At 48.1% G+C, this 72,089-nt stretch overlaps 3 protein-coding genes across 3 annotated transcripts; 2 read left to right on the top strand and 1 right to left on the bottom strand.

Annotated features, from left to right (window-relative positions):
• The first annotated feature begins 20,226 nt into the window (after positions 1-20,226).
• LOC135827685 (uncharacterized) lies at positions 20,227-21,513 on the top strand. The gene has a single exon (XM_065340139.1). It carries the CDS (start codon positions 20,227-20,229, stop codon positions 21,511-21,513), a length of 1,287 nt encoding a protein of 428 aa, XP_065196211.1.
• A 3,281-nt stretch (positions 21,514-24,794) lies between these two features.
• LOC135827686 (uncharacterized) lies at positions 24,795-25,529 on the bottom strand. Its single transcript, XM_065340140.1, has one exon. The coding sequence runs from the start codon at positions 25,527-25,529 to the stop codon at positions 24,795-24,797; it is 735 nt and encodes a 244-aa protein (XP_065196212.1).
• Positions 25,530-30,453: 4,924 nt separating this feature from the next.
• Positions 30,454-34,152, top strand: LOC135827687 (uncharacterized). The gene has a single exon (XM_065340141.1). The coding sequence runs from the start codon at positions 30,454-30,456 to the stop codon at positions 34,150-34,152; it is 3,699 nt and encodes a 1,232-aa protein (XP_065196213.1).
• The last annotated feature ends 37,937 nt before the right edge of the window (positions 34,153-72,089 follow it).

Genomic DNA, 72,089 nt, shown 5'->3' on the forward strand with positions numbered 1-72,089 from the left:
GTGTAGACGTTGAGACATTCAAGGTCGGCAGAGCAGCATGGCCCTGCCACCACTTCTCGTACTTATTCGGGAATATAGTGGACTTTCTTATAGAAAAAATAAAAACAGAAAAGGAATCATGACGGCGGGATTTGTTCGTTCATTGCTAAGTAGTAGTGACCTTTTTAATAAAGCTCATAGCCAGCAATCGCATGTCATCACGTACATTCAAAATCAACATAATTTTGCGAATCGACCTTTTTTTCAGGATCACTTTTCAACGAGGACGAAGCAAAGTCGGCCGAACGAAGCCTAGAGGAAGAAAATCACCCTCTCCACTTCACCATCACGCTACTGACATAGATACGAGATGAAACAACTAAAAAATCCACAAGAAAACTGTACGGCCATCATCGCGCTGACTTTGGTCTGAGAATTTCTGTCACGATCAAAAATGTACGAGGAGCACTCAAAAATAAGCCACAGACGTACCTGTGGCACAAAAGTCGACTCTCCACTTTCAAACCAGGAACTAGACATACCAGTGGACCTTTTCAGCTGCTCCACGAGCGCAGGAAATGTTCAGCAAGGGGCGCAGAGCAGCATCCATTCCAGAAAAAGAGCTAAATACGAGTGAGACTGCATGCCTGAGTACATGAGTACATGTATGAGTACATGCAGAAAATAGTCAATTTCAGCGTTTCTGCTCCAAACAGCAACTAGCTTCGAATAGAAACAAAGATTACACCAAAGGATCAAACAACAACCATTTTCTGCAGTTTTTTTGCAGATGGCTTCCTTGTGCTTGGCCCAGCACGCCAAAAATCACACCTCGGAGGAGTACAAAAATTACAACTCTCAGATGTCCTCGATTGCTGGCCATGGTTATTTCCCCGTCAATTATTTACATACCCGAAACGTCCTGGCAATACTTTTTAAAAGAATGCAGATCGGTACCGAACTAAGCTTGTTTCTGATGGTGCAATTTGGTGTGCTATCACCCTCAAGCAAAAAACCCTTGTTGCAAAAATAGTTCCTACCTGTAAAAGCTGCACTACTTGCCTGGTCCTCCGCAGCTGCTCTGTGTGTTGCCACAGCGCCATATCACCTCTACCAACCCCAAAACCCGCAGCGAGTACGGTAGTGTCAATGGCCCTGACCACCAGCTCTAACACCAGCTGCCTGCATCTGCCCCGCTGGCACTGAAACGCTCGTGCCCACACTGCAGCATGAGCGATTGGAACTCCCTCCCTGCCACTCTCCTGTCCCAGCCTCCCCACAGCAAGAGAACGTAACCAATCAAAACGAATGTTTATCGCCATCATCGCAGCACAAACTGTCTATGGGCAGTCGATTTCCAATGAATAGTATGATGCTGTGATAGTTTCTCCCCCACACTCGCTCGTGTTAAGCCTTGGTTTTTTTGCATCTTTCTGACCTGTACAGCTCTATCTTCCTTTTTATGTCGCAGTAATGTAGTTAGTGTGTGTTTGCATCCACCGATCACACTGCCATGCTGGCATCTGCCACGCACCGCTGCATCAGTGCATTGCGCACTGCACTCACACTGCCAGCGCATAGATCTGGGCATGCTGAGCCTGAACTTTCTCTTTCTTTCTTGCTGTTGGTTTCACTTCAAAATCTAATTAGTGGTGACTTTTAGCTTGTGCCAGCATCAAATTTCCGGTGCCTCGTATGGAATCCCTTCAGGGCCCATTTCTTGGGGGAAATAGCATTAAACACACTAGGGTCCTGCACATTCGACATCCAACCAGGTCTACGGGATTCTACGAGATTCTACAGGGTTTCGAGCATCTGTACAACGTGCATAAGGCTTATAGCAGGTACACTGCATTCGTTAACTGCAAGCAGAAAAAGGACAACAAGAACAATGTTAAGCCTAGTTCACATTCGAGGGGCGCGTTACTCATGCCAGTACGTAGCCTGAGTGAAGAATTAATCATTCCAAATTGTATAGCAGATACACTGCAATTGAGAACTGGACATAAGGTCGAAAGAAGAAAAAAAGAAGAATAGAAATTATTGAGGACAGCAAGGTTGAGCAGGATCCGGTAGTTAGGGATGAGAGTGATACTGATGAGGACGCGTTCGATATTGACAAGAAGACGCCTGCCATCTACAAACATTTGGTGTCAAGTCCGGATTGTAGTGCTTCGAAGTAAGTTGTTTGGCGATACCTGGTTTAGTGTTAATTGTTGCGCACGTTTCTTTAAGCAGCTACAGGTGTTGGACGCTGTATACATTCGTACACGTGACCCAGTGCTATTCACGCAAAAAGAAAATGTTGTAGCACTCACACTCTTCAAATAAAACGCACTCACGATTTCCGTCCACACCGACCCACAGCTGCAACATTCATCTACTGCTACCATCCTCAGATCAACTGCATGAGTTCACACTACCCGCGTTGTTGATAACCACAAGCTGCTGCATTCTCACACTCCTTATCATATCATTCTACACACATTAATTGTTTTTTTTTTGATTCTTATTATGTGTGGATGTTGCACTGATGATGGTCACGAGAAAACCTTCTGGAATTTTTCATTTTAATAAGACTTATATCTAATATTGACTGAGTCTGAGGTCAGTATAGGAAATAAAGGCGAGTAAAAGACCGAGGCGAAGCCGAGGTCTTTTACGAGGTTTTTATTTCCTATACTGACCAAGTACGAAGTCAATATCTGATTTATCACGACAAAGAGTCCGTATTTCAAATTCCAGAACGATTACCTCACGATTCCCGGTTTGGGGATAGCACAACCGTTGCACCATCACCTACTCATACAGTGACCATGCTGCACTAGGTCCCGTTCAACTGTGCAATCCTTAAGCAGTCAAATATCAGCAGTCAATATACTAGGGCCGAAACGATTATACCGATTACTCGAATATCACTCGTTATGGATGAAATCGATAATCGTTATGATCGATAACGATTATGACTGTACAGAGCGGTCATCATGTCAGTGCATGCAGACCATGCATGGCATCATGCACGCGCGTCATGCGCACAAGTACATGAACGTCGAAGTTGACGTGCATGAAGCCGTAGGTCCGTACAATCATTGCGCGCTTGATCCTTTTTGGGTAGTCGTACATAGTCTCTACATTCACTGCACTTGTCAGCGTAGCCGGAAAATGTAACAAGCGGAAAGCTTCATTACTATTAGGTTGTAGCGAAACTGTGAGTGTGGCTGCCGTCCTTCTAATTTGTTCAGTTCTTGTCAAAAACTTAGTTAGTTTTGATTTTTTTGGCAAGGAGAGCAGTGACAATGCTGCCGCCTGGAAAGGCGAAAGTTAGTCTGACCAAGAGATCGCCAGCGTGGGCATATTTCGACGAAGCTGATAGCGTAGCGAGATGCAATTTGTGCAGCCGCGAGTTCGTCCGTCAAAGCGGCACAACCAACTTGTTCCAGCACCTGATTTCTGCTCTTAAAGACCAGTACGCCGCTGCGGTAGGGAAAGGATCAGCAACCCAGTCGACAGCAACGGCGACTACCAGCAATGTTGACCGCAGTGACAAAGCGACGAACAGTGCTGGAATGAAGCCCGTCACGTCGTTCTTCGGCACAGATAACTTGCGAACGTGCGACAGCAGGCTCTCAGGCATGTTGACGGAGCCGATCATCGACTGGATTGTCGATTCCAGTCGACCCTTCTCCATTGTAGATGACAGACGACTGATCGTTGATGTTTAATGGCAGAGGAACACTGCTCATATCACGTTGCAAATTTTATTTTGGTCTTTTTGGGGCCTGTGTGGATCTTTCACCCTTACGTACCTGTATATAGTTGAACAAATTTAATTGTTTTTGCTGTATACTGATGTCCAACATGACACGTATAAAACTTGTTCGGAAAATCGGTAAAACCAATAAATCGATCGTTAGTGTTATTGGTTAATCGTTAAGGCAGAATGGTGAAATGGTGAAATATGCAGGAATATTTGGGAGTCAATACTAAGAGAGTTATAATACATGCCGCAGACCATCTGGTAAAAGGAGAGCGATCGCTCTCGCGCGCCTTCTCTTTCGAGCGCTTCCGCATCACTATGTTTTCTTTACTCCACCTATCCAGGTTGTCTTAGATTTTCTCCATTTGGGGATGATAGTCCTTGGATTTCCAATGCATTTATAAAACAAACACAGAATAGATGTACTTCGGAATCTCATAGCCTAGCATTCCCCTCTATTTGGCCTGACCTAGCACATCGCAACTCTCACGTCCAATGAAAGTCGACTTTCATGACCAATGTTGATGATCTAAGGAGAGATTCCTAGACTTACCCTTTTCTTCACTCGCCCTAATCGAGGATAAATAATCTTTTTCTTAATCTTTTCTCCCTTTCGTCATCATAATTTGATTGCCCGTTTGACTTGCGATGTACATGGCCAGCAATCGAGGACATCTGAGAGTTGTAATTTTTGTACTCCTCCGAGGTGTGATTTTTGGCGTGCTGGGCCCAGCACAAGGAAGCCATCTGCAAAAAAACTGCAGAAAATGGTTGTTGTTTGATCCTTTGGTGTAATCTTTGTTTCTAGTCGAAGCTAGTTGCTGTTTGGAGCAGAAACGCTGAAATTGACTATTTTCTGCATGTACTCATACATGTACTCATGTACTCAGGCATGCAGTCTCACTCGTATTTTAGCTCTTTTTCTGGAATGGATGCTGCTCTGCGCCCCTTGGTGAACATTTCCTGCCCTCGTGGAGCAGCTGAAAAGTACCACTGGTATGTCTGGTTCCTGGTTTGAAAGTGGAGAGTCGACTTTTGTGCCTTGAAAAAGGAGTAGAAAGCGATAGAGGTACGTCTGTTGCTTATTTTTGAGTGCTCCTCGTACATTTTTGATCGTGATAGAAATTCTCAGACCAAAGTCAGACCAAAGTCAGCGCGATGATGGCCGTACAGTTTTCTTGTGGATTTTTTAGTTGTTTCATCTCGTATCTATGTCAGTATCGTGATGGTGAAGTGGAGAGGGTGATTTTCTTCCTCTAGGCTTCGTTCGGGCGACTTTGCTTCGTCCTCGTTGAAAAGTGATCCCGAAAAAAAGGTCGATTCGAAAAATTATGTTGATTTTGAATGTACGTGATGATATGCGATTGCTGGCTATGAAATAAAAGCAATACAATAAAATACTCTGAAGTTCTGCAAACATTCAAATATTTCGTAACTCGGCTTTCCCTGAACGGAATTGAGTAATCTAAAGGTCTCAGCTGTCGGCTCCAACAAATCAGAAGTCGATCCAAGGTCGAATAGTGGAGTTACGGCACTCGCAAGGTATTTTACGTACCGTTGCAATTTTTCACTTCCGCACTTGGGTGGCAATCATTATTTTTTGGACGTAAAGGATTTCCTTCAGTTGCATGAGAGTCCGGGCATGCATAGCCCTGTGTGACGCCAGGCACAGGTCTATAGCGGTCAGCTACAGAAGAAAGGAGCGCTCTACGATGAACACTACAAAATACCATGTATATTTGCGAATTATCTCAATTATGTCCCATTGTGTGTGTCATTGTCCCTGATGAAGGGAAACTAAAGTTGTGGTCCGAACAGCTTTCATTAATTTTGTAATGCGTACGGCGATTTTCCAGAACGAATTTGGCAGCTTTTGGGTATTGAATCCGATTGGGGTATGGAAAGATGCCCGTATTAATGGTTATGAGTGCACAATTGGTTTTATTAATTGCTATTTAAATGGAAATTATCCCTATTTTTGGCTGTTCTAGTGAGGGTATTTTCCAAGGCTGAAACTCTCTGGAACTGAAGAAAAAAAGTCGTAGTTGGAGTATTATAAATTTATAACTTTTCACTATTAACTTTGTTATCCATCCAAACCCTTACCATCACAGTAGGGCACTGAAGTGAGATTTCCATCAGCCATGCAATTTGGTGTGGCATCACCCACGATCCCCTGACCCTCTTGGCAAGAATAGGTAACATTGTGCGTGAACTGGACCACGGTTCTGTCAGCAGTGCCATTGGCAATGACAGGTACGTTACAGTACAGCGCTGTGCACAGAATAACGAAAATAAAAAATGGTACATATACTATTTAAGACTCGGATGTTGAGCCAAAAATAAATGTAGAAGAGAAAAGGACATATGGATACGAGTTAAGAGTAACTCTCCATCACTGTAACATGATACTATAATTATACAGTCAGAAAGTGCAATAACTAGGCACAAAACTAACAGAGTACTGATACATTCGACGTCCTGACACCTAGCTTCGACACATCTCCGTAGCGCTAACCGACAGCCTTCCAACTTGGAAGGTTCAAGGTTATGGAATGACCAAAGAGGGGAAGGCAAGCGCAACGAAAACGAGCAAAAGCTACAGTCCTAAAGGAACAAAAAATGTCGATTGTTACTGGACGATGACGAGACGAGTATGATATTTGACAAAGCGGTCTAACTACAATTCGAAGCAGCAAAGCAGCACACCACCCAACTTGGCTGGGTCATAAATATGAAAGATAAGTAAAGAATGGGAAGCTTTGCGAAAACGAATTGTAAAAGCCGAAAGCCAAACGCCTACAGTACTCCTCATGCATGACATTGTGATGGACTAGTTGACTACAAAACAAGTTGTTTCACACGACGTATGGTTCGTGACGGCTCATCAGGTGTGCAATTTGAAACTTGCATGTTGAGCCATAAATAAATGTAGAAGAGAAAAGGACATATGGATACGAGTTAAGAGTAACTCTCCATCACTGTAACATGATACTATAATTATACAGTCAGAAAGTGTAATAACTAGGCACAAAACTAACAGAGTACTGAGACATTCGACGTCCTGACACCTAGCTTCAACACATCTCCGTAGCGCTAACCGACAGCCTTCCAACTTTGAAGGTTCAAGGTTATGGAAAGACCAAAGAGGGGAAGGCAAGCGCAACGAAAACGAGCAAAAGCTTCAGTCCCAACGGAACAAAGAATGTCGATTGTTACTGGACGATGACGAGACGAGTATGATATTTGACAAAGCGGTCTAACTACAATTCGAAGCAGCAAAGCAGCACACCACCCAACCTGGGTGGGTCATAAATAACAAAGATAAGTATAGAAAGGGAAGCTTTGCAAAACGAATTGTGCAAGCCGAAAACCAAACTCTTTCTTTGCTTTTCTTTGATATTGTAAAATCTGCGTAGGGAAAATCTCGGAGTAAAATAAAAAGTAAATTCTCATGAGAAATAATAACAATGCGAGACTCAGAGAGGGTGAAGAGCAAGGAGTATAATGAAACGCATGTTGTCCAACAGTCAGTGTCCTTGAGTTTATGATGGCACTTGTTTCACAGTTTATTGCGAGTAGTATAGGGGAATGGGGTTCTGGCTCACCTGAAGGTGAGCCGAAATCGGCTTTCTCGATCGGCCCTTCGGACCGACCTCCCAAGTCTCCACTCCCCCTATACTACTAGGGGAACGTGTGAGATAATGCCTCTGTGAGATAATGACTCTGTGAGACAATGACTCCTACCAGGAGATAGGGCTCTCATACAGTTCCCACCCCCTATACAACTGTATTAGAGGATAGACGCCAGAAGTACTAACAATCCCAGGTAATAATTTTACACGTCCAAGTACTAATTTTACCACTCCAACTACTGATCCAATGGTGGCTCAACCCAAGTCCAGAAAAAGTGAGCCAACTTGCCCCCTCCGAGAAACTAGACCGAAATACGAAGTGAGCCAACTTGAACTTTTTTTACTTACCCGATCTTGACTCACTTCGAGGACTGATGTGGGATCTGTTTCTGAGTCAACTTCTGGTGGATCAGCTTTGGATGAGGATTCCTAATTATACTGACATGAACTATCATCGAATTTGTCATCTTGGTTATGATGGAGTGAGTTCCACTTGTGCGGCTCCAACGGGGTGGGTCACAAGTGAGATATGAAAAATGGATACTTATTGAGGAAGCATGTTGATGATGATCAAACACGACTGATGGTGAGTGGAACACTGAAAATGAAAGGCAATCTTGACATGGGTGGAATGGAAATTGTGAATGTGAAGCAACCATCAACAGCAAAATCTGTGGTGACATCAGAATATCTCAACACATCACAAAGACAGACTCTCTGCACGAGAGGACTCAATCAGATGGTAGGAAATCTTAACATGGGGTTGAAACACATAATCAATCTCCGACAGTCACTAGAGAATGACTCAGCAACCACAAAGGAGTATGTTGACAGAAAGGATGGAGAGGTGAAAGTCCAAAAATCGAAGAATATCATCCCAAGCTCATCCACCACTCCACGAGAAGCCACACTTCATGCTTTCCCTATTCACAAAAGTCCAACCAACAAACTGATTGTCATTGGGGATCTCTTCATAGTCGGTCCAGAAACAAGTGGTAACAGAAGACGTTTCCATGTACCGTATCGAGATGTGTTTGGAGAAAAAGCAATAATCCGATACATCACAGAAAATGATGTAACAACGGCATATCTGACCTTCATCAACAACACACTGACATTACCAACTCTGAGTGGATACAATCTCATTGATGAATGGGAGCTGGTTTATCATGAGTACTGAAAATCTTAACTATAATGTAGATAAAAATGGAAATACCTCATTTGTTAATTCTGTTGACCATGCTACCATTTACTCTTGGTTGTATTCGTGATCCGTTGGATAAGGATGGACCCTGCTTGACAACAAAACCTCCTACTGTCATCCAAAGTGAAACACCAGCCCCGGTTGACATCCCTAGTGAAACATCACCACCAACAGACCATATCACTACACAACCACCTTACGATCAGACGAAACCAGGAAACGGGGATAGCCCTTATTTGATAGACCCAAAACTCTTTTATCTCTGATTGCTATTCCTATGGTTGGTGTTGTTGTATATCTCATAAAACATTCCAGCTGTTCGATAAGTGTTGACCCTGAAAATGATCCAAGAAACTTACATCAATGTCATCAGTCTACGTCAGATTTTGATCCTATTTTATTACCAGATGTGCTTGGTGTGGACAATCTACCAAGATTACCCTCAACCTATGATGTAACTGGTATGGTCTGATGGGAAAAAGGAAAACGGGTTATGATAGAGTAATAATGAGTAAATTATATGATCTTTCTAGGAATTGCTTTTCTAGCTCATTGCGTCAAAATGAATGGGTTGGTAGTAAACAAATGTTGGGAAGAAAATTCATTCTGGATTTGTGTTCCTCTTACACATCTTAGTCCACCTATTAATGTACCAGCAGCATCTGTTCCACCGACACCACCGACACCACCGACAACACCGACACCACCGACAAAACCGACACCACCGACAACACTGACAGCATCGGGAACATCGGGAATTACATTGGGAACATCCGGAATTACAACGGGAACATCGGGAATTACATCGGGAACATCGGGACTTACATCCGGAACATCGGGAATTACATCAGCAACATCGGGAATTACATTGGGAACATCAGGAATTACTTTGGGAAAATCGTGAATTACATCGGGAATTACACCGACAACATCGGAAACATCAGGAAAATCAAACAACTTGATATACCTCCTTTTCCTTCTTCTTCTCATCCCCATTACTGCTGGTGTATTTCACAGACAAATAAAAAAAAATTTCATAGAAAGAAAGAGGAAGACCCATCTTTCGAAACCATCCACCTCATGTAAAGATGATTAGGTGAAAAATACAACTTTCATACCCACAGAAGAAACCCTTGCTGAGGTGAGAGCAGCACTCAACTCAGGATAGAGACCATCGATTACAAATGAAAAACAAGAAAATATATAATGGAAATGATCCATCCCTTAGCAAACTAAAACAGGAAACAGTTGAGTATGCTGAAAAGATATCACGAGAGCTAGAAGATGGGAAATAATATTGTTGATGACGAGATGGAAAATATGTATGAATTACCGATTGATGGTGGTGAATCATCATCCAAAGTTGAACCACCCAAAGTTGACTCAGAACCGGTTGGCCAGACTAAGTCTCCCGTACACCAGTTACTCAGGTGTCCCCCAGGGGTCGGTACTGGGCCCACTGCTATTTATTGTCTATGCCCGCGGCATAGCAGAAGAACTATCACCGTTTAATGTGGGAGCAATCCAGTTTGCTGATGACATCTCTATACGATGTAGCAGGGAGTCTGCGGAAGCTGTTTCTGCACACCTTTCAGCTGCTGTTCAGCACCTGGCCACCTGGCTGAAGGGCCGTGGTTTAATTCTTAATGAAAGAAAGACACAGATATTGCCTATTCCCCCATCCCCATCTCAAGCACTTGAGCTGCATGTCATTTGTAATGGGCAGACGCTGCCTGTTGTGAAAACGGCCAAGTATCTTGGCCTACATTTCGACTCAGACATGAGCTGGAACACCATGACAAGCCATGTTGCACGCCGCGTTGCCGCTAAGATTGGGCTACTAAATCGAAGTGCAGCATGTTTGCCTTTTTCTTGCCGTGTTCAGTTTTTCAGGTTCTTTATACTATCAGAATTTGACTATGCATCTGCTGCCTATGCCCCTTTCTTATCGTCTTATCAGGATAAGCGCCTAAATAGTTTGTTCAAACGTGCGGCTCGCTCGGTGTGCAGGGCAGCCCCTCGCACTCACACGGCTCCCTTACTTGAACGCATGAATGCCCATACCCTCAGCATATACACCCACATGCACATCCTTGTATTCATTTGGCGCTGCCTGAACAAATCTTCAAGTACTCTGTTTGCAAGCTTTTTCACCCGTAGTCCCTCTCTCCGAACACGAGGAGGGAACAGCAAGTTACTCATCATTCCTGTCTCCCCCACTGCATCCTCAGCTAAGCGCATTAGCCATGCTGGAGCTATCCTGTGGAACCAGCTCCCAGACACAGCACGCCTCGAAAGAAAGCGCTCCACTTTCAAATCGCTAAGCCTGGCCTTTCTGTTAGGCAGTACCGTCAACTAGGATGAACTCATCTGCTTCACTACCTCTCTCTCTCTCTCTCTCTCTCTCTCTCTCTCTCTCTCTCTCTCTCTCTCTCTCTCTCTCTCTCTCTCTCTCTCTCTCTCTCTCTCTCTCTCTCTCTCTCTCTCTCTCTCTCTCTCTCTCTCTCTCTCTCTCTCTCTCTCTCTCTCTCTCTCTCTCTCTCTCTCTCTCTCTCTCTCTCTCTCTCTCTCTCTCTCTCTCTCTCTCTCTCTCTCTCTCTCACTCACTCCTTTCTTCCCGGTTGCCGTGCTTGTGACTTTTTTCCCCTGCTGCCGTGCTCATATTAGTTATCTAACTACAGCTGTATCTTCTTCTTGGTTCTGTTTGTCCGCTTATTATTATATTTTCTTTTCTCTTATTATCAGTGGGACCATTGTCATTAGGTTTAGGCCTGTTTTGGAACTCCACTTTAAATAAAGCCAAACAACAACAACAACAACAACCGATCCCACATCAGTCCTCGAAGTGAGTCAAGATCGGGTAAGTGAAAAAAGCTCAAGTTGGCTCACTTCCGATTTCGGTCTAGTTTCTCGGAGGGGGCAAGTTGGCTCACTTTTTCTGGAATTGGGTTGAGCCAACATTAGATCAGTGGTTGGAGTGGTAAAATTAGTACTTGGAGGTGTAAAATTAGTACTTGGGGTTGTAAAATTAGTACTTCTGGTGTCTGTCCTCTAATACAGTAGTAGCCCTTGGCGGATTATGCCGGCATAATATTTGGCATAATCTTGGGATTTCGTCAAAAAATTATGCTCCGGCATAATATACGGATTCCAACGTGTAAGGTCGGCATAATCATTCGGTTTAGACAAAAATTATGCTTATGGGCCATTCACACGACGTGTAAACATTTGCACATGTGTGACCAAGATAACACTGGTAACCCGTGATCCAGTTCACACGGTGCTGGGCAAACTTTGCAAGCATCAATGTATCCATAGTGACCTCCTGAAAATGCCGGGAATTGTTCAATTTTGAATTTTCCCTTGTTCAAGCACTGCATTTGCAGTACGCACTTTCAACAACCGACACTTTTCCTGGCGTGTAAAGATAATCGCGAGCAAAAGGGCCTCGGCCAAGATAAAAAATCAGTTGCACGCGTGTGTCCAAGTTTATCGTATCCGAGTAAATCTCCTTGGAAACAGTACGATAAAAGTAAGTTTGCCCGTCGTGTGAATGGCCTATTAGGGGCATAATACAGCTTTGTCAGAAAGCCTGCAGATGTTTTTTTTAAATACCCCAGTTACGACTCCTTGTCATAGCCCCTGGCGGATTATGCCGGCATAATATTTGTCATTGGTCGCAAGGCTTCAACCGTGCTCAGAATGCTGCAGACAGATCTCTTGAATCTGGAGTACTTCCTCAGCGAGCGGGGACTGGTGCTGAATCCCAAAAAGTCTCAGCTACTGCTGCTCAGATGACCTACTGCGCAACTGGACGTGATCCCCAGCATCACCTGCAATGGCACCGCAATCCCCGAGTCCAGCCATGTTCTGTACCTTAGCCTCGTATTGGACTCGTCGCTCAGCTTCGAGCAGCAGGTTGAGCGTGTGTGCGCAAAGGCACAGTGCAAGGTTGCCTCATTCCGCCACGGGCGCCGTGATGTCTCCATGACTGGCCGCCGCATGTTTTACCTGACAATTGTCCAGAGTACCTTGGACTTTGCCAGCACATGTTATGTTCACTGCTTGTCTGCTACACTCCGAGACAAACTTGAGTCAACCAGCAATAGGTGCCTAAGGCGAGTGTTTGGCCATGATCAGTATACTGCTATCGATTTCATTCTCACCAAATATAACCTGTATACTTTCTCTTGCCGTGTAAACTTGAAGCTGTTTGTGTTTGTTTTTAGGTGTCTATCTCGTTGCACCAGTCCTCTTTTAAGCACTATATTTACCCCCCGCTCTGCATCATGCCGCACAAATGCTGCTACCCGCGGTCAAGCTTCAGCCGCTCTGAACCTACCCAGAGCTACGTCTCGTTACGGCCTGAATGCTATTTCATTTTTGGCAGCAGACAGATGGAACATGCTTTCACCTGGATGTCGTCAAGCTAAGCCCCTTTCTGCATTTGTCACAAGCACCAAGTCATTCCTAGGGTTCCCAGTAAAAAGGCAACGCATAATCTTGGGATTTCGTCGAAAAAATATGGCTCCGGCATAATATACGGATTCCAACGTGTAAGGTCGGCATAATCTTTCGGTTTAGACAAAAATTATGCTTAGGGCATGGCCGTGTGTGTATGCGTGGTTTCTCAATCCTCTATGTACAGCGTGAATACATAGTGGAACCGTGCATAATTCAGCATATTTGTTGGCTTTTAAAATTGTGGCATAATCAAAAGCATAATTTGACGATTGCCGGAGCATAGTCCGGCAATGGCTATACTTAGTAGTATAGGGGGTGGGAACTGCATGAGAGCCCTATCTCCTGGTAGGAGTCATTATCTCACAGAGTCATTATCTCACAGAGGCATTATCTCACACGTTCCCCTAGTAGTATAGGGGGAGTGGGAAACTTGGGAGGTTGGCCCGAAGGGCCGATCGAGAACGTAACCTTGAAGGGAGCCAGAACCCCCCTCCCCCTATACTACTTGTGCCGTGCTCGTAGGTTTAGTGAACTGAAAGTATTGAAAGCTGTGTTCATTCGCAAATATAACCCCAAGTTTTGCATCCAGAAAGAAGATGTCACTAAACTTAGACCAGTCTGTTAGAATTCACGCACACATACCCCCTCCCCCCCCCCCTCCCCCCCCAATACCCATGTGGGTACTCCTTACACTTCACCCTCTCTGAATCTCACATTATTATTATTTCTCACCTGTTCATCATATTTTTCTATCCGACCACCCCTGTTAGTAGTTCACACTTCTCTAGTCTTTCGCAATTCACCTTCTTTTCTCCTATTGCATGTCGGAGTTTCCGGTGAGATAGAACTATGTCTAGCCCTCGCGATTTACGCGATTTCATGCTCCAACACAGCATTTTTTTTAAGTTCAATATTCTAATGAAGCTGTACTTGATGCAGCTCATCCAAGGCCCTTCAGGTCGTTTTTCATGCTCGAACAAGAAGTGCCTTGGATATTTTCCTCTCACCGTCTTAGACTCTCGGCGATGGAGAAGCTGTTAGGGTCTTTGCGTGACGATGATCAGGCGGCTCGCCCCCTTGCCCACGTGCCGGCCGATGCGGTCGTAACCCCTGAGCCGTGGATGCGGGCGTGTGATGACACCTCAAGATGGGCCGGGTGCTTTGAGTGTTTTGCGTCCACGCAAGTCACGCCGTGACTTTGGGTCGTGTGATGTTTCTGGCGAAGCCAGGACACGAGTGTCTGGTGACTCCAGCCCGGCACCTTGTCGGCACCATGGTGCGTCTTTAAATGTGACGAGCACTAACGGCCTAAACGGCCTGAACGGTCTCACGACCTGCTTGGCCTAAGTGCCTACGAGTCCAGCGGACACTGTTGCCAGTGCCTCCGAGTGTGCGTCTGACGGTTCTCAGTCAAAGACCGGCATACTCCGACTCAGATGAGGGTGAGCACTACTCTAGTCTCTAGACTAGTCTAGTTCTAGTCGGAGCTCAGATGCTAGTGCCGACTCGGAGTCCTCACATCAGGACAGTGTTACTTGCCACCACCTCAGGCGTAGCACGCGGGCCAAACGGTCCCAATCACATCCACCTCACATGTCTGCTGTATTGCTGCTACATATACATTGTTGCCCCAGCGGCATCTTGATTTGATGGTCTGATGTTGTAACAGTGTACCCATTTGCTAGGCCAGCTTGGTGCGTTCCGGTGGAGTTTGCCGGGGCACCATATTTGTAACGGCGATTCCGTTTGCTGTTGCCGTGGCCGTGTTTGTCACATGATTGGTGCATTCCCGTTGAAGTTGCCCAGCCGGGCACCACGTTTGTCAGTTGTGCCTGTTTCAAGTTGCCAGGCCAGCTTGTATTGGTGCGTTCCCGTTGAGTTTGCCGGGGCACCATGTTCATAACGGCTTTCCCGTTCGCTGTTGCCGGGGCCGTGTTTGTATTGGTGCACTCACGCTGAAGTTGCCGAGCGGAGCACCACGTTTGTCAGTTGTGCCTGTTTGAAGCTACCAGGCCAGCTTGTATTAGTGCGCTCCCGTGGAGTTTACCGGGGCACCATATTTGTAACAGTGTTCCAGTTTGCTGATGCCGGGGCTGTGTTTGTATTGGTGCATTCCCGTTGTCGTTGCCCAGCGGAGCACCATGTTTGTCAATTGCGCCTGTTTGAAGTTGCCAGGCCAATCCTGTAACGCGCACCCTTTTGCTGTTGCCGGGTGACATGTTTGTCAATTGTGCTTGTAGCATACTGCCGTGATGTGCGGTTAATAACAGGCCGCCGGAGCTGGTCAGGTTATTACCGGACCAACTTTTCAGCCACGAACACGTGTTTCCTACTGTGGAGGGCAGGTGTACCCGTCATACCCTACACAAAGTATAACGGCCATGATACTACCGGACCACTCAAACGCTGTATCCGGCGGTCCTGCGTAAGGCGATAATAATTACGAGCCATGCATTGGTTTGTTTTGCCAATGGCTCTTTTTGGTACATGGCAATGTGCTATCATTCGTGGCATTTCACAGAGTGACGAATGTGAGAAGACAAAACAAAAAGAAAAGAACTACTTCCTCCGTTAACAAAAACTTCGTGATGGAATTTTGAGGGGCTGATTTGGGCACAAACTGCCGTGAAATGAGTCCCAATCACTTTCTTGGCCTTCCCTGGCATGCCATGACAGAGGTACGAGGCAAGGAAAGCGGTCTTTCACAACAAGTCGAGCGGAATCGATGGTTGCGCTGCAGAAACATAGGTGATGACAGTCATGGCGAGCGAAACTGAAATGCCACTTCTCCGAGGGGATATTGCGCTGCTTGGCCTCTCTACCACTTTAGCACTGAGTACGTTGGAGAGTGATAGAGAGCGATAAAACGGAGCAGCGAGCCCACACAATGAGCGAGTGAACAAGGAGCTGTTCCGATCGCACGGCTCCATGAAAATAATTCTGAACTGAAGTAACACGTTAGTTCTTGTTCGACCTGCGCAAAGCCCAGATTCGAATGCTGATGATGACCATGCATTCTTTCAGAAGTCTGCAGTCAGATGCGAGTCTCGTGGCTAAAGAAAGTCGACTGGACTTGCTAGCCGCTGCCGTTCAGTGCTGGTATCCATTAGAGAAAATGGAATCAGTTTAGCTGTGCCTTTACTCCTCGTTTCGCGGAGTTCTGGAGAGCGAAGATGAAACCAGGGAGTCGTAAACTATTTTTCACGACTCCCTGGAGTGGTGGAAACGAGTAATCGCCATCGCGGCGGATCACGCAGCTTGAAAGCAAACTTACTTGAACAGCGGCGACATCAAGCAGAGTGATCAAAGAAGCCGAGGCAAGGCTGAAACGAGCTGAACAACGACTCGAGAGAGAGATGACGACTCGCGTACAGCAGATGACGACTCGCGTGCAGCAGATGACGACAGCGACGCAGGTCAAAAATGAATCGAGCGAAAGCGACGCAAACTGAACTCTCTGCTCATTCAGCCAACAGTTTCTCTTGTAAATGCGCTGTACATAGGCTGAATCACTGTCGTCCAGTAATTTGAAGTCGATGCAAACTGTTCTTGACCTGTTCTAAGCGTTTTCATATCCATTAAAATCCATCACGAAGTTTTTGTTAACGGAGGAAGTAATTTTAATAATGGCAAACCTCGGCCCCCACAATTATCAACCTCCGAGCGCTGACCAACTATCTGTAGTATCACCACTTTGCGCTGGAGTCATTGAAGACAATGCCGGATCACCTGCAGCTAGGGGATGTGATGATCGGGATAGACTTAAGAGATGCTTATTTCTCCAGTCCAGCGGCTCGATCGTCAGTTTCTCCAGTTTTCAGTGGTATCCACAGATTTCCCAGTTTAACTGTCTACTGTTTGGATTGCGCAGTGGTCCCAGAGGCCAGAGTATTCACCAAGACTGGCTCTGCACCCTGTGGTGAAGATGGTACGTTAGCTCGGCCTACACCTGGTTATTTACCTCGTCGACGTATTTATCATGGCACGGACAACGTCCGACCTGCTACCATTCTTCATCTGCTGATTGGTCTTGGGTTCGACATCAACTGGACGCAGTCGTATCTGATTCCCACCACGCAGATACAATACCTGGGTATTCAGGTCAACTCCGTCACCATGGAGTTCTCATTGCCAGATTCGGAAACATCCACGCTTCAACAACAATGTGCGCGTCTGCTGGCTGCTCACACCGTATGTCTTCGGGGTATTGCGTCAATTGTGGGCATGATGGTGTCCACCATGGTTACCGTGGTTCCTGCATCACTTAACTATCGTCGCTTGCAGTGTTTGAAAACCACGTTCCTACGGCAGGGTCCCTTTTACACATTCAGATTACTCTCAGTCATGATTGCCATGCCGAGATTCATTAGTGGATAATGCCAATGTCACCACAGGCGGCTGATGGACATCTGCCGAGAAACAGCTTTACATGAATGTCCCGGAACCGCTCACAGCCCAGTATGCTGTCCAGTCGCTAGCGCCTTCTCTATACCAGGGCAGTATTCTCCTGCAGCTCGACTAACGTGTGGCTGTTCACTGTTTGCCTCGCACTGGCAGCCGTTCATCACCGACATTAGACAGGATAGCTGCCACGCTGTGGGAGTGGTGTCAGTCTGCTCAGAGATATCACTTTGATTCCCAATATCTACCTGATGCAGTGAATACAGTTGCTGATTATCACTCTCGCCATCACACCGATACCAGCGCCTGGATGCTCGACCGGTCAGTTTTCCAGGATCACCAGATCATGTGACCGAGTACCTGCGACCTGTTTGCATCTCGCACTAATTTTCGACTGCACACGTACGTCAGTTGGCGCCCATATGCACACAGCCCGCATGCCTTCCGTCTCGACTGGTCCTGCCTGCAAGTCTATGCCTTCCCTCCAATCTATCTGATTGGCAAATGCCCGGCCAGGGTTGTTCTACAGGAGATCCCATCCATAGTCATGGTCACTCCGCTTTGGTCCGGCCAGGCTTGGGTTCCAGCTCCAGCTCTCTTGGCACTATTCCGCGCGTGCTGTCAGCCTCTCCGGTCTTGTTCACCGGTCCAGATCACAAAGTTCACCCGTCAGTACAGTCAGCTCACTTCACCCTGGTCGCATGGAAACTCTCCGGGCTAGCAACAGCCGCAGCGGAGTTTCGGGCGACACTGCCAACCTACTCTTGGCGTCATGGCGTTCCCTCACCGATCGTGTGTATCAGTCGGCATGGAACACATGGTGTGTTTGGTGTGCCACACGGCAAATTGCTTCCCTGGGTGTTCTCTCAGACGTCCTCGATTTCTGAGGTGGCTCCTCACTTCCATGTCGGATGCTGGTGTGGACACCATCGTTTTCACGACGCATTCCACACGTAGTGCGGCCACCTCCGCTGCCTGTCGGAAGGGAGCCTCTGTACCCGACATACTCTGGGCCACCGCCTGGGCGCAATCCTCTATATTCCAGAGGTTTCATTCTCGTGATGTTTCACCCTCCTCCTTCTGATGGCACCACCTTCGGTGCGACTGTCCTTGGCTGACAGTCTGTTATTCCGCAGCTCATGATTGCGGCCGAAAGGGTCCACGGCTTCAGTCCGCCGTGTTCTTTTCTCCTACACATTTAGGTTTTTCTCAGACCTTTTCCTTTCCAAAGGTCCTGTATATACCTGGTGCACCAGTTTTTCCCAGGTGTTCCCACTCTGGAGTTTGCATTGTCCGTTAATTCTGCATAGTTGACAATGCTAAGTTGTATTCCATTTTGGTATGATCTACTCAACTCGCCGTTCCGTGCGTAAGTTTTATGATAATTCCATCTGTACTCAGTAATGGTCATTCGGTGCCTGGCATAGTGTGGGCTGAGTATGCTTGTTTATCATGCCACGCACCTTTTACTAGAACTTTCACTAAGTCCTTGAGTGGACAGTGTGAGAGTTTCTTGTTTCCGCTCAGGGTGCGGTGTAGGAAATGCTCATTTCGCTAGAAAGTTCAAGAATCTATTTATTCATTTATTTCTTATTTGTCTGAAGTCACTAACTAACTTACATTAAAATTACACTCTTCTCAGATATTTATTTAACGGTTTTCATTCCGTTTGGCTATTGCAGACGCTCGTTTGTAGTGTGCGTCTCATACTACGTAACTGTTTCTGCGTACCGGTAACTTCTTCAGCGGACACAGATATGTGTAACGTGTGCACGTATAACTTGTTCTACATACGCGCGCACCCCTTTGTGTGCGCATGCTGTTCCGTTTTTGCTATGCTCTTGTAAAATGAAATCATTCTTGTTTTCGAGTTATCTGTCGTCCATTGCTTGGACTTCTTTGGAGCGAATAATTATTGAAAGGAAGAGTCAAGATGTATTCTCTTGTTGGAATAATGACCATGAGCCTGATGTCAGTGATGAGAATATAAATTTAGTTAATCCTCCAGTTCCCAAGGAATTCGTATGTTGAGAATTTCGTACATGGTCCTTCGAGCTTCAGCACGAGCCCGGGAAATTTGATTTGTAATTATGGCCGAGACGGAGACTGAGGATCAGCCCAAGACGACAACAGTGTCGGTCCAACGGTTAGTTCGATTGCGTGGAGCACATCGGTCAGCTGCCTCCAATTTGGTATCTAGAATCGATGATTTTGTGGCCCAGATTTCCTATGTTACGAGGAGCTCACCCGAGTGGCAAGGGGAAGATCTCAGCGTAAATGATAGGGAGGATTGTGCCTTGGACCTGAAGAAACTCCGGGAGAAAGTGGATTTGCTGGGGCGCTTGGACTCCCAAATTTTGGACGCCATCGAGGACGACGACATTGAATCTGAAATTTGTGATGCAGCGGATTATCTTATGACGTACGAGTCCCGCATCGGCAGGGCTACGCGAGCCATTTCAGATGCAAGTCAACTGTTGGAGAATATCGCCAGTGTACGGGCTTCCCAATCCTCACAGCCAAAGTCAGAGTCACTGTCACCCGTTTCCGGAAAGGATGAGTGCTGCACAACAAGCAAGGCCAAGGGCAATCTGGACAGTCGGGAACCAGCTCCAGATGAGACTGGTGAGGACTCGCCAGTTGTCGCCCCGTGTGACTCGCGTTCCAGTGTAGTATCAAGTACGAGTGCCAGTAGTGGAAGCAGCTTCCACCACCGGATGAAGCTGCCCAAGCTCGAGATTCCTAAGTTCAGCGGTGACATCTGAGCTTGGTCCTCGTTTTGGGACATGTTTGGGTCGGCCATTGATGGCAATGACACCCTGGATGACGTTGATAAGTTCAACTACCTAAAGTCCTTGGTAGTGGGAGAGGCACGAGAGGCAATTGCAGGATTTGCCCTGACAGGAGCCAACTACAGGGCTGCAGTTGACGTCCTCAAGCAACGATTCGGCAACGTCCAGGTCATTGTCGCCAGCCACATGGAGGGCCTCTTGAATGTTGCTTCTGTCACCAGCGAGGATGATGCAACTGGCCTCAGGAAGCTATACACCACCGTTGAGACACACATTCGTAGTTTACAGTCCCTCGGGATGAGTCGCGAGTCTTATGGATCCCTGTTGACGTCTGTTCTGATGTCCCGATTACCGGCAGAGTTCCAGCTCATTGTCAGCCGCAAGATTGCCGGGACTGAGCAGCATTGGGAGATCAGTGAGCTGCTATCGGCTGTCCATCTGGAGCTGTGTGCCAGGGAGCGAGCGGCACCGGCAGCTAAGCCAACCATCCCGATAGCCCAACCCAGAAATTCCGCACCAGCCACAACGTCAACACTCTACACTGGTGCGCCTGAGCAACTGAAGTGCTTCTTTTGCAATGATAGTCACACTGCCGGGAGATGCGTAACAGTGACGAATGTTGCCACCCGTAGACAGATCTTGAGGAAGCAAGGCAGGTGCTTCCGATGCCCCAAACGCAATCACATGGCAAAGACCTGTCCGAATGCATACTCTTGTGTCAAGTGTGGTGGGAGCCACAACGTAGCCATATGTAGTGGCGAGAGGCAGCAGAAGGCAGAGATGAACATGCAGGCTGTTGCTGCGAATGCTTCCGTGGACCCTCGCAGACAGGAATCGGTATTGCTACAGACCGCCAAGGCCGTGGCATATAATGTCACACAGTCCGATCACAGCGCCGCTATCCGACTGTTGATGGACGGCGGCAGCCAACGCACGTATGTTACGAGCGCTCTCCGTGACGCTTTGCAACTGCCGGTCCTGGATCAATGTAAGGTCACTATCAAGGTGTTCGGCCAGGACAACACAACGTCCCAAGTAGTTGATGTAGTTCAACTTGGAATCCGAGTCCCCGACGGCGAGGACATCACGGTACAAGCCTATGCTGTGCCGCTATTGTGTGACCCGATTACTGGCCAATCCATGCACACGTCAGTGGAGTGCTGTAGTCACCTCGATGGATTGGCGCTAGCCGACACCAGATATGACACAGATACTCGATCAGTGGATCTGCTAATCGGCGCGGACCTCTACTGGACTATTGCAACGGGTAACATCATCTGAGGTGCCGACGGACCTGTGGCCATTGAGACAAAGCTAGGGTGGGTCCTATCCGGTCCAGCCACCGTACTTCCCACGCCAGAAGATACCAGTGCACTGGCCACGCACGTCTTCTCCGTCGAGGAAGAGGCATCAGCAGCAGATCGAGAGCTCACTGACTCCCTGCAAAGGTTCTGGGAAATTGAATCACTTGCAGACCAGGACAAGACGGAGTATGAAGAACTCGTTGAGACAATCGATTTCAACAATGGACGGTATGAGGTCAGACTAAGGACGATCATCCATTGTTGCCGGACAATTTCCAACTCTGCAAGTCCAGACTCGTCGGTCTCCACAAATGGCTCCGCAAGGATCCTGAGCTGCTCTAGCCCTACAATGACACCATTGAAGAGTAGCTGCGTACCGGCATCATTGAACCCGTGGAGACAGAAGACAGACAGGAAATCAGCGCTAGTAGCATGCCTGAGGAGTGCCGTGCAGAGATGAGCAGAAGAGAAATGGAAGTCGTCGACAACTCAGCCGCCTTACTGACAACGACACATCCATTGTCAGACATCGGACTGGTCATCGACTGTACCCGATTCAGCAATTACAACCGACTTCTGAGAGTGACAGCTACAGTGCTGAAGGCCGTACAGCGCTTCAAGTCTAAACGGCAAGAGAGTGAGAGCGAACTCACGGCTGGAGATTTAGATCTCGCCGAGAAGCTGTGGATCAACCATCTTCAACTTGCGCTCCCGTCTCATCAGCACTACAAGTCTTGGCAGGCAGAATTCGGTCTGTTTGTGGACAACGGTCTCATCCGCTGCGGTGGCCGACTCCAGAACTCTGATTTGTCTCTGACAACTAAGCACCCGTACCTTCTGCCGAAGGATCACCACGTGACTGACCTGATTGTTAATGAGTGCCATGCCCGAGTGATGCATGGTGGGGTCAAGGCCACACTAACGGAGTTTCGCGCACGTTTCTGGCTCGTGAAGGGACGTCAACGGATACGTCAAATTATTCACAGCTGCAGAACTTGTCGTCGCCACAACTCGAAGCCATACACAGGACCCAAAGCACCTCCGCTACCAAGATTCCGGGTAGAGCAGACTACTTCATTCAGCCACGTGGGAGTTGACTATGCCGGACCACTACACATCCGGAGCGCCATTACTTGAAGAGACCAGTCCAGCGCCTCTATCCCGTAGAGTTGTCTAACAGTCAGCAGGTTGACGTTGAGCAGCATGAAGACGCTCCAGCACGCCGACCAAGATCGCAGAGACGTGCAGCTGCTCACGCAAATGAGATGAGACAAGCGCTGATCACTAATAACTGCATATAATTTGGGTCTACTCACAATTGTCCATAACTGGCCAATTGGGGGGAGTGTAGGAAATGCTCATTTCGCTAGAAAGTTCAAGAATCTATTTATTCATTTATTTCTTATTTGTCTGAAGTCACTAACTAACTTACATTAAAATTACACTCTTCTCAGATATTTATTTACCGGTTTTCATTCCGTTTGGCTATTGCAGACGCTCGTTTGTAGTGTGCGTCTCATACTACGTAACTGTTTCTGCGTACCGGTAACATCTTCAGCGGACACAGATTCGTGTAACGTGTGCACGTATAACTTGTTCTACATACGCGCGCACCCCTTTGTGTGCGCATGCTGTTCCGTTTTTGCTATGTTCTTGTAAAATGAAATCATTCTTGTTTTCGAGTTATCTGTCGTCCATTGCTTGGACTTCTTTGGAGCGAATAATTATTGAAAGGAAGAGTCAAGATGTATTCTCTTGTTGGAATAATGACCATGAGCCTGATGTCAGTGATGAGAATATAAATTTAGTTAATCCTCCAGTTCCCACGGAATTCGTATGTTGAGAATTTCGTACATGCGGAACCGACTTTAAACAAGACATAGTTATATCTCACCGGAAACTCCGACATGCAATTTCCCATTTTACAAGCAATGGAAAATTGTGTAGTGAAGTGGGAATTGTATAAGGAGTTGGAGGTGAGATATAACTATGTACCACCCACCCACCCTGTTTGGGTTTGCTCTCCATGAAAATAGGCCTGAAGGGTCCTGGATGAGCTGCATCAAGTACAGCTTCATTATAATATTGAACTTAAAAAAATGCTGTGTTCGAGCATGAAATCGCGTAAATCGCGAGGGCTAGACATAGTTCTATCTCACCTCCAACTCCTTATACAATTCCCACTTCACTACACAATTTTCCATTGCTTGTGAAATGGGAAATTTTCTTTCGCATAGTGCATTTCGTACTCTTCCAAGTATCCATTGTTGTTTATTGCTAAAGAAGAGGTTGGTTTGACTTCGACGATAGTAGGGGAAGAGTGTGCTGCTTCCTACATGGGAGCTCCCGGTTTTCCTGCCGACTTGAATTCTCACTTGACTAACTCACGCGCCTCCTTGAGCGACACTGACTCACGCTGCTATCTGGTGTTCACAAGGTGTTTGTCGCGCTGGAAACGGAGTGTCTCTGTAAGTTTGTATCCCTGGTGATGTTTGTGCCAGGAGAGCACTATAATTATAAGTGGTGCTCTTCAGGCACAATGTTCCTCAGCCTACTGAAGCTCAACTGATGAGTTCCCCGAAACACTGTGTATTAAGCAGGGAGTGGTGTGTTGTAAAAAATGATGTGCCGTTTTCCTGTGTGATGGCATTCCCCAAACTGTCTCATCTAGTCTCGTACATGCGTGATATGAGCATGCACGATTTTGCAGTCGAGAGTCCTTTTGTCAGTCTTCTTGTTCGTCCCTGTCAGAGCAGTTTGCTTTTCCATCAGATAAAAATATATAATGTAACAGACAAGACTTGTCCTTTGTGCCCTGCATGTTGGGGAACGGAAGGGCTATGATTCCGTAACAGGTGCTTTCTTGCAGGTTTGCCGAGTGGGCGGTTCAATGGACTTCTCGTGTGGTATGCATAGCAGTCGTGAGTTAGTCAAATAAGAATTCGAAGCGGAGGACAACCGCGAGCTCCCATGTAGGGAGCAACACACTCTTCCCCTGTCTATTGCTGGATTTCCTTATTGAGACCTACTGTATTATTATTATTATTAGAAGCTTCTCTGCGTTGGCATAAATGCAATGTAGATATCACAGCATGTATAGCTTTCGCATAAGCTGAAACGACAACAGCCAAACAGGATATTGATGGCAATATAAAACATATGCGATATAAAACGCGTGACGAAAATAGAATACAATTGAAACAAGCAAACAAGCAGCTCAACCGAGTTGAATTTGAATTTGCTGATCATTACCAAGGTTCATCTGTGAGCAGCAACATATCTCTCCAGAATACGGCCGCTGAGGTAGGTCCACGCTCCGCGATTCTGGGCGATGCTCCTCAGCTCCTCAAGATCTGCCGAGGTCTTGCGGGTCCTCCCAACAAGCTCGAGATCGTGTCTGAGCACGACCGGCAGAGTTGTGCGCGGCCTGCCCCTCCAGGTAGGCTCAGTGGATGGCTTGAAGTAGGAGCACATTGACAGGTTCGCCGGTGCACTCTGGTCGAGCCGCAGCACGTGCCCAAACAGACGCCAGCGGGCTCCCAGGACCGAGATACCAAGTGGTGTTGAGTTTGTCCTCTTGTACAGGGTGTTATTCTTGATCTTAGCTGGGTACCGTATGCCAATAACTTTCCGCAGTTGTTGTCTGTGGAACGCATCAACTCTATGCATAGCGGTGCCAGTGAGGCCCCAAGTCCCGTTGTTGTAGCACAGGACCGGTAAGACGAATGCCTTGTATAGCCGTACTCTCAGCGAATCGTTTACAATGGAACCACGTATCCATAATGCCCAGAGCCGGTGCAGGGCAGCCGTGGCGAGTTGCATTCTCCGCGCAGCATCCTCGTGGTCACCAATGAGGGAGCCCAGCTTCCTAGTGAGGCGCCATTCCTCGCACACTCTGTTGTTCAGCCGTTGAGACCTACTAGTATCGATGGATGTCTCTTTTTGATGATAACTACGTCCAATGTCCGCTTCGCTGATCCTGCTGATTGCCATAATATAGTTATATATTGCGAAACTAGTCTGGCAACCTCGAAACTAAGGAATCATAAGCATTTCTGCTGTTGTGCTTAGCACGTTTCCCATTAGTACTCTTTAGCGAATTACTCTTTATGCACGTTGTCACTTTTGTTCCGCTGTCTTGTTTCTTTTTTACCTTTGAATATTGCTACATTTTCCATGACCACTTCATTCCGGAAGATGGTCATGAAATGGAGTATCCCGTTGTACCCTTGTGCTGCAAGCATTCCTTATGTGCGCTGCCTAGTAATCATTGTCACGTGCGTACGCACGTGTATGCTGTTCCGTGTTTTTTTCTTCTTTTTTTTTCTACAAAATCCACATATCTCCAGACACTGGGGTGAATGATGGAGTGTGGTGGTGGGGCCCATTAAGCTCCGCCGACCAGAGGTCTCGGCTTCATAGCTCCATGGACGCACCAAAGGGATATTTGGGTAGGGAGGATTAAATTGAAAAAGAAAACAGAAGAAAGAAAATGGAAAGATTGTATTGCTCAGTGAGCAAAAGAATAAGTTGAGTATTGATGTGAACGCTGTTAGACTTTTAAATTCAAGAGGAGACTATCCGTGAGGAGAGATTACATGTATGTCCAAGCAGGGTAGGACACTGTACCCTCTTACTCGCGTATGCTATGAGTGGCCCAGTGCCAGTTCGTTCTGAGGAGATGGTGATAAGCTGCTGTCTTGAACTTTTGGATGTTCTTTGGGTGAAATGGGTGGGGAATGATAGAGGTAGGCAGCTGGTTCCAAATTGGGATGACGGAGTGGGGAAAGGCTCGGCTCACATTGGTCCGGGAATTGGCAGGAAGAACATTCTGTAACTGATGGGGATGCGCGGTGGACAGTCGTACAGCCTGGCGGGTGAGGCGTGTGGTCCTGGGTTGGTGTGTCGGTGGAGCCATTCTCGAGAGAAAAGTGGGAGAATTATCGCAAAGGGCTTTATACAGGAGGCAGAGGGCAGCGATGGTGCGGCGAATTATGAGGCTAGGAAGCCAGCATTGCGGATGTATTGCCTTGATGGCTCGCTCCTGCACCCAGTCCAGCCGATTCAAGTGGGAAGGAGCTGCCCCCATCCAGACGATTGGGCAGTACTCCATAACCGGCCGGACAAAGGCTTTGTAGGCTCGAAGCCGGGCAGGAATAGTCAGCAAGTGAAATGCCTTGCGCAAGGCTCCAAGTCTCTGCGTTGCTCGGACTACAACTGTTCGGATATGCTGCCTGAATTTTAGCTGATGGTCAAACGTGACGCCGAGTACTTTGATGGAGGGCTGCTCCTCGACAGGAGTTCCATTGAAGACAATGGGGGGTATTGGCCAGTCCCGACGATGGTGGGAAATTGTAAGGGCCTGAGATTTGGCTGGCTCGAACTGCACTTTCCAATCCGAGCCCCAACTGGATACAAGGTCAACAGCAGCCTGGAGTACTCTAGCGTTGTCAGGAACAGCAGCGAGCGTTGCAATTTCGGCGTATAGGGTTGTGTCATCGGCGAATGAGGCAAGGTTGGAGCCGATTGGGAGGTGGTCTTCAAGGTCGTTGACGTAGACCAAGAATAAGGTGGGGCCCAGGATACTGCCCTGTGGCACCCCAGCCTTAACTGGGCGTCTGGCTGATGTCTGGCCGGAGATGAGGACTTGAAGTGTGCGGTTGCAGAGGTAGTCTTGGAGCCACCGATGCAGGTCTCCCGAGATGCCATACACTCTAGCCTTGTGCAACACACCAGTGTGAGACACCCGGTCAAATGCTCCAGCAATGTCGATGGCCAGCACTCGAGAAGCTCCTTTATCTCCGGCGGTGTGCACCCACTGGTGGTGGAGAGCAGTCAGCAGGTCTGCTGCACTGTGGCCGCGACGGAAGCCAAATTGCCGTTCTGACAGGACCTGATTCGTCTCCATGAAGTTGCTCATTGCCCTGTTGACTATGGTCTCCATGACCTTCGAGAGGATGCTCAGTAACGACACTGGTCGATAGTTTGATGGCGACGATTTAGACTTGCGCTTGTGGACTGGACCTACGTTTGCAACCTTCCACTGTTGTGGCTGGATGCCGGAGCGAAGACAGCATGTAAATAGTTTTGAAAGTGGCCGTGCCAATTCTGCAGAGCAAGCTTTCAAGACGCGGGCAGGTATCCCATCTGGACCAGTGGCCTTGGTGGGGTTGAGCTGGCGGAGAGTTCGCTCGACTGTGGTCTCGCGAAACCGGACGGTGCAGAGGTTGCAGTCAGTACGTGGTCGGACGTGAGGAAATGGAGCGGATAGGTCGTCTGCCCCTAGACTGCATTTGTTGGCGAAGTGTTCGGCCATGCACTCTGCTTTGCTGCGGTTGGTGTCGTGCTCCGTACCATCGGTGCTGCGGAGAGTAGGTATGGATGGGCTGTTTCCGTGGCCAGAGGCCTTCTTGATGGTTCGCCACCATTCACCAGACGCCATACACCCAGAGGCTAACTTCTGCGCCAGGCTTGCTGTGAATGCCTGCTTGGCAGTTGCCAGGCAATGGTTAGCCGAGTGCTTGGCGACATTGTAACGGGCTTGCAGCTGGGCACTTGACCGGTCGGCGCAGAGTCTCCTCCATGCTCTTTGTTTCTGTGCTACAGCCTCAGTGCATTCCGGTGTCCACCAAGAGGGGTTAGATGGTTTCATGCACAACTGCTTAGACGGTATGTATCGGCGCATTCCTTCCAGAATATTCTGGGTCAAGTGCATACACATTGCATCAGGATCATCACTGACAGTGGACTGCCAATCTGTTGTTCTAAAGAAGTGGCGGAGTCTGTCCCAGTCTGCGCGTTGGTAACGCCAGACAGTTCTGGTCACTGGTGGTTCCTCTGCTGTGCTTACATGAAAGTCAGCTTGGACACAGGCATGGTCAGAGTTTCCCAGAGGTGCTAAGGTATTGACGGTCGCATCTCCCGGTAGGTCAGTCATTATTAAGTCGAGTGGGTTAAGGCCCCTGGTGGGCTCATGCACGTGCTGCTCCAAGCAGTGAAAAGCACACATGTCTTCAGTGTACACACCTGCATGAGTTGTCTTGGTGCTGCCGAGCCAATCCACGTTGTGTACGTTAAAATCTCCAGCCAATACCACATATTGACAAGATTTACGGACCAGGTCTATGCCAGCACTGATGGCTTCAAGGGTACTGATGTCATTGTCGTGGCAGGAGCCAGAGCGATATGCAGCACACACAGCCACTGACTTCTTATCCACAGTTCTGACACTCAGCCATATTAGCTCCTCATTACCGACCTGGATGTCATCGAGTTCTCGGAGGGCCAGACTGGCTTTAACCCAAACCGCAACTCCTCCTCCATGAGCTGTTCGATCCTTCCGCAGTGGGGAGTAGTACCCAGGCAAGGACAGTTCGGAATCAGTAGCCTTCTCAGGGGTTAGCTTGCTCTCTGTGACAATGGAAATGTCAGGTTGGTGAACGTGTACAGCATGGTGAAAGTCACCAAGTTTACTCAGTAGTCCAAATGTGTTCGTCAGCAGGATCCGAAAGGATCTAATTGGAGCTTTGAGCTTGAGTGTCGGAGGATTCGAAGAGAGCTTCACTGTGTGAGCCGGACAAGGTGTCCCCCTTTGGAGCATCACTGAGAGTGTCACTGTGTGAGCCGGACAAGGTGTCCCCCTTCGGACGCTCACGGTGGCGCCAAACCCGCGCGTACAGTGGGCGAGGCCAAATGTTTGGAGCAGTGGCGATTTCAAGGTCAGTCGCATCGATCATCAAGCGGGCAGACACTTTCCCATCTTCTGTGGTGTGTATGCTGCACTGGTGAACCTTCACCGGTTTGTTTACTGCTGCAGAGCGTTGCTCAGTGAATTCCTTGACACTTTCTTCACTGCTATGTGAGTTCAAATTGCCCACATAGATTACGGCTTTCTTCACTCTGTGAGGTTCGTTTGATACCAGTTTCCATGTGTCATCCGTGATTGGCTCTAGCTTCAGTGGCTTGGGCTTGACAGTGGGGCGCTCAATTGCCTGGGACTTGTCCTCATCCTCGGTTGACGTTTCATGGTCACTGGCAGGGTCACCCACGCTACGGGAAGTGCTACGGTGTTCGTCTGCATCAGTGGTACACGTGGCAGCCTGGCCTGCGCGAGTACGGGTACGCTTGCTGGTCCTTCCCGCTGTACTCTCCATCGTACGCTGGCTGTGCTGGTTGTGGGCAACTGCTGGAGGAGTCAGGGGAGAAGCACTTGCTGCGACAATGGCGGACTCCCTGAGGGCGACAACCTCCTCGTTCAGGCCTGCAATTTGCCTCGATAAATCATCGATCCTATTCTTTAGTCGTGTCTCGCGGTCTGCGGACTCCGTCACAAATGTTGCCAGCGTCTTTACTACGTCTAAAATCGAAGACTCGATCCCGGGGAGGGAGCACAACAATTTTACCTCCGAATCCGTCAGCCCGCGAACGGCAGCTTTTGCTGGAGGCATGGCGGAGGTAGGCCAAAGCTATCCGATGTCTACCTAGTTTCCTACTACTACTACTATACCTAATGTTTGAAACCAGGCCGGCCTGATGCCGGTTTCCTGGCGAGAAACTGTGGGAGCCTCAGAGCGCGAAAACCTGCACCCTGCTCCAAAGTTTGAAAACATCGTGTGTATGCACTCATGCATGCACTTTGTGTTCCTGTGTCCCGACATGCTTCCGGGACCCAGGCCGTTCTGCACGCATGCAGATTTGCTCTTGTGTTCTTGTTGTGTCTGGACGAAGTTTGCAAGGAGTGGTGTCTTGCGCTTATCTTTGCTTTCACTCTCTAAACCATGTAAATATTTAATATAGTCTATTTTAGAACTCCTTGTGCGAGTTGTGGTGTCCGTGGGTTTGTAGTGTGGGTGTAGTTCCCCAGCAAGTGGTACCGAAACCCGGCCTAGTTTGATTTGCTGTTGTACGAGCTTAGAGTATGTCTGGATCGGCGAGTTCGTTGCCTCGAGTGAAATGTTTCACGGGTGGTCGAGGAGAGGACTTGGAAGTCTTTCTGACAAAGTTTCAGCTCACGGCAGGTCATCATGGTTGGACCAACAAAGCCCAACGTGCCGCGCAGCTCCCCATGTTCCTTGAGGGCCAAGCGTTTGTCGTCTGGAACCAGCTGAGGGACAGGGACAAAAAGGATGACAAGACTATTGCTTCGGCATTGAGATCGGCCTTTGGCCTGACGCCGGCACAGGCGTATTCTCAATTTGTGAAGCGTATCCTACGTGTGGATGAGAGTGTCGACGTCTATGTGTCGGATTTGCGCCGGCTTCTGGCCACCAGTGGACACATGGAAACTTACGATGGCAGGGACCCTCTGCTGCTCGAGCAGTTCCTCGCTGGTTTGCCACCAGATTTTGCTCTCCAGCTGAGAATGCAGCTGGCGATCAACGACCTGACCCTGGCCCAGTGTGTCGGCCAGGTGCGGACCCTGCGCGCCTCTCAGAGTTTGCCGAGACCTGCTGGCAGCGTTGTGGCCAGCGCATCGGGAAGTCGTTCAACAGTGACGTGCTATCACTGTAAGCAGCCAGGTCACAGGAAACCGGATTGTCCCCAACGTCAACGGCCATCGTCACACAAGGGTGGCAATGGAAGTTCTGGCGCTAGTGGCAGTGGCAATGGTGGTCAGTCTGGTGGTAGTGGTCGGAAAGGCCCGAAGTGTTTCAAGTGCCAAGAGCCAGCATCGACTGGTTGTCTGGCCGCTACTGTTTCACCGGTACCCCGCGCAGTTTCGCCTCTGCCGCGCATCATTGTTGACGTGGTGTCTGGTGAGACGACCCATGAGTACGGTGCTGCTATCGACAGCTGCTCAACCCAGTCGTTTGTCGCTGCCCACGTAGTGTCAGCCCTCAACCTGGATGTGTCCCCGTGTTCCAGCTCCATAGTGAGTGTCACTGGCGATCCGGTACCGGTTCTCGGCTCCGTATCCATGCGGCTTGGCCGCCACAGCGCTGCCGTCCAGCTACCGGACACGGAATCGGCATTTCTCGTGGTGGACGATCTAGCGTCAGTCGACGCAGATGTTCTTCTTGGTGTGGACATTATCTCGGGCCATGGTGGTGTCGTCTTGCAGTATGATGAATTGACCGGCCAGCTGTGCAGGGCTCAGTTCGGGAGTCTGCCTGAGACACCTAGCGTGCCGCCACCAGACAGCAGCAGTAGTAAGAATTTGTCTCGTCATGTGACAATATCTGAGGAGAATGGTGTGGTGCGCCTTGATATGAGTGATGGCACCGCTACCTTCAATCCAGCAGACGGCTACTGGGAAATCGCATGGAGGTGGTCCGCTGGTAATCCCCCCAAAGACCGAGTCGGTAGTGGTCTCGGTGAATACTCACGCAAGAAGCTCTCTGAGGAACAAGAGCAGCTGTTTCGAGCTGAGGTGCAGATGTGGATTGACCAAGGATGGCTAGTACCACACGATGCTGAGGTGCATGGTTCACCCATTGCAGTCTTGCCACTGCTTGCTAATTGTCAGGAGCACAAACTGTCGACTCCCGTAAGGCCTTGCCTTGACTACCGTGCTCTCAACCAGCTCATTGTGTCAAACCCCGGCAATGATGTGCCGGTCTGTCCCGAGAAAATCCGTGAGTGGCGTCAACGTCCCAGTGAGTCCACTGTTCTCGACATTCGGAAAGCATATCTCAACATCCGTGTCCATCCCAGTTTGCTGCCATACCAGACCGTCCTTTGGCAGGGGAAGACGTACGTGATGGAGCGCATGGGCTTTGGGCTTTCAGTAGCGCCCAAACTCATGGATGCTATCGTGAAGTATTCACTCCGAGACTTTGGTTCGGCTGACAACTTCATCGACGACATTGTCGTACCTTGTAACCAAGCGGATGCAGTAGCTGATTGTCTCACTTCCTATGGCCTGCCTACAAAACCTGCCGTGCCGTTCCCAGTTGCCACAATTCTCGGTCTGCAACTCTCTGCGGACGATAGTGGCAAGCTGTCCTGGAGGAGACGACAAGATGTCGATCTGAGCGAATCACCATTGATGAAAAAACGTGATGTGTTCAAGTGGTGTGGGAAGGCAACCAGTCACTACCCCGTAGCATCATGGCTGCGTCCACTGTGTTCGTGGATGAAGCGCCTGGCATGTGCTACCGCTGCACCCTGGGATCAACCGTTGCCGGATGACTTGCAACGTCTCTGCGAGGACGCTTGCAAGCGTGCCCTGCAGGAAGACCCTGTACACGGTGTGTGGTCTGCCCCTGCTGGAAATGATTGGTCTGTCTGGTGTGACGCATCCGACATTGCTTACGGCTGCGTGCTGAATGCGAACGGTCATGTGGTGGAGGACCAGGCTTGGCTCCGGAAGGAGGACGACCGCCGACATATTAATGTGGCAGAACTGGACGCTGCTGTGAACGGTCTCTCTCTTGCAGCCAAGTGGAACTTGTCACGTGTAACGCTGTACACTGATTCCAAGACTGTCTATGGTTGGCTCTCTGGCAAGCTGGAGGCATCGCATCGCGTCAAAGTTGGTGGATTGCAGGAGGTCGTGGTTCAGCGCCGCCTGCAGATCTTAGACGACATGGTGGAGGCCACAGGTATGAGCGTGTCTGTCCAATGGGTGCCGTCGGCTAAGAATCTCGCTGACCGTCTTACCCGTGTTCCCAGCCAATTTGTGCAGTACTGGAAGACAGTGCAGAAGTCCAAGACTCCGTCCGTAAGTGCTGCCGCTCCTGCGGTACCTCGCTGTGTGCCCTTGTCAGAAATCGCGGCACAACAACAGCTAGATTCGGTGATCCATGCGACTATTGCTGAACTGTCTGCTGGTGGAGATGTGTCCGCTACGGAATTCGCCAGGGTGAAGTCGCAGCTCACGACTTGTGACGGCATCTTTTTCCGTACTGTCAAGCTCCCGCCCAACGATGTCAAGTGTGTTCCGGTGGTACCTGTTTCCTTGTGTGATCAGGTCGTCAGCTCTGCTCATGAGTCCACTGGTCACAGCAGTTGGGAGACTACTTACCAGTTTCTCCGGTCTACCTGTTACTTCCCGTGTATGGCTGAGGCTTGTCAGCGGTTTGTGCAGCAGTGTCCCCAATGTGCAGCTGCCAATGCTGCCAAAGGTCCCTGTGCTCCTCCTACTCGTGCAGTTATCGCCGATGGTCCCTGGGATGTTGTCCAGGTCGACACACTGGAGCTTGGTGGCGGCAACTCGTACCATTGCGTCTTAGTGTGTGTTGACACCTTCACCAAGTGGGTGGAGGTGGTTCCCCTTCGGCATCATGATGCTGCCAGTGTTGCTCATGCGCTCGTCTCTGTTTGTGCTCGGTGGGGTCCGCCCCGGTTGCTTCGCTCCGACAATGGCACAGAGTTTGTGAATGCCATCACTGATGCGCTGTTTTCGAGGTTTGGCATCTCCGTGCAGCGTGGAGCAATCCGTCACCCTCAGTCGCAGGGATCTGCTGAGCGGTTCAACCGCACCCTGCTCACGTTGATCCGGAAAGTGCTTACCGACGCCGCCGACTGGAGGGCCGAGTTGGATTTGCTCCTTTATCACTACCGGATTCGATCCCATGCCGTTACAAAAATTCCACCGATGCATGCCATGTGTGGCTGGACGCCACGAGATCTGATTGTTGAGAGTGTGACTGATCCGGTCTCTCTGAGTGCATAGGTGGATGGCCTCGCGCAGCGTAGTGCTCGTATCCGTGATCACCTCGATGCTGCTTTGTCCGCTGTCGATTTCCAGGAATCCGATTGGCAGTGCCCGTACGCTGTCGGGGAGAACGTCCTCTTTCGTCGTCCTGCGCGTCACCAGAAGTGTCTGTCGCCATTCGAATCTGGCTGGCATGTGAAGCACCTAGTTTCCCCATCCACTGTTGTCATTGCCCGTACCAATGGTCAGGGTGAAAAAGTCGTCAACATTGGCTTGCTCAAGCCCGTCTATCATGCTGCTCCTCCGGGGGATGATTTGCTCATTCCTGATGCTGCTGCTCTGAATGCTGTCCCGGTTGTTCAGCGAGCGCTGCGTGACCGATCTGCCTTACAGCCTCCTGTGCGTTTTCGAGACACTGGTTCTGCATGAGTTTGCTTTTGTTGCAGCTCGTTCTGAGCAGGGTTTTTTGTGTTTTGCTTTTCCCTTCTATTTCTTTTTCTTTCTTTAGTGCTCTTCATTGCTGTGGTGTCCATCATGTGGCCAACAGAGGGAGGGGTGAAATGGAGTATCCCGTTGTACCCTTGTGCTGCAAGCATTCCTTATGTGCGCTGCCTAGTAATCATTGTCACGTGCGTGCGCATGTGTATGCTGTTCCGTGTATGCACTCATGCATGCACTTTGTGTTCCTGTGTCCCGACATGCTTCCGGGACCCAGGCCGTTCTGCACGCATGCAGATTTGCTCTTGTGTTCTTGTTGTGTGTTGACGAAGTTTGCAAGGAGTTGTGTCTTGCGCTTAGCTTTGCTTTCACTCTCTAAACCATGTAAATATTTAATATAGTCTATTTTAGAACTCCTTGTGCGAGTTGTGGTGTCCGTGGGTTTGTAGTGTGGGTGTAGTTCCCCAGCAGTCATGCAGATCGAACCGTTTAAATAATTAGATGACGTGAGAAGTGCCGTACTTATTTGAGTGTGTACAAGTTGCCTGTAAATGAATTACCCTCATTGAAGCTGCACGAGGGGTCCTTCACAATTTTGAAGACACACAACCCTTACTAAAGAAAATGAAGACCGACTTACGTATTTCACACACAACACGCAAATGCTGCGCTAGGCCAATTTGTTGCGAGTTTGAGTCAAGTGCTACATTTCCTTTTCGCAATCCTACCCATGCAACCTTGTATATGGTGGTTAAACCAACCGAGCATAAAGCGTGGAACGACGCTTCAGAGAGGATTGTACCATTGTGCCTGCCACACAGTGCTTGAGCAGAAGTGTAATTCAATTTGAGGCCATGAGTTGATATTCTAGTTATGCTACCAGACGCTCTGCAAATTTTCTTGTCAATCAGCTCTGCAGTTACATAAACACACATGCACACACACACACACACACCCGCACAAACACACACACAACCCCCCCCCCCCCCCAACCACACACACACACACACAGCGAAACCAACAGAGAGCAGTCATATAATATTATTCCTGTAGCTATGCAGAAGACGTTACTTCAGTAAAGTCTGGTGCTAGCCAGGGTCCACACAGCTTTAATTTGAAGAATGAGTATGAATGCGAAGTGTATGGGGGAATGCATGTAGGGCGATAGTGCGGGTTCGAATCCCAGGTAATGCCTGAAAAAAATAGAAAAATTGAAAAATTTACAACATCCCTATTCTTTTTTTGCCGTCATCAAGGCGGTAGATGGTGTCGTATTACCCTCCACCATACATGTCCCGTACCTGTCCCGTACCTGTCCCGTACCGTACCGTACAATCAATTACGGCTGGCCACAATGCATATTCAAATAGGGCTTTCAAATACAAGATCATAACGTGAAGCAACTAAGAATAATTAATAGAATGTATGCAAAGTGTATCGGGGAGTGCATGCAGGGCGATAGTGCGGGTTAGAATCCCAGGGTAAGTCTAAAAACAAAAAAGTAGAAATTTATAAGAATTTATAACATCGCTACAAAGACAACTAATTACACAGTAAGCATTATGTCGACATGTATGTGTAAAATGATTATCGCGAGGCACACACAGAAGGGAAGGCGGGGATTCGTTCAGAACTGTTTTCTTGTTACAATCATCAGTGAATCCACTAAAAACAATAATCGTACAACATTTTACACATACATGTCGACATAATGCTTACTGTGAAATTAGTTGTCTTTGTAGCTACATTAAAACTTCTGTCTCCGAAACGCTTGTTCATTTTATAACATCCCTATGCTTTTTTTTGTCTAGGTCATCAAGGCAAAAAAGCATAGCGTAGGGCCCTGAGCTTCCAAGCTCTCTCGTTTATGGCAGCCAGTTGAACGCACTGCCATCGTGGTAAACGCCATGGAGAAAAATAAAAATGAATGGCTAATGAAAATAGAATCTGATGCTTGTCTATGTGTAGAGGCCCTTAGAAACATGTTTTTATTTGAGTGAGCGAGGGTCATTATTTCTTCATGATACACTGGGTACGGAGCAGAAGTCATCAATGCGCTTAAAGACAGGCAAGGATAGTAAAACAGGTTTTTAGTTGTTTTTGTTGCTGGCAGATACCAAATTGGACAGACTAATATTATAGCCAGCGCACGCGAAAAGGGGGCTAACGTACTTGCACTTGAAAACTGTCAAAAAGCACTTCAAAGTTTGACGTGCGCTTTTTGCGTGGATTTTGAAGTTGAGTCGCTGCGATTCTGTATAATCTCGCGCGTTTTCGCAATTTTGCGCAGGTCGATGACACGAGAATGGGGTTGACGATCTAAGCTTTCCACCAGTCTTTAGATTTTGCAAATCGGTCCTCGCGTTGCTGAGATTCGTTTGTTTGAAGCTGCTCTTGTTTTCTTGAGAGAGCTTCTTTCTCAACAATTTTTTCTCGCTCTTGCCATGAGTCAAAGAATAGTCTTCACTGTCGATGAAGCTCTTGCTGACATGCTCAGGGAGTGCGAAGATGAGTTTCTTGGCGATCCTGAAAGTAGCTCTGACAGCTCTGTCGCTCCACTTCAAGATTCTGGTCAGGAAATTGCTGAACAGGGCGTAGAATCGCAAGTTGACACTGACGACGCAGACCAACTCCACTACCTCAACTCCAGGGTGAACTCCGATGTTGCAACAGCGAACTACCTGCATGTAGAGCCTCAAAGCGACTCTGTTGAGGCTGGAGTTATCGCTGATGAAGGAAATCTAACAGTAGAAGACGAAGCAATAGTGGAGAACATCCCTGCTGCTGCTGCTGCTGATGCTCCTGCACCTGGATTTGCTCAGCTCCAGAATTGTGGATGCACCAAGAACTGCCTCCGTAAGTTTGACAGAGTAACTATTGAGCAGTCAACACTAAACATGAGGGAAATGGAGAAAAGGGAGAGCGATACCGTGCTATTGGGAATTTTGGAGTCCTGCCGCCACAATACCAGTCAGAACGCGCATGGGGGAAAGCGTCGCCACGAGTCCTTCGCCTACAGATTCCAGGGTGTCGATGTGTGTGTTGGTGCATTTCGCTACGCGTACGACATCGGCAAGAAGCATTTGTATGGTCTTCAGCAGCACCTGGAGAAACACGGACTGGTGCCCAGGGTCCATGGCAATACAGGCAGGCGACCACATAATGCGCTCCTGTACGCTAACGTGAAGAGATGCGTTCAGTTCATCAACAACCATGCAGAAGTCAACGGCATTCCGCATCCAGCCCCGCTGCGTGGACGTGATGATGCTCCTCCAGTGTTCTTGCCTGCTACCCAAACATACAAGAGCGTACATGCCTTGTACAAGGAATCTTGCGCGGCAGCCCAAGTTGAGATCATCGGTGAATCATCGTTCCGCTCCATTTTGCATAGTTGTTTGCCCAACATCAAGTTTATGACGCCACGCACCGATGTATGCTTGACGTGCGAGCAGCTGCGCAGAGCCGTTATGTCAGCAGTCTCAGAAGCAGACAAATTGAAGCCCTGTGACACTCTCTCCAGCCACATCACCCATGCGCAAGCTGAGCGGCAATACTACAAACAGAAAACATTGGATGCCAGGGCTGAAATGGAACAGCCAACAGGAGAGCAGCGAACATGTGTGCATTACACGTTTGATTTTACGCAGAATGTGTTTCTCCCTCAAACAGCTCGTCAAGAAGGACCACTCTACTTCAAGACACCATTCAAGGTCCAGCTGTTTGGCGTATGCTGTGAAGCGGTTCCACGGCAGGTGAATTACCATCTTGGAGAGGCCGATACCATTGGCGAGGATTGCAAAAAGTCTCATAATCCAAACACCGTTGTGTCCCTGCTCCACCACTACTTCGCTGTTCATGGTTTAGGTGAGGATCAATGCTTTCTCCATGCCGACAACTGCGCTGGGCAGAATAAAAATCGCACTGTGATGGCTTATCTTGCGTGGAGGTGTATCACTGGCCTCCATCAGCGTATCAGCCTGTCCTTCATGATCACTGGAAACACACGCTGCCCGGTGGATGGTCTGTTTGGTCTTCTGAAGCAAAAGTATCGCCGATCAGATATCTTCACCTTGCCACAGCTTGCCTCCGTAGTGAACAACAGCACTGCCGCCAACGTTGCTCAACTTGCAGCTGGGTCGACAATTACCTGGTACGAGTGGGACCGCTTCCTGCCCGACTTCTTCCGGCCAATCCCAGCCGTGAGCCAGATGCACCACTTCACCTTCGCTGCTGCCACACCAGGCATGGTTGAAGTGCAGAAGAGCATTGGCGGAAGCAGTGACTCTGTTGACATGCTGAAGACCACCGTGCAGGCAGTGCAAGATGCAGGCTTACCACCAGTCATTGCACCTGGAGGTATGAGCAGAGCTCATCGCCAGTACTTGCACAAAGAAATCCGTCCGTTTGTGCAAGAGCAGTTCAGGGATGACCTATGCCCACCAGTCAGTGACTAGACAATTAGAGAGCCGTAACTGTACAGTTCTAATCGTGTCCTCTTCTGTAACTGTATAATATTCTCACCATGTTGCCGATGAACACGATCACGGAAATTGGCTGCTTACGGCCCACGACTGTGCATGTGTGCGGTCTTAGTCGAAAATGCTGATTTTGCCTCTTCTGTGTTGGTCCAAACTAGGCATTAAAGTGCACTCTGTACATCATGAATATGCTTCAAATGCTTCATCAAGAAAATAGTGTCAGCGTATGTACAATGTCTAGAACAGACAATCATTTTTTTCTTTGCATTGCAAAGTGTGATACTTGCCAACAGACCACCTGGCACTAAAACACCTATAACATTGCAAAGAAAAGAGATTTTTTGATGCGTTTTTTTGCAAAAGATTTCTGAAACATGTTGGAGTAACACTAGATAGTCAGCTCGAAATGTCAGATTTTAGAGGTTAACCCCCTTTTTGCATGCTCTGGCTCCTCGGAGTTTGAAGAAGATCTAGATGCCAAAAAAAACTGTGTGGTTCCGCGGGGGGGGGGGGGGAGAAAAGAAAAGATTTTTTTCACAATCAGTTTGGGTATTTGAAAAGATTCTAGTGATTTTCAAGAATCCAGCCACTGAATATGTTTGCTTGCCTCTGTGTGCTTCCGCACACTGGTTCTGCTGCACGGTGCTTACCATCATATCGACAAGAGATACCACTAGCCATTGGTTTAGACTCCATTTGATCATTTTGTCGAGGAAGGCATGCTAAAAAAATGGTCAAAGAATAGAAGTAGGTTGTTTATCCAATAATTTTGACAGAATTCAGGGTGTTTTATTAAGTGACATTTTTTTGCACTGAGTTTAATTTTAAGCTAGCCACATGCAGGGAGCATGTAATCCAAGGGGAAATCCCGCAATCATGGCCAGTCACTGCGTAAAAGTTCGACTTTTCCCGTGACTGAAATGTAGAGCGAGATATCTCTGAAACGCGACATCGTAGGTCTTCTGCGATTGTTGCATTACAAAGCTGAGCTCTTCAGCTTCTTCCTAGAAATTCGTCCAGTTTTGATTGAGTGACGAGCGTTTTTGTCAATCGACGGTACACCCGATTTGAATGTAAGGGCTCCATAGGGGTTAAAGGGCAGTGGTATCGATGTTTCAAGTAGTGTCCAGAAGAAAGAGAATGTGATATTGGTTTGAATGGCATATCTCTCGCTTCCGTATGATAAGCCAAACTTGCCATATCGCCAATTGTATGCTCACGTTGCCCTAGCGTTCATGCACCACTCAAATTGTTTAACCCTCATTCCATGTTGACTTTTTTCCTACATTTCCAGTATATTGGGGTCCGTTCGGACCCCAACCGTATTTCACTGAGTATCCATGAGCTCAGACCATATTTTAGATATTTTTTGTGTTTCTCTTCGCGTACATCACTGCTGAAAACAAAACTACGTTCTCCAGCAGAAAGGTGGAGTATGATGTGAACAAGACATGAAACCAGCAACTGAGTCTTTTCGATTATATCGCGGAAAAGTGGTGGAATGTGGAACAACACGAATAATGTTTGTGTTGGCACAAACAGATGTTTTCTTCTTTGACACACATACACGAACTGCGTTGTTTTATGGAACTGGAACTAGATATTTTGGCAACTGCTGCACAAACAGGCTAGATAAATGGACACGAATACGGGTTCCATTCGCACCCCGGACACGTATTTTTGATTCTCCAGATAGTTTGAAGAACATACTGGGTTGTATAGTCCCTTATGGAGCTCTGGTAGACCATTCACTAGCCCAAAGGAAAATATTCCCCCTGGACTCCCGACATATCGCAGATTATCAAAAAGTATTCTTTCTAGACCAAAGAGTGGTATATTTGATAACATTTAATAACGATAGAAATTTTTACGATACTTCTCCAGACGTTTCGTTGTTCTGAACAACATCGTCAGTGGATAAGAAAGTTTCTTATCCACTGACGATGTTGTTCAGAACAACGAAACGTCTGGAGAAGTATCGTAAAAAATTCTATCGTTATTAAATGTTATCAAATACACCACTCTTTGGTCTAGAAAGAATACTTTTTGATATTACAATGAGAGTGAATAATCAACGGCTTGTCCACCAACTCATATCGCAGAATGTACAGAACTTTGCTGCGTGCTCAACGATTGATGAAAACGTAATATGCAAGGGAGGCCCTGACCTTGTTTGTGGTCACAGTGGGCACCTCCGGCGACTGACTTGTCCTGGAGCAGCACCAGGGGTAGAAAGCTCTGGAAATCTAAGCAATATTAAAGCTCACTGGCTTTCGTGACATGTGTCAACGCGACACTGAATACGAGCATTCACAAAATCGGTATCGAGCTGCCCCATGAAAATGAGATGCCTGGATGCCTTCTCATTGGGGATGCAGGCAGGCTTGTTGGACAACCCGATGATATACCCTGACGCTAGGCTACAACTTATGGGTAGAAAAATTGCCCCAGGAGGCACTGTTGCGTCTTTCGCTTTGCGGTGTATGTTGTACACAATTTGTCGAGGTTATCTTAGGCACTCCTTCTGCTGTTCAAGTGGAAGATGATGCCAGGGTTCTGATTTGGTCACTAAATATCCATGTTAGAATGAATTGAGAAGAGCTAAGCCATAGGTGATCAACAATATACCACCTATTGTACCTGACTACGTTAATTATAGGTTTTGGGGTACAAACGGACCCCATTCATGATTTCCGAAATAAAATTGAAACCAATCAAAAACTTCTAACCCAGACAATTTGATTTCCTCTCATATAGTTTATACAAAGAGAAAGACCAAGGAACTACAAGTTACCCCCGGTCCATTCTCATATAGTTGTTGAGGAATGCCTGTAATTTCATGCTGATATCATGAAAGAAAATAAAGATATTCCAAAAACCAGACCCCTGGGGTCCGTTTGGATCCCACAACCCGGAATGAGGGTTAAGTTGCCGGGTATTTTGGGAAGTGGAATGTGATGGATAAGACAGCACATCATGATTCGTCGTCTTTCTAGGAGAGGTCTGGTCAAGGGTAACATGATATTATAGAGAGCGATCCTAGAAAGGGACTTGGGCATATGATGAAGAACCCTGACTCTTTGAGTGCTGAGTACGAGTTAACTCGCGCTTTATGCATGACCTGATCCACTACGTACGAGTTAACTAGCAAAACAAATGCTCTATATATCGCAGTGCATAGACCAGTGTACAAATTTTCGTAACTTCGTCAAACATAAACGCATCGCGACATTCAATACATCGTTCGAAAGGTCGTCCCCCGTTAATACGAGTCCGGTTAGTACATAAACCCCGTTAGTACATAGGACATCTCAAGTCCCGGACGAAACGTGGTCACTTCCATACAAATTTTGTCGGTTAGTACATAATTCGTTAGTACATAAACCCCGTTAGTACATAACATTTCTCCGTACCCGCATGCCACCTACCTCAATAGTACATAATTTGTTGGTCTTTTGCCCTTCCAGTGGAGGCACATCGTGTTCTAGTTTCTACTTGTGGACGCAATTAGCTCAGAAATCAGAGCGCACATCAAATACCGACAAAGCTCTTTTTTCCCGAGTGACTGTACAGGCGCGGCTGGGCATGTATCATGTCAATAACTGTAGAATCTTCGCTGACTGTGTCCGTTATAACATAATTTTTATGTTATATCGAGGGAATCAAGAATATCTCGCTCCCTAGTCATGGTAGCAAGAAACACTCAGAAAAGTTGAGAAAAGTGAAAAATACTGGTACACAAGCAAGTTATGTACTCTTTCGTTTAGTACATAAACCCCGTTAATACATAACATTTGTCAAGTCCCAGAAATTATGTATTAACGAGGGACGACCGGTATAACGTTCTTCGGGATAGGATAAGAATTCATTGAGCGGCAACATGATGAAAACGGAAATCGCAGGCCAAAGGGAACGCGAATGTTTTGTTCATGACTACGTTTTGAGGAGGGTGCCAGGGTATTTCCCTTTGGCACGGCGCATGCGTGATGGACGTCCACTGAAGCGCGTGGAAGTCCACTGAAGCACGATGTAGTGGACATGAGGCTGAGGAACTGATATCAATGTTTTCTCTTGTTTCTACGTGTATGCCTTCGCCTTGGCTGTGGTTTTGACAGTGTCTGTCTATCCAACAGTTCAGTTTGATTTTCTCCAATGATCATGGATCCCTGGACTGCAACTCTAGCCCTTTGGAGTCCATGGTTCGATTTCGAACCATGGGCATTTTGTATGCATGTGGGTGCAGTCAAACTTTTGGTTCTCGGACAAATCTGGACCCAATTCAACAATCGAAGGATCTGGGTGGTAGAGAAAACTCTCAGCTATCGCCTTGAGCAGGTCCAAAGCCTCTCCGATGAAGTTTAAGTGAGCGGCGAGCGATCGAACATTTTGAATTTTCTGCGCTGCGTGTTGCGAGTCAGCAGTGCGTGAAAAAATGGGATTCTCCCAGCTTCATGTCAGGCGGCACGTGCCAGGACCGGCGCGGCGCGAAGTCACGGCAAGGTAAGCTTCTACTCGAAAAATTTGAACAGTTCCGAGCTAGATTCAGTGAAATGGCTACAGGAGACCGATTTTGTCTCAGATCTTTTGTTCATGACTTCGTTTTTTGAGGAGCGTGCCAGGGTATTTTCTCTTTGGCACGGCGCATGCGTGATGGACGTCCACTGAAGCGCGTGGATCTCAGCTTTGCAGCGCAGTTTGAATTGTGAAAATCGGAGGATATCAGTTCGAAAGGCGTTTCTCTTGCTTTCATGCGATCAGTCAAACTCGCCAAATCGCCAATGGTATGCTGACGTTGCCATAGCGACTGATGCAGTGATGACATACTTTCGGCTTAGCTCCCCCAGTTTGCAGGTCGATCCCAGCAGAATTTAGTCGTTTTCAATTGGTCTATTGTATTCACGAAGTGAAAGAAGGGCTGTGTTCAATGCTGTTAGTGAACTGTTTGTTAGGCGGCGGTCACCCGGGCTCGATTCCGCCATTCAGCCAAAAAAGCACTTGTTTACGTCACTATTACCATGGAAATGGCTGAACGGCGACTTTCTGCCATTTTTCTGCTTGTTTGAGCCATAGCTTTTACCAGCGGCTGGAGGCCGGAATTAACCCTTTGGAGTCCATGGTTCGATTTCGAACCATGGGCATTTTGTATGCATGTGGCCGCAGTCAAACTTTCGGTTCTCTGCCAAATCTTGACCAAATTCAACAATCGAAGGATCTAGGTGGTAGAGAAAATTGTCAGCTATCGCCTCAAACAGGTCCGAAGTCTCTCCGATGAAGTTCAAGTGAGCGGCGATCGATCGAACATTTTTGAATTTTCTACGCTGCGTGCTGCGAGTCAGTAGTGCGTGACAAAAGGGATTTTCCCAGCTTCAGGACAGGCGGCACGTGCCAGGACTGGTGTAGCGAGAAGTCACGGCAAAGTAAGCTGCTACTCTAAAAAATGTGAACAGTTCCGATCTAGATTCAGTGAAAGGGCTGCAAGAGACCGATTTTGTCTCAGATCTGGAGCTGAACACGCGTTTGGAGCGCGATGTGGCGGACAATGAGTTGTGCTCTTGGCGAGTTTGGGCTCATTGTATTTCGCTCATCAAGAGCTTTCCAATGAGCCCAAGATCTTCAAAATCGGTGAAGTAGAACCAAAGTTATGTTGAAAATTGAGTGCGCATTTTCGGGACGGCCACAAATACTGAGGAAGCAAAAAAGTTATTGACTCCAAAGCGTTAAAAAAAGATTTTGAGATCACTTGGAAAACATGATGTAGTGGACATGAGGCCGAGGAACTGATATCGATGTTCTCTCTTGTTTCTACGTTTATACTGAGCTTGTATACAAACTCCCATCTCTCCCCACACAACACTCCAGACTTGTATTTTGCATATAACAGGTACTTCGATGACGAGAATATAAACTGGTATATAAACTGGTGTATAAACTGGTATATAAACTCCTTTTTTTTAGGACCACACTAGGGGAGTTTGTATATCAGCTCAGTATAAGCATAATATAACCTACTCAGTTGAATATGGGAAATATAAACCAATATACAAACCTCGGCTTCGCCTCGGTTTGTATACAGGTTTATATTTCCCATATAATCAACTGGTTAGGTTATATTATATACGTATGCCTTCGCCTTGGCTGTGGTTTTGACAGTGTCTGTCTATCCAACAGTTCAGTTTGATTTTCTCCAATGACCATGGATCCCTGGACTGCAACTCTAGCCCTTTGGAGTCCATGGTTCGATTTCGAACCATGGACATTTTGTATGCATGTGGGTGCAGTCAAACTTTCGGTTCTTGAACAAATCTGAACCCAATTCAACAATCAAAGGATCTAGGTGGTAGAGAAAACTCTCGGCTATCGCCTTGAGCAGGTCCAAAGTCTCTCCAATGAAGTTTGAGTGAGCGGCGCGCGATCGAACCATTTGAATTTTCTGCGCTGCGTGCTGCGAGTCAGCAGTCCGTGAAAAAAAGGTATTCTCCCAGATTCATGTCAGGCGGCACGTGTAACAGTATAGACTTGATTGATTGGAGAATTCCCCGAATGATGTTTAAACCAGAGGTTATAAAGCAAAAGAAAGGCGAGAACCGCAGGAGTGAGAATAGTAGGAACACAAGGTGTTACCATAAGACAAGCAAGAAGTGTCAAGGTAAAACTATTACACTCTCCTGGCCCCATAGGAAGCCCAAGGTTCTATTAGATAACACAATCCAGTTAGGAGATGCAATTGTGGAAAGGGGAATATTAAATAATCACTCATGCACATGCATAACCACATTGAAGTGTAATCCAACTCAACTTCATCACTCTCACAAGGAGATGACGCAAAACTATATCAGTCTATAACATATTATTAACTATCTTAGTAAGAGATGCATATGGCTCAGCCCAGTTAGATCAAGGCCGCTGTCGTTGTGAGGCTAGATAGTTCTGCAGCGGTTTAATATTCCGACCAGACTCATCACATAGGTTGCCAGCGGACTCCCACGTAGCTTCGCTGCTGGGGTAACCCTTCCAATACACCAGGAAGTGTTGCTCACCACTGCGGTGTCGGTGATTCAAAACGGCTTCGACAACATAGCGTGTGTGTCCATCTAGATCTGTGAAGGGCGGAGGCGAGGGTTGGTGTCTTCCAGGAATCGTGTTCTCTTCGTAGCGTTTAAGAGCAGTGACATTAAACACGGGATGGCAGCGAAGTTCACGGGGTAGTTCCAAGCGAAAAGCATTCGCTCCAATCTTAGCCTGGATACGATACGGACCAAACCACTTGGGTTGCAACTTCCGAGAGGGCTGGCCACGAGCTTCCGGGGTCAGTAGAAAGTCTCTGTAGACAAGAACGCTATCACCAACCTTCAAATCACTGGGCGTTCTCGTCTGGTCTGCGTATAGAGCTTGCCTTGCCTGGGCGTCGAGCATTGCATCTCGAGCTATCCTTAGTGCGGCTTCCTGCTCATGAAGCCAATCGACTGAATCACTCCTTTCCACTCCCGTAAGAATGAATTCGGGCGGGGACTTAGGGTCAAACCCATAGTTCAGATAGAACGGTGTATTAGCTACAGATGACTGTTGTGAACTATTTATTGCAAAGCAGAGTGGTAGAAGCGAATCCCAATTGTCCTGTCTCAAGTTCACAAATGCTCTTAGAACATCTCCCACTTGCCGGTTAACTCTCTCTGTCAAACCATCCGTTTGAGGGTGGTTAGCAGTGCTGAATGCCAATTTAGTTCCTAGCTGAGAGAATACTTCTTTGAAAAAAGCTGCAGTGAATCGTGGATCGCGATCGGAAACAATGGTCGAGCTCAGCCCGTGCAGACGAAACACGTTTTGAGCGCTGCCCTTAGCATCAATCTTCGAGTTTGTTGGAACAAGATGTACGCATTTCGTAAGTCGGTCCACAAAGGTGTAAATTGCGTCGAAGCCACGAGAAGTAAGGGGCAATCCAACAATAAAATCCATTGAGATATCCTGCCAAGGACTATTAGGTATTGGAAGTGACTGGAGAAGCCCTGTTCGTGGCTGACCTCCCTTCGTTCGCTGGCAGAGATCACAGGTTTTGACAAATCTCTTGATATCGAGACCCATTCGGGGCCAGTGGAAAAAACGTGCTAGGCGGAAGTACGTTCGATCACGACCCGGGTGGCCAGCCGTTGCACACTCATGGTGTTCTTGAATGAGCTTTAACCGGACACCGCACCGTGGTATGCACAACCGGTTATTGGGGGATGCCTTGAGGTACAAGCGATCAGTGGATTCGTCCCAATAATAGCGATCATGCAAATTATCTCGGAGAGAATGCTTCAATCTTTCTATGATGGGCGTTAGCTCTTTGTCTCTCTGGTAGGCATCTGATATTGTATTGGACACGTCATCATTCATTGCTAAAGCATACTCAATAGCATTCAAACGTGGTACTGCATTCTCCACGAGGTTACTCTCATGGAGATCTGGGCGACGCGAAAGGGGATCTGCAGGGTTCTCTCTGCCGGGTCTGTGACGGACTGTGTAGTCATAGTCAGCTAGGAATTCAACCCATCGCGCCTCTCTCTTTGTAATCGGCTTGGTTTTGTTTTCAGATAAACTACCGCCATGTTGTCTGTAATGACCTCAAAGTGTTGAAAGAGGTAGATGCGCCAGGTCTTTAGCGCAAACACTACGGCCAATGTTTCTCTTTCTGTAGCTGTATAATTCTGCTCAGCAGCAGACAATTTTCGGCTAGCATAAGCCACTGGATGCCAGGCATCTTCCTCTAGTTCTTGGAGAAGAACACATCCCAAGGCGAAATCGCTTGCATCTGTTACCACTCTGAATGGTCGGTTCACATCAGCCAGCCGCAATAGGGGCGCATTCAACAAGGCATGCTTTAGCGATTCAAAGGCATGTTGCCGAGAGCTGTTCCACTCGAATCGTGCATGTTTTCCCGTTATCTCCTCTAAGATCTTAGAGAGCGATGAGTATTGATCTATGAATCGCCTAAAATAATTCGTAAATCCAAGAAATTGCCTCACCTCTGTGACGGAAGTCGGAGCGGGCCAGACCTTTACTGCGGCAATCTTGTCTGGGTCAGGGGTGATGTGCAGTCCATCGATGCAATGTCCCAGGAACCGCACACTCTCCACGCCAAATTCACATTTTGACCGTTTGCAAAATAACTGGTTGTCCCGGAGCACGCTCAATACCGACCGGACATGCTGCATATGCTCCGACCACGTTTTGCTGAAGATGAGTATGTCATCTAGGAACACGACTACGAACTCCCTCAGATATGGTTGAAGAATCGTATTCATCATGGATTGAAATGTTGCCGGTGCATTGGTGAGACCAAATCCCATGACCCTAAATTGGTAATGCCCAAAGGGAGTGTTAATCGCGGTTTTGGGCACGTCTTCAGCTTGAATGCGAATCTGATTATACCCTGATCTGAGGTCTAGTTTCGTGAAGTACCTAGCGCCCTGTACGGTATCGAATAAATCATCCACATTGGGCAAGCACGCCTTGTTCTTAACAGTTATCTTGTTTAGTTCCCTCCAATCGCAGACCATGCGTAACGAACCATCAGCTTTCTTGACAAAAAAACACCGGTGCACCAAAGGGGGACTTACTTGGTTCTACGAAACCCTTTTTCAAGAGTTCTGTGAGCTGTTTCTTCAATTCCTCCATTTCTGGCCTGGGCAGGCGATAGGCAGGTCGCGATGGGGGTGATGAGCCTTCCTCCAGGCGGATTTCATGGTCTACAGACCTCTCTGGTGGGAGTCTAGCTGGCAGATCATCCGGGAAAAGATCGTCATAGTCACGGAACATGGCCTTGAGATCTGGGTGCTCGTTCTGAGTGGATTTGTCGGGAGGTTCCTTGCCAATGCCGTCTTCTACGCTGACCCGCGCCAGAACACCTTCGTCTCCACTCCTAAGAGCATGCGTAGCCTGACGACCAGATATGAACATCGCCTCCACAGGAGCGGTCGGTTCGCTTTGACTGGGCGACGCACAAGGCAAACCATTCGAATTCAACCTGACTTCATTCGTCCGGAAGTTTATGTCTGGATTGTTACGCGTTAACCAAGGTTTCCCCAATATAGCGTCATAGCGATGAAGGGGGAACACCGTGAAGGTCTGGTTATCGCTGAAGCCGCCTACGATAACCTTTAATTCATGGGTCGTCTCCATGGGAAACGAGCTTGATGCTCCATCAGCCAGCGTGACATTCAGGTTTTCCGAGCCAATTTCGGTTGGCAGGTTAACTCTCCTGGCAAACTGTTCGGCAATGAAATCATGGGTCGAGCCCGAACCTATTAACATAAGCGCGCGACGACCGTTGATTTTGCTTTCTACACGCAGGAGCTCATGTTCCGTTTCCACATTGACGCTGGTAACCTGGGCCTCAATAGTTGGTGTAACATCTCGCTTGAAATTGGCTTCGGAGCATTCAGCATCATCGTCAACATCCTCCACAGCGAGGCTACTGAATCGGTTACGGGTAGAGACGGAGTACACACCACACGCAGGTGATGCCTTTTCTTGCTGCGTCAGTAATCGCATCGGCCTTACTGACGTCCACCGTTTGGGTGATCTCGATGCTGCGGGCAATTCTGCGCCATATGGCCTGGTCGACGACATGCGAAGCAGCCCCCCTGGGCTCGTAATGTCTCACGTTCCTCGGGGCTTAGTTTTGTTAGCTTTCTGCTACCTGATGGTGGTGCGAATCCCGGCGCGGTCGCCAGTGGTGGCCTGCGCTGAAATCGGCTGTCTGAGGCGACTGCTAGCGCTGACTGAACGGCGGCTGACAGTGTAGTGGGGTGTTCCTTCACTACCAAGGTCCGCATGTTACCGTGCAGGCCGTTGACAAATAGCAAGGCTCTGGAGAGTTCGTCAAGTTCCGGCACCTGTAAACTTAGCCGAGAAAACTCCGTTACGTACGATTCAATTGACCCACGCTGTTGGATAGAGAACATATCCAACCGCACTCTTTCCCCGTCATAGTGCGGGCCAATCCTAAAATTGCTCACCTGCTTCCATGGAAGAAATTAGCCAAAGACGCGCATTCCCAGCGAGGTAGCTAGCCGCAAAGTTAACTTGGCTCTCCGGGTCACCTTGAGGTGAGCACTTCAAGGCTAACTCGACCGTAAATACCCACTCTTTGAATTCGGAAGGGTTGCCATGGAAAACATTCGGTTCTCTGGTAACGCGTTTGACGCTCGGGCTTGTCTGGGAGAGAGAACGCGATCGACACGGGGCTAGATCCGGAGGACTTGAGCTTGATGTAGCAGGTAATTGATGTCGTCCAACTGTAGCAGCCACGTTGTCCCGAGCGCGGCGGATCTCACGGAAAGCGGCGTATAGCAGAGCAGTAGCGGCCAGGAGCACAAGGCACGTCAAAGGGCAAGCGATGATCTCAACCATCCTCAAGCTACCAGTGTAACAGTATAGACTTGATTGATTGGAGAATTCCCCGAATGATGTTATAAAGCAAAAGAAAGACGAGAACCGCAGGAGTGAGAATAGCAGGAACACAAGGTGTTACCATAAGACAAGCAAGAAGTGTCAAGGTAAAACTATTACAGCACATGCCAGGACCGGCGCGGCGCGAAGTCATAGCAAGGTAAGCCTCTACTCGAAAAATTTGAACAGTTCCGAGTTAGAGTTGATAAATATGGTGGTAAAGACACACCTGGCAATATGGCGGTAAACACACGCCTGCCCACACACGCTCTCTAAGCTGCAAAGTTCTGGCACAGAGCTCTCCTTCTCACCACCACCACCATCAGTTCGCGCCTGGCGCCTGGTCGATGCATGGCTGGCGGTATCCGGCATAGCAGGCTGCTACATCAAGTAGCGCATGGCACATAGATGATGACACAGCAACGACATAGCTCGATTGCGACGTACGTTTCGTCCCCGCTGGACTCATCAGGCAATCTTCTTCTTGGATGTCTTCATACGGAGCTTGACTCGGGAGAATGAAGTTGAAGACACCACTGCAGCTGTACTTATGGTTGATAAATATGGTGGTAAAGACACACCTGGCAATATGGCGGTAAACACACGCCTGCCCACATTCTCCCGAGTCAAGCTCCGTATGAAGACATCCAAGAAGAAGATTGCCTGATGAGTCCAGCGGGGACGAAACGTACGTCGCAATCGAGCTATGTCGTTGCTGTGTCATCATCTATGTGCCATGCGCTACTTGATGTAGCAGCCTGCTATGCCGGATACCGCCAGCCATGCATCGACCAGGCGCCAGGCGCGAACTGATGGTGGTGGTGGTGAGAAGGAGAGCTCTGTGCCAGAACTTTGCAGCTTAGAGAGCGTGTGTGGGCAGGCGTGTGTTTACCGCCATATTGCCAGGTGTGTCTTTACCACCATATTTATCAACCATAAGTACAGCTGCAGTGGTGTCTTCAACTTCATTCTCCCGAGTCAAGCTCCGTATGAAGACATCCAAGAAGAAGATTGCCTGATGAGTCCAGCGGGGACGAAACGTACGTCGCAATCGAGCTATGTCGTTGCTGTGTCATCATCTATGTGCCATGCGCTACTTGATGTAGCAGCCTGCTATGCCGGATACCGCCAGCCATGCATCGACCAGGCGCCAGGCGCGAATTGATGGTGGTGGTGGTGAGAAGGAGAGCTCTGTGCGAGTTAGATTCAGTGAAATGGCTACAGGAGACCGATTTTGTCTCAGATCTTTTGTTCATGGCTTCGTTTTTTTAGGAGCGTGCCAGGGTATTTCCCTTTCGCACGGCGCATGCGTGATGGACATCCACTGAAGCGCATGGATCTCAGCTTTGCAGCGCAGTTTGAATTGTGAAAACCGGAGGATATCAGTTCGAAAGGCGTTTTTCTTGCTTGCATACGATCAGTCAAACTCGCCAAATCGCCAATGGTATGCTGACGTTGCCATAGCGACTTATGCAGTGATGATATACTTTCGGCTTAGCTCCCCCAGTTTGCAGGTCGATCCCAGCAGAATTTAGTCCTTTTTAATTGGTCTATTGTATTCACGAAGTGAAAGAAGGGCTGTGTTCAATGCTGTTAGTGAACTGTTTGTTAGGCCGTGGTCACCCGAGCTCGATTCTGCCATTCAGCCAAATACTGTAAACCGGGAAACTTTCGCGAGTTTCGCGATCACCGCCAAAACGCGAATTCGAATCGCCGCGAACTGAAGAATTTGAACGGAAGTAGTGCATCGCGTACTACGCTGGTCAGTACTACAGTCAGTGTACAAGACTGTCTGTAGCTGTGTGCATGCCTTGTCTATGTGACTGTACTATCATGTACATGACTGTGCTGAGCTGTTTCGCGGAAGGTGCGCGCGGAACTAGCTGTTCGTTCAGATCCGTCAAATGACATGACTGTTGTTGTTTGCCGGTTGAATCTGAAATTACCGAGGACAATCTTTCGTAACTTTGTCACTTCTTTCAAGTTCTTTGCCGAAGATGGAGTTGTTCGTTTGTGCTTTTACTGTTGTAAATTGTCAAAGAGTCATGTCCCTTTTTCAGTGGATCAGCTCTCAGAAGAAGGCATCTGGGTCAACCAATGCGCCTGTTCCTGCTTACTTACGGCCGGCGGAGAAAAGCAGCGCAACAGAGGCAGCCAACACTGCTGAAATGGAGGAGCTCGCTTCGACCGACAAGAAGCGAAAACTAGGCAGTTATCACTATTACTCTGACGAAGTCCGAGCTCGTAAGGGTTGCCACGCCGCCGAGCATGGTAACAAATCGGCCGTGAGTAAGTTCACAAAGGAACTGGAGCATTCTGTGAACGAAAGCACCATCCGGAATTGCAAGCACCTCTACTTGGGACACTTGAAAGACTTGAAGAGTCCCGACTTGGTGACGACTCTCCCTCATGCAGCTGAGGGTCGCTCACTGCTACTTGGCGACCTGGACGGTGAAGTCGCTGAATACGTAAAGGCTTTGCGACAAGCTGGTGGCTGCGTCAGCACAAGTATCATCATCGCTGGCGCGAAGGGAATTGTCGCGCACCGTAAAAAAAAGAACCACCTGAAAACACCAAATCGCTAAAATTTCCCGTCGTTAACAGGGGCGTTTTTTCAAAACGCTAAAGTTTCAAGCCGCAAAAGTTTCCTGGTTTACAGTAAGCACTTGTTTACGTCACTGTTACCATGGAAATAGCTGAACGGCGACTTTCTGATGTTTTTCTGCTTGTTTGAGCCACAGCTTTTACAAGCGGCTGAAGGCCGGAATTAAAAAAGGATTTTGAGATCACTTGGAAAACACGATGTAGTGGACATGAGGCCGAGGAACTGATATCGATGTTCTCTCTTGTTTCTACGTGTGTGCCTTCGCCTTGGCTGTGGTTTTGACAGTGTCTGTCTATCCAACAGTTCAGTTTGATTTTCTCCAATGACCATGGATTCCTGGACGGCACCTCTAGAGGGTAGATTGGTGGAGTTATGGTTCGAGGCCAAAACAAGGCCCCAAAGCCACAACTGAATTCCCGAAGAAAGGTACCAAGAAGAGAATGGATTGCGACAGATCTGAAGAACAGCACTGGCGGACTTTTTATGAATCGGCTATAGGCGTATTCTTTTTATGCGCTTCTTCTTCAAATTTTCGGTATTTAACAAAAGTACCAAAGTACGCAGACGATCTGTTTTTATGAGGGAGCGCATTCAATCTGGATTTTCAGGCAATAGAAATGATGTGCAGCACATGGGGTTTTCGATGGTAGGTGATTCCGTATGTTTTCAGATGAAGTTTGTAATTACTTCCGAGTATGGTACGGTAAACAACCATGGTTTACGGGGAGAAAAACGAATGTGTCAAATTCAACGAATTCGTCCTATTTACGGTAAAGGGTTTTAAAACCACATTATCAGCTCTTTTTTAAGCTGGCTTGTGTAAGGAAAAGAAGTCTCTCTTCTAAAGAGATTGAAGGTGGACTTACGAATTTCGCACACTACGAGGAAATGGCGAGACAGGTCTACTCTGATACCAGATGTAGTCAACACCATGTTTTGCTTGTCAGGTAATCCTATCCACGCCACTTTGTGAGGGTCTGCTGTCAAGCCAATTGAGCACCCATCGCGGAACGACGCTTCAGAGAGAATTGTGCCATTGTAATGGCGGCACAGTGCTTGCCCTGAAGTGTAACTCAATTTGCTATCAGTTATTCTTGTCATGGTCATTGTTGTCCCGCAACCTATTTTGCCCGTCAGCCCTTCAATAAAATAAAAAAAGATCAGGAACAAACACAGACCATGAGAACAAAGACCATGATTGTGTGCAAGGATCCTGCAAAACCACCTGCTCGTGCATGTGTGTGTGTGGAGAGGGGGGGGGGGTGGGGGGTGGGGGGAGTGGCCATGGCTGATTACACGTGCGACCATACATGTATATGTGTGTGTGTGTGTGTGTGTGTGTGTGTGCAGTTGATTGCGGGTGAGGTGCTTCGGGATGGTCAATTCACATCTAAACATTATAGTTAGTAATGGAGTGTCATCAGGTACATTGAAAATCAACACACTTTTATGAATCGCACTTTTGTCCAGCGTCTACTTTCAACGAGAATGAAGCAAAGTTGGCCGAATGAAGAGTAGCCCTTTTAGCACGGCCCAGGCCCGTCGCACCGACTTTGGAGGTGGGGCGGCCATGGAAGGGGGGTCGGGGGTCCTCCCCGGGGAAAATTTCAAAAATTGAAGCCAATTGCAAGCATCGGGGACAAACATTACCCTTCCCGGGAAAAAATTCAAAAATTGAAGCCAATTGCAAGTATTTCCAGGCATTTGGTGCCATTTCAGTGTAACTGCAATGAAAGACTTTTTTCTGCAACAAACCACGATCGGGGACAAGGATTTGTCACGTTTGCGCTAAGCTGCAATCATGCTTTGTGCGTTGTTGTATTGTGCGGCCGAAAAAGTGGGGCGGCGTCAGCCGCCCCAGCCACCCCGGCTGTGACGGCCTTGCGGCCAGGGTGTGTAACTGACCCGCGGAGCCAAAACCAGTGATTTTCGTGATTTTCCAAAAGTAGTCCTATTTGTTGTACATGTGGCTGCGCTTGTGTCTCTTCATAGTACATGCGGTTGCACGTGTAGCTCTTTGTCGTACATGTGGCTGCTTTTGTGTCTCTTTGTTGTACATGCTGCTGAGTCGTGGTACATGCTGCTGCGCTGTTTTCGACTCCTGCGTACATGCGGCTGCACCGTCTTCTGTCTAGGCACCGGGCAAATATGCTCGAAAAATCACCCATCATGCTTTCTCGCAATTCTTACAATACAGCCGATTATGCCTGAGACCATGCCGATAATTCCCGGAAATGGTCATAAATTTAAAAAAAAAATGTTAAGCTTGAAATTCAGTTTTTTCTTCGTATCCCAACACATGTCTGTGGGGAATTTGAAAAATAAGTTTACGTCTAAAATCTTTAGGAAATTTAGATGTCTGGTGCTCCTAAAACACCACGTGTTCTACAACATCCATAGCCTAAATCCGCATTCAGCTGCCACACCACGCTATGAGCAAACTATCACAGGATTACCGGTACTTTTCCTCGGCAAGAAATGGTCATAAAGGTAGGCACCGGGAAAATATGCTCGAAAAATCACCCATCCAGCCTATTATTCCCGCGAAACCACCGATAATGCTGATGTGATTTTTGCACCCTAAAATGCTTGATTTAGTGCCGGCATATTTGCCGGGTCCCTACTTCTGTCCCCGTTGATACACACTTGCTCGTCTTGCGCCCTTTTTACACCTTCAATCTAATATATTCTGTTGTCTTGTCTCAGTGTCAGTCGTCCGTCGTTCGTTGTCAGTGTTAGTTGTCTGATAACCATGAGTTCTCCATCGCCTACTGAAGCGAAGTAGAAGAAAAAGCTCTCTAACAATTTGCACTAGTCCTTTGTTGTGTGGCGTGGCGAGGAGCCTAAAGGCAGTTCGTTCACGGTTCTCAAACCCGTGACGACATTTGGCGCCCAACAAATCGTATCCACGACCCTGAGTTCGTCTCCATATCAGCTGTGTTTTCGTCTCCTCTTCGTGTTCTCGCCATGGCCCAGCTACTTGAGTCTCACGAACGTCCAAGCCTACTCAGGTGAGAATGCCTTTGTAATTGTATACTCTGCCTAATGTGTTGCCGTCACTTGTATTCGATTTCGAATTTTTTCAAATTGTTTTGCGTTGGGTGACTCGGGTCCCGGCAGGAAGTCCGTGGAACCTTGTTCTCTTGTGCTCGAGTGTGTAGTGTAGTCTAGCTGCTCGTTGTAAGTTCGCCCCGTTGTGTTCGTTGTTCCTGTGTCGCTCTGACTACCCTGTACTGTACGGTTGTGTGTATGAAAATTTCAAACTTCTGTTCGTGTGCTACGCGTTCGAATCGGGAATTTGTTTTTGCTTGCTCGTCGTGAATTCAGCATGGGTAGCTTTGATCTCGTCTTGTGTTGTGCACTTGTGCTTGTCAAGGAGACCGAGTTGCCGTCGGACCGCTCCGATATTGTGACTGTGCTGCGTGATTTGTTTGGATGTCCACCTGAACCTTCTCGAGGTGCTGCCTCGTTTGTAGTCGATCCTTATTGTTTTGTTTCGTGTTTCTACCGTTTCACTAGTACTAGAAGTAGTAGTAGTAGTAGTAGTTTTTCCATGTTCCGTGCAGAGTGTTGTCAGGCTCGGTCATGCACTGTGCACCCATTCGGAAAGCTGGTGGCTTCCAGTTTGGTGGGAGGTGTGAACGTCATGTAAGATTCTCGTTCTTGATCCAGGTTGAATTTTTTGTGAGCGTATGGTTTTGTAATTATTGTGTTTCGGCATATGGGTTTCTCTAGTTCGTCTGGGTGGGCGTCTGATCATGGTGAGCCACGGTCTGCTTGGTGGTCTGCAGGAATCCTGCGTTTTTTTTGTATCGGTTTGCCTTGCGGGTGTTATGGTTTCCGGGTGTTGCTTGTTGGCCCTTGTGCGTCCCAATCGATCCCTGACAGTTTCTTTTCTTCAGTTTTTTTGGTTTTGCGAGTGGATGTACTAAGTTCCGTGTTTTTCAGGTTCAATCCCTGTGGTTTTTTCAGGTTCAATCCCTGTGGTTTTTTCAGGTTCAATCCCTGTGGTTTTTTCAGGTTCGATCCCTGTGGGTTTTTTCAGGGTAGCGCCCTGTGGTTTTTCTTCATTATCTTTTTGCGTATTGGTAACCGATTTGTTTGTGTGTCCTCAATGGTGTCCTCACTGATTAATTGCTCCCGTTTCAGTCGAAGTGTTCTTCCTGGCTGTTCTTCCCTTCCTTCGTGTGCTTTTCTGATTTTTGGTGATGGCTGAGGTGTTTGCGTCAGTCCTTCTCTCTTTCTGTGTGTGTCCTATGATTCTCGGAGTTTCTGTAGCGCCATCGGTTTTCGGACAGCCGGCCAGTGTGCGTCCTGCTGCCCCAGTCTTCTTCTCGGTCGGTGCGTGCTGTCGGTCTCGCCGCTCTTGGCAGCGTCGCTGGGTCCGTCGGCTTAACCCTGTTTCCTCATGCATTATGTACTTTTTGTTTGTCTTGACTGTTGGGTGGGTGGCGTACTAGGTTGGTGCTGTTCAAATAATCAAGATCCAAAGGGACAACTACAGGTCGAGCAGCTCGCCAGCCGGGGTCCTCTGCAAAATCTGTTGCTTGCAGGTTCCATTTGATTGATGCACAGTTTTGCGGGGCTCCCGACTGGTGTTAACCCTCCTGGCCTACTCGTCATGCGTTCAACAGTCGTGACCCCACTTCTTTTGTGTTTTATTGTTGCCTATTTATGTTGTTTCACATTTCATTTCCCCGGTCTTTCTGTCTTCTTCTCCGGTCTGTCTTCTTCTGTTTTTTTTTATATATACACTTCCATCCACAGGAGCGGATGTCTTTTTTTGGTAGGGGATAGTGTTGTACATGTGGCTGCGCTTGTGTCTCTTCGTAGTACATGCGGTTGCACGTGTAGCTCTTTGTCGTACATGTGGCTGCTTTTGTGTCTCTTTGTTGTACATCCTGCTGAGTCGTGGTACATGCTGCTGCACTGTTTTCGACTCCTGCATACATGCGGCTGCACCGTCTTCTGTCCCCGTTGATACACACTTGCTCGTCTTGCCCCCTTTTTACACCTTCAATCTAATATATTCTGTTGTCGTGTCTCAGTGTCAGTCGTCCGTCGTTCGTTGTCAGTGTTAGTTGTCTGATAACCATGAGTTCTCCATCGCCTACTGAAGCGAAGTAGAAGAAAAAGCTCTCTAACAATTTGCACTAGTCCTTTGTTGTGTGGCGTGGCGAGGAGCCTAGAGGCAGTTCGTTCACGGTTCTCAAACCCGTGACGACACTATCAACATAAAATATACCCGGAGCGCTCGAAAATCAGCTAGAGACGGACCCTTGACGCTCTCTATTCCTTTTCCAAGTTGTTGGTTGGTTGGTATATTTTATTTTACTTCGCCAGACTGAACAGGCATTGCTGCCTTCTGGCCTGGACAAGTGGATTGTCAAAGCTCCAACAAAAAGACGAAGAAAGGAAAGAAATATTACATTAGAGTGTGAAGCTTGCAATCTTATAAGAGAACATTCCATGAGAGTGTGACGCATGCATGATGAGAGAGGAGAGATAGATTCGAGATAGAGAGAGAGAGAGACAGAAAGAGAGAGAGAGAGAGACGGAAAGAGAGAGAGAGAGAGAGACAGAAGAGAGAGAGAGAGAGAGAGAGAGAGAGAGAGAGAGAGAGAGAGAGAGAGAGAGAGAGAGAGAGAGAGAGAGAGAGAGAGATAGAGAGAGAGAGAGGGAGAGAGAGAGTGTGTGAGAGAGAGATAGAGACAGAGAGACTGCTTTATTGCCTAGACAAGTGAATTGTCTTACAAAATGACCAACAACCACAGCAACGGCAACAACAACAGCAGCAACAACAACAACTGTCTTCTTGTGTGTAAGGGGTGTAGTAGGTTGCGTGTATTGAGGCTCCCGTTTTTCCGTAGTTTTTAGGTAGCTTTTGGGGACTAGCCCCAACAGCCTGGGTGGGATGGCTAGCCCAGATCACACTGAGCAGCTGGTGAGCGCCGAACAGGTCCATACACAGCTTCGCTCATTGCCTGGCATCGAACACAATGTTGTAGAAGTGCTGAGAACTCTAGCTCGTCTTGAAAGCCAACTTCAGGACCAGGAGAAACGATATCAACGAAGGATTAGTGAATTGAGCTCCGAACTTTCCCAGCTGAGAGAGGACCTGGCCGACACTCGCCTTTGCCAAAATTTGGACATCGGCAATGTTACGTGTGCGTCTTGTAAATCAAACTCCTCCGCCATTGCAGACCAAGAGAGAGAGCAAGAAACAACCAGCCAGAGGCAGCGCCGAAATCGAAAGAAACGTAGTACAGGCACAGAAAGTCGTTCACAGTCCGCCGTACCCGTAGAGAGTTCACGACCCATTGATCCCGAGATGGACCTGACTAGCAGTGTCAGATCCGACGTTGACAGCTCAAACAACAAGCCGTCCAACTCCCGTACACATGGTACACCCGGACCCAGCTCGGAGTTGACCCCGCCACGTGTGGATCGCTTGCCGAAATTTGAAGAGATGAGTGAGGATTCGGACGCCACATGGCGACTCATCACCTCCACCAAACCCACAGCGAAGAAGAGAGTCCTGTTTGTCGGAAATCTGATGCATGCAATTACTGCAGACCAGCTGAAGGAGTTCATCGCAGCAAGAGCAGCTGAGGCTGACCACAATGTCCAAGTGTTTGACGTAAAAATATTTCAAAAAGAAAAATCCTCCACTGCGCGTATTGTTGCCAGTGCAGCGGACGAATCGTTTCTCAGCAACAAGCGCTTCTGGCCAAGGCCTGTGTACACAAGAGAGTGGAACTTCGATAAGTACACCCAGTCTGATGCCAGTGGAGATCAACAAACAGCGCAGAGCAGCACCACGACCACCAACAGCAGCAGCAGCCGAACGGACGACAGTAAGAGCGGACACGGCATGGATTGCGATATCCTAGATGACACCTGTGGAGCACCGGCCCGGACTCCAGGCCAGAAATCACGGGGCTATCAGCGTGACTCGCCGCCCGAGACGCAAGCTGCGAAGTTTAGTGTCACTGTTGGCAACGCATTTGCATCTCTAAGTCAGGATGTGGATAATATATCTGTGCAATGACTGGAAGAAGATTAGGCAACGACCCTGCTGCTCATGAACTGAATATGCAAACGCAAACTCCAACAATTCGAATTTTACTGCTGAACATTAGGAGCCTGAGGAACAAAGTTGGAGAGCTGGCATGGCTTGCCGACCTTCACAGTCCTGACATCATCTGTGTCAACGAGACCTGGCTAGACGACACCGTGTCTGATGGAGAGATAGCTTTGGATGGCTTCAACATACTGCGCTCAGACAGAAAAGATCAGGCCGGTGGAGGAGTCTGCCTGTACTCCAAGGCATCCCTCCTGGTCAAGCCAAGAATGGACCTCACAGAATCGGCAATTGAGAGCTGCTGGGGAGAAATCCATTGCCAATCTGGAACTTGTTTGATAGGAACCATTTATCGACCTCCATCTGAGCCAGTTCGATACTGGGACTGCCTGGACGACCATCTCCATTCAGCTATAATGCCCGGGAAGAACGTGATTATTTGTGGCGACATCAACATAAACACCAATCCAACAGCACCTCCAGATCCACAGCTTCATTATCTATCTGACCTCGTGGCCAGCTACAGTTTATATCCCGGAGTTCACCAGCCGACTCGGTTCTCAGCAAACTCTGCACCAACCACACTGGATCAATTTTACAATACATTCGACCCTCTAAATATGGCTACTGTTATCCCCATCGCGTTCAGTGACCATGCAGCAGTTCTCAGTGAATTTCAACTCAGCCCAGTAAGAAGTACTGTAACTTCTGGGCTACGGCGACACTACCGAAACATAAATCATGACCAGTTCAAGGCAGATTTGGTCCAACAGGATTTTTGTGAAATTGACGGAAGCCCAACTGTCATGTGGACTGAGTGGGCCAGCCGCTTTCTACAAGTGTTAGACAGACATGCTCCTCTTGCACCAAGCCCTCGACGCAAGAAAAAATCAGTACCATGGATGAACCGCCAGTTATTACACCTCTTGACCAAGCGCAACCGGCTCCATAGGAGGTGGCTTAGTGATGGAACAGAACATTCCCACTCAGCTTTCAAGGCTGCCAGGCGGGAAGCTACCAGCTATAATAGGCAACAGAAAGAGACCTACTACCAATCCAAGTTTCGAGCTGCGTCTGGCAATACCAAACAGACATGGCACACGATCAAAGAATTGAGTGGTAAACATCGACAATCTCAGCCACCTCAATGTTCTGTTGATGCCATCCAAAACACCTTTGCAGAGATAGTAGAGGACGCCAGCCGCCCAGTGCATCTCTCATTTCCCTACGGGCCCGCCTCAAGCACTGATCTGACAGCCTTTGCACCAGTGTCTATTGCCAGAGTGAGGAAGCTCCTCGAACGTTTAAATCCGGCCAAGTCCAGCGGTGATGATGACATTTCTGCAGCCCTTCTCCGCGCACATGCAGACGTACTGGCGCCATCCCTGACTTTGATCTTTAACAAGTCCCTGAGAGAGGGCATATTTCCTGCCCAGATGAAAAGTGCTAGGATATCGCCACTCTTCAAAGGCGGAGATCCGAGCATGCCAAAGAATCATCGACCAGTGTCCTTGTTATCGATTGCATCCAAAGTGTTGGAAAGGATAGTCCACGAGCAACTCACACGATATCTAGTTCAGAGCAATTTATTCCCGCCAACTCAATTCGGCTACAGATCCCACCACTCTACATCCGACGCACTAGTGCTAGCTGTGGAAGGTATCTGTGAGGCCCGCATGAACAGACTCAACACAGGTGTAGCCTTTGTTGATATGTCAAAGGCATTCGATAAAGTGAAACATCAAACTCTTGTGCAAGATCTGTTCGAACTTGGCATCTGCGACACGGCACTCTGTTGGCTGGTGGATTACCTCTCTGATAGAGAACAGTACGTTCAGGTTGGCCAGACTAGAAGTCTCCCGTACACCAGTTACTCAGGTGTCCCCCAGGGGTCGGTACTGGGCCCACTGCTATTTATTGTCTATGCCCGCGGCATAGCAGAAGAACTATCACCGTTTAATGTGGGAGCAATCCAGTTTGCTGATGACATCTCTATACGATGTAGCAGGGAGTCTGCGGAAGCTGTTTCTGCACACCTTTCAGCTGCTGTTCAGCACCTGGCCACCTGGCTGAAGGGCCGTGGTTTAATTCTTAATGAAAGAAAGACACAGATATTGCCTATTCCCCCATCCCCATCTCAAGCACTTGAGCTGCATGTCATTTGTAATGGGCAGACGCTGCCTGTTGTGAAAACGGCCAAGTATCTTGGCCTACATTTCGACTCAGACATGAGCTGGAACACCATGACAAGCCATGTTGCACGCCGCGTTGCCGCTAAGATTGGGCTACTAAATCGAAGTGCAGCATGTTTGCCTTTTTCTTGCCGTGTTCAGTTTTTCAGGTCCTTTATACTATCAGAATTTGACTATGCATCTGCTGCCTATGCCCCTTTCTTATCGTCTTATCAGGATAAGCGCCTAAATAGTTTGTTCAAACGTGCGGCTCGCTCGGTGTGCAGGGCAGCCCCTCGCACTCACACGGCTCCCTTACTTGAACGCATGAATGCCCATACCCTCAGCATATACACCCACATGCACATCCTTGTATTCATTTGGCGCTGCCTGAACAAATCTTCAAGTACTCTGTTTGCAAGCTTTTTCACCCGTAGTCCCTCTCTCCGAACACGAGGAGGGAACAGCAAGTTACTCATCATTCCTGTCTCCCCCACTGCATCCTCAGCTAAGCGCATTAGCCATGCTGGAGCTATCCTGTGGAACCAGCTCCCAGACACAGCACGCCTCGAAAGAAAGCGCTCCACTTTCAAATCGCTAAGCCTGGCCTTTCTGTTAGGCAGTACCGTCAACTAGGATGAACTCATCTGCTTCACTACCTCTCTCTCTCTCTCTCTCTCTCTCTCTCTCTCTCTCTCTCTCTCTCTCTCTCTCTCTCTCTCTCTCTCTCTCTCTCTCACTCACTCCTTTCTTCCCGGTTGCCGTGCTTGTGACTTTTTTTCCCCTGCTGCCGTGCTCATATTAGTTATCTAACTACAGCTGTATCTTCTTCTTGGTTCTGTTTGTCCGCTTATTATTATATTTTCTTTTCTCTTATTATCAGTGGGACCATTGTCATTAGGTTTAGGCCTGTTTTGGAACTCCACTTTAAATAAAGCCAAACAACAACAACAACAACAAGAGAAAGAGAGAGAAAGAGAGAGAGAGAGAGAGAGAGAGAGAGAGAGAGTAAGTTACATTTATAAAGACAGGTAAGTCTAACAAATGAGGACTGAGACCTCTACAACAGGGTTTTTACGCCTGAAAGCAGGTGCATGATTTAACAAGCAGATTGTCAGTCTAGATTTTATGCGCAGATGGAGAAAATGCGCAGAATTTTTGTAATGAGATGAAAAGCAGAAATAATAAGAAGTAATAAGAAAAGATGAAATGAAAGCCTGCTCACAACCCCGCCCAGCCTTGCGAACTGGGTATGGTGGATTAAGAACCCGGTTCAACGCTCGAGCAAGCGCTCTCCACTCAAGGTGTTCACAGCAACTGATAGGAACTCATATGGGGAAATTATAGAAAAGAAATAATAAGATAAAGAGAATAAATTTCAACGCACCTCAATAAACGGAGCCCCACATACAGTACCTCAGAAAAGTGGATCTTCCGACCAGTGTTTTTGTTGACGTCGCAACCAGATGATGTAGCTGCTTCGCAGAGACGTCTTACTGCACAGATTACAAATAAATTTTATTCTTCGATTAGAAAACCCAAGCGCTTTCAGAGCCCTCCGGAGAGAGTCCGGGATGAAACCACGCACACCTACCTCAACCGAAAAAGAAACTACCTGCCACCCGTTTGCTCGGCATTGATCGGCCAGATCCGCATACCGCCTGTCCTTCCGCGAGTTACTGACACTGAATCTGTCCTCAGCACAAACTGTCAACTCCATCCAGAATACAATCCTACGACTCGTAGAGTACAGAACTATATCTGGTCTTAGGTTGGTAAGTGCAACACAGCTAGGGAAAGAAATCTTTGCACTAACTGAGTCGACAAGAAGTTTCCAGTCTGAGGCCGCTGACAGGAGATCAGTCGTAACCAACTTCCGTCTGGGCTGAACGCGAACTGGCTTCTCTCCCGTATTGCAAAACGAGATGAAGTTAAGTTCATTTGAATTTTCGGTTTGTACGGTGTTTGCAGCAGTGCGGATTCGAATCTCCTCACGCATGTTCCTGACGATGACCCCGAGTACGTTGTCGTGCCTCCAGGTGTAACGTCCCTGGTCCAGCGCTACGCGACAAGCGCCAAGCACGTGGCGCGTAGTACAGGCCCAGGAACGGCACAAACTACAGTACGGATCCACTACGGTGTTTCCCCAACGGCGTAGGTTCGTCGGAGAAGGTAGCACGTCGAGGGTTGATGCGAGAAGAAATTTCAAATCCTTACCAGCACCACCGTACAAAAGGGATTTCCACGAGAGGTCCTGCCACATCACCGATGTCCACTCCAACCACTTGCCTTGCACCTGAAGAGTCTTCAGCCTCAAAATCTGCTCCTGCGCGTTGATCTCCTCAAAATGTTTGAAGGAGATCCTTCCTCGGGGGTTTGGAATGCTGCTTCGGAGCACGAGCACCCAACCCTGCACGATGACTTGAAGATGACGGTGGATGGAGAGTCTCTGAACCTACTGATGCCTCTGCACACTCCAGCTCTATTGTCGCCGCATATCGCTTTGTCAGCTTCGCATCCTTACTCCGACGCAGAGTGTACAGCGCCCTCATGCGCGCGTCCCACTCGATCGAAGAATGTGCCATTTGATGGACTGGCACTTTTACCACACCGTAGGAAGGTAGTGGAGGCGTAAGCCAAAGCGTTTGCGACTGCCAATAAAAAGAATGGCAGAGTTTGCGCATCGAGGTAGGCCTGACCATTTCTTCAGAAATGGTAAACACATAAAGTGCAGTTCACGTACAAAACCTTGAGAAAGAGAGAGAGAGAGAGAGAGAGAGAGAGAGAGAGAGAGATAGATAGAGAGAGAGAGACAGACAGACAGACAGACAGAGAGAGAGAGAGAGAGAGAGAGAGAGAGAGAGAGAGAGAGAGAGAGAGAGAGAGAGAGAGAGAGAGAGAGAGAGAGAGAGAGAGAGAGAGAGAGAGAGAGAGAGAGAGAGAGAGAGAGAGAGAGAGAGAGAGAGAGAGAGAGAGAGAGAGAGAGAGAGAGAGAGAGAGAGAGAGAGAGAGAGAGAGAGAGAGAGGGAGAGAGACCCAAGTCACTGAAGTCGTCTCTCAATTTTCAAACTGGGAACAATGCATAAGCATGGGCCTTTTCCGCTGCTCCACGAGCACAGGAAATGTTCACCAAAGGCCGCACAGCAGGATCCATTCCGGCCAAACAGCTAAAATTCAAGTAAACCAGCAGTGCCTGAGTACATGATGACATCAGTCCAGTCATGCAATAAATAATCAATTTCAGCGTTTCTGCTGATTGTGAAAGGCACAGGCATACAGGATCAACTCCGTTTGCTTTGCACCTGACTTAAAGGTGCATTGGGCTTGCACCCCATGACACGAGGCATACGTTATCATCTCACACATTAAATTTTGTTCTGTGCTGGTGCACTCAGGCTTTACGGGGTCGGTTCAGCGCTTTTTACAATAACGGACATTTTCATACCAACTCCATCCAACAGCTTCCCCTTTCACAAAACACTTCAGGCTTTCTTTTTGTGCGCCTTGCGAAAAACAGAGCGCCACACCGCATGCTCAGCGTAGGATGTTGGAGCCTTCTCGAGGCAAAGTACTGTCGCATCCCCGGCTCACAGTGACCGGACCCCGAAATCACTACGAGCGGCGACTGAATATAGACGTGTGGCCTCACGACAAGCCCAACACAACCCAGGGGCCAACCAATATAGCTGGCTTGGTCCAAGTTCAACCCCACACGATCAACAGACAGAGACTGTTAGTTTTACGTTGTGAGTAGTATCAAATCCGAGCTCAAAGTAAACGAAGACAGAGAGCTGAGACCGAGTCTCGACTGCTAGACTAGACTAGACTAGACTAGACTAGACTAGACTAGAACTGAAGTAAAAGAGAGAATGAGAGCTTCTTTTATAGGGTGCTTCAGAGATATAATGGCGTGATCATGGCGAGGTAATTCCAGGAAATAGCAGAACAAGTCAAACCGGAATGTGCGCAGCCAGTCAGCAGAAATGCAGAATATACGTACGGTGATCATTCGAGAAGAAAGAGAAAGAAAGACATCGGGAGGAGAAATACCAAATTGGGACGTGGGGAGCCCGCTCACCCACGTCAGAGTACAATGTGAGTATATGAGGGTCACGTTGGGGAGCCCGCTCACCCAACGTGCCATAGTTCAGCGGCTTCTTATGGTAAGTTCTGCTGCATTCTTGGTCTTGCTTGTTTGATACTCTGACCTCTCGTGCGGTCACTGCGGTGACGGTTTTGGTTCTTGCACACGTCTCCTGTCTTGCACTTAGCTCTTGTTATACAATGTCATATTCGTCTTGGCTCTTTGCACGAAGCGCCGAGGCATCGTGGAAACCTGTAGAACGTCGTAGTGACGTGGTTTTGCACAAAGCCTGGAGTCACATTTCCAGGAAGTGAAGCACTTCCAGGAAACGTACAACGCGAGAACCTACCTGACCAGGTTCCGGCCTTGGATCACATGATGTGTCATGCCAAGAAGGCATGTCACCTACGTGGGAAAGCGCGTGTCGCTCAACCTACATGCTAAGCACGTGGGACAAGACACTGGCCAAACCACGTTGTACTAAAAAGGGCGTGACAGCTCAGCACAGAGCTGCTCACTATGTAGATCCTGCTATCACAGGACTATCAGGCAGCAGTTGTCTTATTCTGGGACGTGACATTTCCCCCGCCGTTGAAGAATCACGTCCCCGTGACTATCCTCGACCGATAGGTGAGATACCGCGACGTTGCCAGTGTCATCCACCAGGCTCCGCGACGGATACAATAGGTAAGTCAACTGGAGATGCAGGATGCAAGTCCAATCCACCACAGGCTTTGGTGCGAACACCATTGTCATCATCCGAATACAGCATACTTAGCACTTGTATCGGGCTCATACGACTGAACAATATCACTGACTGCTCACGAGAAAATACAATTCCTCGCCAGGTGCCAGGCACATAAAGCATTCACTCAATCCGATGGTGCTACACAGTTGTGAAACCAGATCGGTAAAGAGCTCGTAGTAAAATCCATCCGGTAACGAGCAAATTGGGACCTCACTCGCAACAACTCATCATCCCCAGATGAGTCTCGCCTACCAGGCTCCTCGACACAGGGCGTCCCCTGATCAGCCAACACTGTGCTCGTGGGATCCAGATCCAAATCATCCTCTCCCACCACAGCCTTTCCACTTCAGTTCTAGGACCTCGTCCTATATGAAGCGCAGACCATACTTCTTCGGCCCCAGGAATCCCATCCTGGCCTGTATGGTCACCACCGTCCCCTTCTCCGTTGCTCACTACGCAAGCTCATCACCACCAACCGAAATTGGCTACAACTGACCGATCCGGGCGCCTCATCCACAGAGACCAACTGACTCCTCTGAGCAGTACACAACTCGAACCGGTGCACAGTTCAGTCATTTGTTGAGGATGCAAAGGCACCCATCAACATCAGACTTTCACAGGACACAGTTCCTTCTGCAGGAAACTGGTCAACTTTCACCAAGCACAAGGACCGCGGCGAGTAACGAGTATACACTCCAGCACATACTAGTAGGTCATGTACTGTCCGGCCATCCTCTCCACAAACTTTTTTTCACAAACAGAGCGTCTGGAGAATGAAGATCGACAACAAGGTCAGAATTTCTCCATCCTCGCGACATGATCGTCAAGAGCATTCACAGATAAAACTGCTTCCGCCAGCACCAAAGCTGGGCGTCACAAATCTTCGTCTGGTGCATCGACACGCAGAACGAGATTTGAATTCGTCCACGACCAGCGACGTGGTCTGCATCCTCCCATCGTTTCAGCCATGAAACAACCGGGTCTTCAAACAACACTCGCCATTGCGCGACTGAGAACAAACTGAGAGCAAACGTCAGTAAGGCCTCATCGTTGAAGAGACGACTTGTCAAGCTTCAAGAGCTTCAAGCGGTCTCAACAAACACCATGTCCGAACAGTGGCGTTTTCTTGTCGAAACTAGAAAACTGCACTGCACTACTCCGTGATCCAGTCGTAGTGACTACTTTCACAACGCTCCGTAAAGAGGACCCAAGCCCTGTTTACGGCTCATGTGCGTACACATGGTACACGGGTTCACGAACCCTTCCATATCTGAACCTGACTGTGACAAACGCGCACTGCACTCGTACTTGAGAACTGCATGAATGCAAACAACTCCTCGATCGATCGTGCAACTGACAATAAATTTCGCACCTTGGTGCCCGCCATGTAGTCCGCAGCAAAGCAAGCTCGTCGTGCACTACGAACTCGCACTGCAGCGCTACAGGAACACGAGATACGGAACGAAAGCCAGTGCTGGATACGAAAGAGAAACGCACTCGAAGTTTTCTTCGTACCAAGTTGGAGCGTCCAACACTGCTGTTGCTCTGCCACGTCTATCGCCAAGAACCTGCCATCAGAGACAAGGTTGTTCACGAAAGACTGCTGTGGACATCGCGTCGTTGCAGTTACGGAGTGAGGAGAACTTAAGCCTGGTTCACACTAGGCCGATTTTCCGGCCGACATGGACTCGTACGAAAAATCCTCAAGATCGGAGCGAAAATTGCGTAGTGTGAACTGTGTTGTCGTACAGGGTTCCGACAAATCTGCGGCGATTTTCTTGGCGCACTAGTTTTCGGCCAAGTATCGACTGGTCGATATTTAGCCGAAAAGCCGGCCGATTTTTACTGCTTGCACGTGATGGAGCGGGATTCGGACCAATCACAGTAGGCTTTGCACCATGACAGCAAAGAGCGTCGATGTCGAGCTCATGACCTCTTGTACTTTTGTACTCTTGAGTCTTGATGAAATGTAATGTCCTACCAAAATTTCATAACCCCCATGAACTCTTGCTTTTATGGATAATCGAGGCGACTCTATTGCGAGTGAGTCGTTCCCCGTGTGTGAACAGGCCGTCCGACTCAGTCGACACAGTCGGCAGACTCCACGTCGGAGTCGGTGTCGGAGCACCGGCCGGAAAATCGGCCTAGTGTGAACCAGGCTTTAGACCATCCTGGTCACAGCACCAAATGTCGCATCCCCGGCTCACAGTGACCGGACCCCGAAATCACTACGAGCGGCGACTGAATATAGACGTGTGGCCTCACGACAAGCCCAACACAACCCAGGGGCCAACCAATATAGCTGGCTTGGTCCAAGTTCAACCCCACACGATCAACAGATAGAGACTGTTAGTTTTACGTTGTGAGTAGTATCAAATCCGAGCTCAAAGTAAACGAAGACAGAGAGCTGAGACCGAGTCTCGACTGCTAGACTAGACTAGACTAGACTAGACTAGACTAGACTAGAACTGAAGTAAAAGAGAGAATGAGAGCTTCTTTTATAGGGTGCTTCAGAGATATAATGGCGTGATCATGGCGAGGTAATTCCAGGAAATAGCAGAACAAGTCAAACCGGAATGTGCGCAGCCAGTCAGCAGAAATGCAGAATATACGTACGGTGATCATTCGAGAAGAAAGAGAAAGAAAGACATCGGGAGGAGAAAGACCAAATTGGGACGTGGGGAGCCCGCTCACCCACGTCAGAGTACAATGTGAGTATATGAGGGTCACGTTGGGGAGCCCGCTCACCCAACGTGCCATAGTTCAGCGGCTTCTTATGGTAAGTTCTGCTGCATTCTTGGTCTTGCTTGTTTGATACTCTGACCTCTCGTGCGGTCACTGCGGTGACGGTTTTGGTTCTTGCACACGTCTCCTGTCTTGCACTTAGCTCTTGTTATACAATGTCATATTCGTCTTGGCTCTTTGCACGAAGCGCCGAGGCATCGTGGAAACCTGTAGAACGTCGTAGTGACGTGGTTTTGCACAAAGCCTGGAGTCACATTTCCAGGAAGTGAAGCACTTCCAGGAAACGTACAACGCGAGAACCTACCTGACCAGGTTCCGGCCTTGGATCACATGATGTGTCATGCCAAGAAGGCATGTCACCTACGTGGGAAAGCGCGTGTCGCTCAACCTACATGCTAAGCACGTGGGACAAGACACTGGCCAAACCACGTTGTACTAAAAAGGGCGTGACAGCTCAGCACAGAGCTGCTCACTATGTAGATCCTGCTATCACAGGACTATCAGGCAGCAGTTGTCTTATTCTGGGACGTGACAGTACCAAACCTCAAGGGCACATGATCTGGACCTGATGGTGAGCCGAATTGAGATTACATGAGAGACTCGAATCCGCAAGGATCCCTCTCCTTTCTTCTTCGAAAACGACCAGTTCGGCGCAACTCTCTAAAACAGGATTGCTCTACTTTTGGGCAAAAGCTTGTTGGTTTTAGCTGATCCCAGCTTGCTGTGCAGTAAAACACTAGCTGCATCTCATGTTTGGCATTTAAGTGGTCTTTGTAAAAAACCTGGTTTAACCTCTTTAGCACGGCGCTACCTGAGCGCGCCCCACGTCAACACCTGTAAAAGTCGCATTTCCCCATGAAAGTACTAGCTGCTCAAGGATCGATAGCTTTACCTTCCCATGGAGGAATTCCATGATATGGAGCGTCCTGGAAAGTTCTTGAGCTGAGGAACAAATTGGTGTCAAACCCAGCTCGGAGCGAAACCAAAACCCAGTGCTACAGTCTGGCAAACTTAATCCACGCGCTCGACAGACTTGAGCATGACCAAGACTAACCGAGCTCAAATATTCAGCTGCCATTTCGGACTCCTGGCTCGTATCGAGCTCAAATATTTTGTAATGACTCACGGGACCCACTACCATCATTTGAATCTTGTTTTTATGGCAGCAGGTAGCGCAAAAATGATCCATGATGGAAAATACGTGTTCCGCAGACTGGTAAAATTAGAGTTGAAATTTGCCGTGTCGAGTCGCACATCTCGACAAACGGTAGTCGTATCGCTTCGACGATTGTATGTATCGCCAGCTGAGAGTTTTCTCTTGCAGATACATGTTTCGATTGTTAGAATGGACCAAGTATTGAGTGAGTTACGATAGTTTGAACAAGTCACTATGGACTTAACACGGACCCCACGACTATGAGATGCAGGTTCACTGTACAGTGTACAGCGCGTGTCGTACTAGTACGACGGTCGTGGGGCATGCAACTCATGTGCGTCGTACTAGTACGACGCTTGCGCTAAAGGAGTTAAGCGACCACCCCATGGTGCAATCAAAACCAGTCGTTAAAACCAGGTGGTCTTTAGAACCAGGTCCCACAGCGTCTGTGTAAAAGAGTCGGTGCATGGAAAAGCGGTTGTGAAGAGCACATGATCGCTAAACCAAGAAGTCGCTTACACCATGTTTTCCAGTCCTCGGAAAGAAAGTATTTTACACTTACTATAACATATTGGCACTGAGCTCAATGTACCATCACCGTTGCACGTAGCTGATGAATTCCCCAACAGAAAGTATGTATGCAGACATGTGAACTGAACAGCAGCACCATATTTAACGAGTGAAGCATTACTCATACTCATACCAAATTGTATAACTGGTACACTGCAATTGAGAGCTGGACATAAGGTCAATAGAGAAGAAGAACAAGAAAATAAATTATCCCAATTCCATGGGGATTTTCTATGATTCTACTACATTATAGCACGTATTGTCTGTGTAGACGTTGAGACATTCAAGGTTGGCAGAGCAGCATGGCCCTGCCACCACTTCTCGTACATATTAGGAGAACACAGTGGTCTTTCTTATAGAAAAAATAAAAACAAAAAAAGGAATCATGACGGCGGGATTTGGTCGTTCATTGCTATTTTAAATAAAGCTGTTATTTCCCCGTCAAT

This window comes from Sycon ciliatum, chromosome 11, assembly GCF_964019385.1.
Source record: "Sycon ciliatum chromosome 11, ocSycCili1.1, whole genome shotgun sequence".
Taxonomy (NCBI): Eukaryota; Metazoa; Porifera; class Calcarea; order Leucosolenida; family Sycettidae; genus Sycon; species Sycon ciliatum.

Excerpts from the sequence above, each read along its gene's own strand:
- LOC135827685 (XM_065340139.1), top strand. The coding sequence starts at position 20,227 with ATGTTTGGGTCGGCCATTGATGGCAATGACACCCTGGATGACGTTGAT.
- LOC135827686 (XM_065340140.1), bottom strand. The coding sequence starts at position 25,529 with ATGGCAATCAGCAGGATCAGCGAAGCGGACATTGGACGTAGTTATCAT.
- LOC135827687 (XM_065340141.1), top strand. The coding sequence starts at position 30,454 with ATGTCTGGATCGGCGAGTTCGTTGCCTCGAGTGAAATGTTTCACGGGT.